At 34.9% G+C, this 69,799-nt stretch overlaps 8 protein-coding genes across 11 annotated transcripts; 2 read left to right on the forward strand and 6 right to left on the reverse strand.

Moving 5' to 3' along the window:
* Positions 1-13,582: 13,582 nt before the first annotated feature.
* On the forward strand, positions 13,583-16,250 carry LOC132190983 (hexose carrier protein HEX6-like). The gene is made up of 4 exons (XM_059606007.1): positions 13,583-13,734; positions 13,837-14,159; positions 15,119-15,637; positions 15,705-16,250. Exons 1-4 carry the CDS (start codon positions 13,596-13,598, stop codon positions 16,248-16,250), a joined length of 1,527 nt encoding a protein of 508 aa, XP_059461990.1. The 5' UTR covers positions 13,583-13,595.
* Positions 16,251-19,520: 3,270 nt separating this feature from the next.
* LOC132190251 (uncharacterized Rho GTPase-activating protein At5g61530) lies at positions 19,521-27,416 on the forward strand. 3 transcript variants are annotated; one of them, XM_059605184.1, is made up of 10 exons: positions 19,521-19,657; positions 19,776-19,919; positions 20,009-20,274; positions 23,893-23,955; positions 24,074-24,092; positions 24,535-24,633; positions 24,738-24,815; positions 24,903-25,147; positions 26,034-26,193; positions 26,889-27,416. In XM_059605184.1, the coding sequence occupies exons 2-10, from the start codon at positions 19,859-19,861 to the stop codon at positions 27,032-27,034; spliced, it is 1,137 nt and encodes a 378-aa protein (XP_059461167.1). In that variant the 5' UTR covers positions 19,521-19,657; positions 19,776-19,858; the 3' UTR covers positions 27,035-27,416. The 3 variants fall into 3 exon arrangements, with proteins under 3 accessions (XP_059461167.1, XP_059461169.1, XP_059461168.1); XM_059605186.1 differs by having other exon boundaries at positions 20,012-20,274; XM_059605185.1 differs by lacking the exon at positions 19,521-19,657 and adding an exon at positions 19,660-19,677.
* Positions 27,417-27,502: 86 nt separating this feature from the next.
* LOC132190984 (transcription factor DUO1-like) lies at positions 27,503-29,044 on the reverse strand. Its single transcript, XM_059606008.1, has 2 exons — positions 28,802-29,044; positions 27,503-28,099 (listed from the first exon to the last, which is right to left on the reverse strand). Exons 1-2 carry the CDS (start codon positions 29,042-29,044, stop codon positions 27,593-27,595), a joined length of 750 nt encoding a protein of 249 aa, XP_059461991.1. The 3' UTR covers positions 27,503-27,592.
* A 4,399-nt stretch (positions 29,045-33,443) lies between these two features.
* LOC132189839 (uncharacterized RNA-binding protein C1827.05c-like) lies at positions 33,444-36,469 on the reverse strand. Of its 2 annotated transcripts, XM_059604649.1 has the most exons (10): positions 36,295-36,469; positions 36,062-36,164; positions 35,853-35,967; positions 35,675-35,730; positions 35,509-35,556; positions 35,312-35,409; positions 34,220-34,289; positions 33,997-34,107; positions 33,785-33,835; positions 33,444-33,675 (listed from the first exon to the last, which is right to left on the reverse strand). In XM_059604649.1, the coding sequence occupies exons 2-9, from the start codon at positions 36,158-36,160 to the stop codon at positions 33,785-33,787; spliced, it is 648 nt and encodes a 215-aa protein (XP_059460632.1). In that variant the 5' UTR covers positions 36,161-36,164; positions 36,295-36,469; the 3' UTR covers positions 33,444-33,675. The 2 variants fall into 2 exon arrangements, with proteins under 2 accessions (XP_059460632.1, XP_059460633.1); XM_059604650.1 differs by having other exon boundaries at positions 33,444-33,835.
* A 9,119-nt stretch (positions 36,470-45,588) lies between these two features.
* On the reverse strand, positions 45,589-50,581 carry LOC132190290 (probable isoaspartyl peptidase/L-asparaginase 3). Its single transcript, XM_059605235.1, has 7 exons — positions 50,452-50,581; positions 49,775-49,946; positions 49,243-49,307; positions 48,732-49,124; positions 48,598-48,656; positions 46,836-46,940; positions 45,589-46,095 (listed from the first exon to the last, which is right to left on the reverse strand). The coding sequence occupies exons 1-7, from the start codon at positions 50,512-50,514 to the stop codon at positions 45,876-45,878; spliced, it is 1,077 nt and encodes a 358-aa protein (XP_059461218.1). The 5' UTR covers positions 50,515-50,581; the 3' UTR covers positions 45,589-45,875.
* A 1,051-nt stretch (positions 50,582-51,632) lies between these two features.
* On the reverse strand, positions 51,633-52,867 carry LOC132189347 (probable xyloglucan endotransglucosylase/hydrolase protein 23). The gene is made up of 3 exons (XM_059604054.1): positions 52,547-52,867; positions 52,259-52,452; positions 51,633-52,157 (listed from the first exon to the last, which is right to left on the reverse strand). The coding sequence occupies exons 1-3, from the start codon at positions 52,817-52,819 to the stop codon at positions 51,764-51,766; spliced, it is 861 nt and encodes a 286-aa protein (XP_059460037.1). The 5' UTR covers positions 52,820-52,867; the 3' UTR covers positions 51,633-51,763.
* A 9,581-nt stretch (positions 52,868-62,448) lies between these two features.
* Positions 62,449-63,681, reverse strand: LOC132189378 (probable xyloglucan endotransglucosylase/hydrolase protein 23). Its single transcript, XM_059604101.1, has 3 exons — positions 63,409-63,681; positions 63,106-63,299; positions 62,449-63,012 (listed from the first exon to the last, which is right to left on the reverse strand). Exons 1-3 carry the CDS (start codon positions 63,679-63,681, stop codon positions 62,616-62,618), a joined length of 864 nt encoding a protein of 287 aa, XP_059460084.1. The 3' UTR covers positions 62,449-62,615.
* Positions 63,682-66,286: 2,605 nt separating this feature from the next.
* Positions 66,287-67,463, reverse strand: LOC132189327 (probable xyloglucan endotransglucosylase/hydrolase protein 23). Its single transcript, XM_059604020.1, has 3 exons — positions 67,191-67,463; positions 66,888-67,081; positions 66,287-66,793 (listed from the first exon to the last, which is right to left on the reverse strand). The coding sequence occupies exons 1-3, from the start codon at positions 67,461-67,463 to the stop codon at positions 66,406-66,408; spliced, it is 855 nt and encodes a 284-aa protein (XP_059460003.1). The 3' UTR covers positions 66,287-66,405.
* Between the last annotated feature and the right edge of the window lie 2,336 nt (positions 67,464-69,799).

The raw sequence follows: 69,799 nt of genomic DNA on the forward strand, positions 1-69,799 counted from the left end.
ATGATGCAGGTAATTTGCAGGTTATGTAGATGATAGAAAATTTACAAGTAGACAATAATTCTTTCCCCTAAGCCCCCCTCCAGAGCGCCACCGCCATCTATCCACTTAGGGCTTAGGAGAAACCTAAGCCCCCCTCTAGAGCGCTGCCGCCTCAAGGGAGGAGGGATGCCCGTTGCCTGCATCCCTTCTCCCCTCGACCTTTCCGCTCTGGGTGCTAGTATTTTACTTGATGTCCCTAGTCCCGGTGCCCCCTCTCTTCCCCCTCCCCACCTTTCCTTTCCCCCTCTGCTTTTTCTCCATTTTTGGCCTATGGTCTTGCCGTTCCCCCGCCCGCTTTCTTCCCCGCCATCTCCATCTACAGCGTTCCCAACTTGGGTTGAAACGGGTTGGGTACTGGATCGGCTTGCCTTCGACTGATCCTCCGTCCTCCACTTGGCTTCCCCCGACGCCTGCCCACCTTCTTGCTTCCCGGTTCTGCCGTGCCCATCCCACCTTTTGCAAGGGTTCCGTCAATCCGGCTGGGTTTGTTTTCGTTTCTCCCTGATTGTGCTTCTTTGCTTTCATTCTTTGATTTTGCTTATTTGCTTCCCGATTTTTGTTTTTAGGCTTGTTTATGTCTTTGGTGTTTTCTGTTCTATTGTTCTTGTGTTCTCTCTCGGTGGGTATTGCTTTTGAGGGTTTTCACTCAAACTCTCCCCCTCCTTGTTTGTTTGTGTGTGCCGCCGATCTCCTTCGCGCCCGCTTCGCCGCTCACCGCTCGTTGTCGGATCTTTTCACGTGCCCCTCCCGCGCCAAGCTTTTTGTGCCACCTTCCGCGGCGGTTTCCGGTCAGCTCGTGATCGGCCTCCTCTAGCTGCCGTGACCCGCTTTGTGTGTTTTTCGCATTTATTTCCCTGTATTTTTATTTCTTCTGTAATTTCTTTTCCTACATTTGTTTTATTGTTCCTTTTATTTCCCTGTATGATTTTTTCTTTTTGCTTGTAATAAGGCTCTCTCCTCCTGCTTTGTTGCGCCCGGTTGCTACCCGTTATTGCTGGTCCAAACCCTTGGGTTGTGGATGTGAACTTTATCTTAGCTTTCGGGTCGAGGAGGATGAGTATCGGTTTGGGGGTTTTGCTCTCAAGGCCGAGGAATAAGTATTGGTTTGGGGGTTTTGCTCTCAAAGCCGAGGAATAAGCGCTACCTATGCATTAGATGGTGTCTGTTTGATGCAGGTTTGATTTTTAAACCTGATGATTAGTCATAGGTTAGTGGATGCTGTGTTATGATTGATTTGGCCTGTTGTTGATGACTGTATCTTTAACTTCGGTTATGATTTACTTAAGAGCTTTTTTGCTATATTTGTAAGAGCTTTAGGCTCGTGACTTTTATCAATGAATGAGTATGGTATGTTTAAAAAAAAAAAAAAATTTACAAGTGAATGCATATTCCTATTTGGTAGAACGGTTGTTTCTTGGTTTGAGAAAGAAACAAGGTTGTGTTGCGGAGTTCACAATGGAGCTTAGTACATTGCATGCAACACAATGGTAAGTAATTTGGTCTGGATTTAATTTTTTGTCAACAGTTTAATTTAGGTATACCTAATAGACCAATAAATGTGTTTTATGATAACAAGTCTGCTATCTCTTTAAGAAAAAGTGGAGCACATAGCTCCAAAGACAAACAGATTAATATAATTTATTACTATATTCAAGATATAGTAGAGAAAGGTGAAATAAAAGTTGAATTTATTTCATCAATGGAGATGGTAGCCGATCCTATGACCAAGGGGTTGCCTCTGGATAAATTTAGAGGGCATGTAGCAATAATGTATCAAGGCATTATGTTGAGATTTGGTAGTATCTATGCTCAAATGGTGTAAAAAGACGCTAATAAGGTGTATCAAGGAAAACCATAGGAATAATGACTTTCAAGGTAGTACTTGATCAAAAATTTAGCACTGGTCGACACATGATTTTGTGTATGGCTGAAGTCGTCAATTGTAGAATGGGTGTAGATTATACTCCCAACCATGGAGAATTGATGCCATTCCTTTGAAAGATAGCAAAATGAAGTCATCCCTAATATGCTATCGATAATGAAGTATATGGTAAACGACGCGGTCAGATAAAATGACAAAAACGTGCGCACGTATAGCCATGTCATGATTTGATGCCAATCTATAGGTTTTACAAATGAGAGTTGGCATGGGGCAAAATTATTACTACCATGGTAATCATGCTCAACTAATGGTTAAAACGACATAATCAGAAGGATTCAGGAACACCTGAATGAATGATGATATGCGTTTCTTTCGCCTCATTAAAATTAAATAAATTTTCTTGAGTGAATGACACTTGTAAATAACAGACAGTATAAACTGACACAAATGTAAAGTCCACACAAAGACATTATGTTAAGTTTGGTATAATATATGTATACCGATAGTGTAATAAATCATCTGAAAGAAGTATTAATGTAAATCTCAAATAGGGATAACCTTGGAGATAAGAAATTGAATGAAAGATTCAATACAAGTTTACATATGATTACTATGTAAAAATCATTAATTATAGTTTGAGTGTGGACTATACTCCCAACTATGGATAATTAATATTATTTGCTTAAATTACATAGCAAGTAAAGTCACCACTAGTATGTTGTTAGTAAAACACATATGATAAAAATGTGCAATCAGATTAAATAACATAAGTGTGCACACATCAAAGATGTTATGATCTGATTATTGTCTGCAAGCGTTAGCAGATAAGGAGTTGACATGTTTTATGGTACCAAAGGTAATCATGTACAACTAGGGTTTTATTACCAATCATAATAGTATAATTAAGTGGGAGATGAAGGTGCATAGGATGATCACACTATTATAAGTGTGGTCATACCCATACCAGATTGTATAACATATACTTGGAGGTAATATAACTTTTAGTGGAGGTAACCAGTCAAGAAACATAACTCTTGGTCAAGAGTTGAGTTGGGACTCTATAAGTAGAGTCCGAGGAGAACACAAACACTATCCCCAAAAATGTATCTTACGTATGTTTATTTTCTTACATTAGAAAGTGCGTTCTCTAAAGTCTCTTGTTCTCTACAAATTTTCACCCTAACGGGAGAAATCATTCCTAAGATTAATTATACAAATTCCAACAAGTTTTTCCAACAAATCATCTATGGAGAAAACTTGCAAATATGAAACTTCTTCTCTTTAATGGCAATGGGAAGAATAATACATGAACAACAGAGAAAGCAAACTGTATCACGTTGTCACGTTGTTCTTAGGATATATATATATATATTAAGTCGAAACCTCCTTTTGAAGGGCTTTAAAATCGCGAACATGCGACGTCGTCAATTCAATTTTTTTTTTTTAGTTAAATTGATTTTTGGACAAAGTTTTCCTCCAAACTAGGTTGGAGGAATTTCCTTCAACCTAATCTATAAAAGTGACATGTGTCCCATGAACATGTGAGATGCACATGTTTTTTTAATACCAGGGACAAAGTTGTAATAAATTTTATTAAAAAAACATGTACATCTCACATGTTATTAAAAAAATGGACACATGTCACTTTTATAGATTAGGTTGAAGGAAATTCCTCCAACCCAGTTTGGAGGAAAACTTTGTCCTTTTCTTATTTCACAATATGTCTTTTGCTTACAAAGAATCTATTATATAGACTTGAGTAGAGGGAGCACTTCTCGTGAATCAAGACACAAATCATGCATAGTCAGTCTTTTTGACTTTTAGGATTTACTACACAATAAATCCAATTTTTCTACATTTGTTCCTTTAACAACATGTCCTCATGTAACCCTAGGTTACTTATTCTTGCACCACATGTGCCTATTAAAAGAAAAGAAAATGAAAGAAAAGAAAAGAAAAAAAAGAAAAGAAAAAAAAAAAAAACTTGCAAATGCGTGCTTATTGAAAGAAAAATCCATAAAACTTTGCAATGAAGAAAATTGAACAAGCATGAATTGCATAAGATATCTTGCTCATGGGTGTGTGTATTCGTATCCATGAACGCCAAGATTCCACGCGGGGACAGCATCTCAAAAGAACACACCAAGACAATATATGTAACAACGTACTAGATAGGGCTCGACTACTTTCGGATTTTTGAAGCAACGCTTTACACATTCTTCTACAACCTTACCAGCTCTGGCTTTAAATTCTTTCTCAAGTTGAACAAATTTGGTAGGATTGGTCTGAAACTCAATAGAAGCAATGCAAATGAAAAGCAGAGATGTAGCACAAGCCATCAGTGAGAAGGGTTCTGTTATATGTTCACATTTTTCAAATGCATTTTCAGCGCAACGACGACTGTGATCATTGCCATCTTGAAAGGATTGATGAATATGAATGGAAGGTGAAGTGGGAAAAGAGAGGGAGGGTTAAGGACATTGGCCTGAGCTTTAAATATTGTAAGGATCGTCAACTCCATTACCAAAAACTTAGTTTTTCGCAAAGATTTCATAGCAATGTTTCCTGATACCATTTTAAAAATTTTATTGTTTGGAAGTTGAATAGAGAAAAAAAAAAAACAATATATAAGGATTAGACCTTGTTGCATTATCACAATTGAGTGGCTACCAATTGAAAAAGTATTTTAGTTTGGATTTTGACATTTTCTTTAAAGAAAATAAAAAAATAAATAAAAAATAAAAAATAAAAACTTCTTTATTCATACAAATCTTCTTACTGGTAAATTTTGTTTAATGATTATGGCTTTTGAAATATAATATTCAGTTAAGCAATTGTTGGTTCAAGTGATATGTTTTGGTTAAAGACAAAAGGTTTTACAAGATTATTTATGTAATTAATTTGTGATTCTTAACAAATGTCAAGTAACTCGTAGAAAAGAAAAATTTTAAAGTAGTGAAGAAAGAGAATCTCTTACACAAAAGATATTACATCAAAGCATCTATTTAATGTAAGAATTTGGGAGAAGATTATCATATAAACATCAAATAAAAAAATGTTAACATCTAGCTATTCTTGCTTATGTACTTGAATTGAATAATGCAGAAATTCAGACTTGAATGTTTGTTGAATTCGCAATCCTAGAACCCTCAATTTGCAATTCTAGAACCTTGGCAATGCATTGGAGAGTGATAGATACGAGTTTTTGGTCTATCTGTTTCTCGTGTTAAAGTTATGACTGATGAAAATCACATGCTTATTTATCGATAGACCAAGACCCTTATCCAATTTATCTAATGTTACTTCCTTCCATAAAGGGAGACAACATTTGGACTTTTCACCTTTTGTAGTTATCTGTATATTTAATTACCCAAAAGGTTTAGTTTAAGAAAAACTCTCTTAATATAATATATGTGTCATCACTGACATGTGAGCCACTTTAAATCTTCTCATAGGAAATGAGTTCTAACATTCTCCCACTTGGCTCACATAACACATCTTTAAAAATTATTTGGGTAACTAAAACTGAATATGGCCATAATTAAAAACTACTCAAGCTTTAGTTTCACTAAGAGAGATACAATACACGAATCATGTCGGTTATGTTATTATATTAACATTTCCTTTCGTGTAATACAATGTATTAATCTTTCTAAACAAAATCTGTATATGGTATAATTCTTTATGAATAACTTCTAATAAGTCATTCTTGGTCTAACTTTATTTATCCTAACGGAAAAAACCAATACATATGCACAAAAACTTTATAACAATAACTTTATGTCTATAAATCATTAGTGAGAAACTAAACACAAAAATGAATTAACGAGTCTCATATACTCCACATGACTATATACTTCTTTACTAGTAAACTTTTGGTCATGGGATCCACAATCATTAATTCAACACTTAATAGACACTTTACATCTCTTAATATTTTCTCTTATAGTGAGATACTTTATGTTGATATACTTACTTCTGCTTCTACTTTCATTATTCTTAGAAAATAATTATCGCAGAAAATCTTTATGGGTTTCACTATAAAATCGACAATCTCGAGATCTTTAATAAAATGTCTCAACCATAATGCATGTGAACTAAATTCATAGCATGCAATAAATTACGCTTTCATAGTAGACGTATCAACTTTAGTTTGCTTATTGCATCTCCTGGATATAGCCTCTTGGTAATAAGAAAATATATCATAAAGTAGACTTTCTACTATCTACATACTCATCAAAATCTGAATCTGAATAATCAACCATCTCTAAATGGTCAGTGTAGTTGTAGGTCAATATGCTCTTGGTTTCTTGCATATACCGCAAGACTTTATTTGCAATAAAAAACATTATAAAAAAAATACTAAAGGTTATACAACATTATATTGCTAAACATAGTGACACAATTACACATAAGTTTGCATGGATATATAAATCACATAAAAATATATTATCGTAAGAACCATATAAAATTTTATTTTTAATCCATATAAATTAAAGGACATAAATTTCCTCCAAACCAGTCTGGAAGAAATATCCTCCAGCCCATTTAAGATAATGACAAGTGTCTATAAACATTTAAAACGTTAGCCTAAGTTAGTAAACTGCTATTAATGACCTTAAGAATTTAATGTGTATTTTAAATGTTTATAGATACTTGACACTATTTTAAATGGGTTGGACGTGAGCGCCAACGAAGGGGGAGAACAGGGGTTCTCCCCTCCCCCCCCCCCCCCTCCTCCCTCATCCTCTTCTCCCCCACTTAAGAGCTAGCCTATTTACTTGATGTCCCTTGCCCTTTGAGTTTTCTTCCCTCCCCCCTCCCTCTCTCCCCTTTTGATTTTAGGATTTTTTGGAGGCCGATCTTCCGCCTTTCTCCATCCGCTACGCGTGTTGCTGGGTCTGGTTTGGCTCCGGTTCGTGTCCTGCTTGATCGACCGCCTGTCGCTCGGTCCACCGTAACGCGTGCTCCACCACCTTGCTACCCAGATCCGCCAGTGCCCATCACACCTTTTGCATTGGATCCGTCTATGTGGATGTGGTTTGATTTCGGTTCTCTCTGACTGTTTTTTTATTTCGTTTCTGGTTGTTTTATTTCCTTTCCTTTATGTCTATCTTTTGCCATGTATTTTGGTGTGTTGTTTTTGTTGCATTGCCTGTTTATCACACTTTGTGGGTGATGCTCTTGGGGGATTCACTCAAACTCCCTCCAGTTTGTTTTGTGTGCGACGCTGATCTCCTCCACGCCCGCTTTACAGCCCACCATTTGCTGTCGGGTATTTTCTCGTGTCTCCCCGCGATGAGCTCCAACGCCACCATCCACGTCTGTTTTCGGCCAGCACGCGATTGGCTTCCTTCCGGCTGCCGTTTCTTGGTTAGTGTGATTCTCCAGTTTTTTCCCTATTTTGTTGATTTCCATTTGTTGTTTGTCCGATTTGTTCTATTATGTTTGTATTTCTGTTTTGGTCCCTTTATTTCCCGGTACGCTTTTATTTCCTATTTTTTGCTTGTAATAAGGCTCTTTCCCCTCTCTATCTGCATGCGTGATGCCCTCTGGGTTATTTGCTATGGTCTAGACCTTTGGGTTGTGGATGTGAACGTTATCCTGGCTTTCGGGTCGAGGAGGAAGAGTGTCGGTTGGGGGTTTGTCTATCCTCAGTTCCGAGGAATAAGCACTACCTATACATTAATTTGAGTCTGTTTGGCACATATATGTTTCTTAATATGTAGATTAGTCATGGGTTAGTGGATTGGTTTTGGGTCTAGAATGTATCTGTGACGCTTGTAACCTCATAACTTAGCCTATGGTTTCTTGTAAGAGCTTTATGCTCATAATGATTTCTATGAATGAAACTGATATGGATTCCTTTTAAAAAAAAAATTAAAAAAAAAAAGGGTTGATGGTTATTTTCTCCAAACTGATTTGGAGGAAATTTATGTCCTAAATTAAAACATATTAAAAAATTTCCATATGTGTAATTTAAAATGGAAAGAAGTGTAAAGAAAAAGGAAAACATGAAGAAGAAAACCTGGAATGAGTTAAAACATAAGACCCTTAATTAAATTTAATGTAAGCACATTAAAAAATACATAAAAATCATAGTAAAAAAAAAAAAAAAAAAGCACATAAAACTTTGAAATGAGTTAAAACATAGACCCTTAAGAAAGCGATAAAAAATCGTGGAAGGAATATTGGAACACAAAAAAAATAATAATAATAATAAACAACAAAGTCAATTAAATTTGCAAAAGAAAAATAAGAAATTTGAATGAAAAATAATATATAAATTAGAACAAAAAATAAGGAAAAACAAAACAACATGAAATAAATATCTATTTCTCTATATTTTTCCTAATTCCAATGAAATTCAGAGGTATAGGAAAAAGTATATCTCTCTTTCTCTCTTTCTCTAATTGTTAATATATATATATATATATATATATATATATATATATATATATATATATATCATTTTCTTGAATTCAACGTAAAATTTACAAAAGAAAAATAATCAATTTGAATAAAAAAGATTATACAAAAATTAGAACAAAATATAAGGGAAAAAAAAAAAACGAAGAATGAAATAACATAACAACATATATAACGTAAAATAAACTACTTTTAGGACACATAGGAAAAAAAACAACTACTACTCAATAAATATCAACGTAATAAAAAAAGTCATACCTCGTACCAAAAATAATGATAGGAAACTCTCTCTCACTAGCATTTCCCTAAATTCAATGTAAAATTTACCAAAGAAAAATAATCAATTTGAATAAAAAATAATATATAAATTAGTAGAAAATTTAATGGAAAAAAAAAAAAACAATAATGGAAGAACATAACCACATGAAATAAAGACAAAAAACTAAAAATAAAATTTTCAATATAATTGAAAGAATTGTCTTTTTCTGCAGTATACGTTTCCCCATTGCAATGAAACCTTGAAAATCAATGTTATCCATTAATTAAGAATGTAAATAGAAAAACGAATTACTCAATTAACAACAACGCAATCTAAAAAACTGTCAACTAAAAATAACAATAGAGAACTATCTCTCACGATCATTTCCTGAATTCAATATAAAATTTACAAAAGAAAAGTAATCAATTTGAATAAAATAATGTATAAATTATATATATAAGGAACAAAAACGAAAATGGATGAACATAACCACAGGATAAAGAAAAAATGAAAATACTAATGTAATTGAAAATAATTGTTCTAGCAAAAAAAATAAAAAAGAAAAGGAAAGAACTGAAGTATATTTTCTTATTCGGAAACAACAATTGGAAACTCTCTCTCTCTCTCTCTCTTTCCTAAATTAGTGTAAAATTTACAAAATAGAAATAGAAAGCAAGAGAAGAAAAAAGAAAAATAGAGAGAGAGAGAGAATTTTGGAACTTTTTGTTTTCTTCACTAAGACATCAATTAAATGCATCCTAAACAAAACCCCGAATTTGGGAACCTTTCGTTTTTTCCACTAAGACATCATCAATTAAATGTATCATAAATAAAACCCCTACGTTTTAATTATAGGATATAAATCGAAAGACAATTAAGACAATTAAATATATTACAAATAAAACCCTACGTATTAATTGTAAAATTTACCAAATTAAATGTAACATTTATAAAAGAGAAGTAATCAATTTAAATAAAAGTAATATATAAATTTGAAAAAAGAAAATATAAGGGACACAAACGAAAAATGGAAGAACATAATCATAGGATAAAAAATAAAAAAAAATAAAAAAATAAAATAAAAAGAGAAAAAAAGGAAAAATAATGAAAATACTAATATAATTGAAAAGAACTGTTATAGCCAAAAAAAAAAAAAAAAAAAGAAAAAAGAATTGTAGTATTTTTTTTTTTCATTAAGAAAAAACGATTGGAAGCTCTCTCTCTTCTTTTTTTCTAAATTGAGTGTAAAATTTACAAAATAACATTGGAATATAAATAGAAAACAAGAGAAGAAAAAAGAAAAATAATCAGAGAGAGATAAAGGAAGAATTTAGGAATCTTTTGTTTTGTTTTTTGTTTTTTGTTTTTTTTTTCATTAAGACATCGATTTTTTTTTTTTTTTTTAGAGAGACATTAAGACATCAATTAAATGCATTCCAAATAAAACCCCTACTTTTAATTGTCTCACATTAAGGATATAAATAGAAAGCAACAGAAGATAAAATAAAATAAAATAAAAAAGAGTAAAGTCCACTTAACCCCCTTAAACTACCACCCTAATAACAATCTATCCCCGAAACTATCAATTGCGATAATTTACCCCCCAAACGACCAAAATAATGACAATGTACCCCTAATTCTAACAAAATAACGAAATTACCTTTACTAAAATAAAACAAAAATACTAAAATTTAATTTTTTTTTCAAAATTTTAAAGGTATTTTTGTCTTATTGAAAGTTTTATAAAGATAATTTCGTCATTTTGCTAGCATTGGGGGGTACATTATCATTGTTTTGGTAGTTTGAGGGGTAAATTGTCACAATTGATAGTTTGGGGGGTAGATTGTCAATGAGGTGGTAATTTGAGGGGGTTAAGTAGACTTTAAAAAAAAAAAAAAGAGAGAAAGAGAAAACTTGGAAACCTTTTTGTTTTCTTCATTAAGACAAATAAGAGAAGACCTAATTCTTGTCGCAAGCAGGGAATGAGATATTAATTAAAGCTGTGGTGCAAGCCATCCCCACGTATTGTATGAGTGTTTTTCTTCTATCTACAAGCTTATGCAAAGAGATGCAAGGGATGTTGCAACGTTTCTGGTGGGGACATAAGGAGAACACTTCCAGAATACATTGGATGAGTTGGGAGAAGATGGGTTTTTCCAAAGCCCAAGGGGGTTTGGGTTTTCGTGATCTGGGGATTTTTAACAAAGCTCTACTTGCAAAGCAACTTTGGCGGCTCCTTCAGTGTCTAGAATTTCTGGGTGGGAGAATCTTGAAAGCAAAATGCTACCCAAATTGTTATATTTTGGAGGCAAATTTGGGCAATCGACCTTCATATGTATGGTAGAGCTGTATGGCCGCCCAATCGGTTCTCGCAAATGGTCTCTTTTGGAGAATTGGAACCGGGGATGATATTCATGTGTGGGGTGATAAATGGATCTCAAAACCCAACACGTTTGTAATACAGTCACCAAGGAACACACTTGATCGGGATGCTCGAGTTTCGGAGCTTATTGATCCAGGCACGAGACAATGGAGAGTCGACCTTATTACACAAGTCTTTCTCGCAAATAAAGCTGAGGAAATTAGAAACATGCCTATTAGCCCTTTACCATAAAAGGATCGGCTTATCTGGCGGGATACAAAAAATGGAATTTTCTCTGTCCGAAGTGCATACTTTTTGGAAATGGATAAAATGGCTAATAGCACTAGTGGACCATCCATAACTGATAGGGATAACCTGGAAAGAATGTTGGAATTTAAAGATACCAAATGTGGCAAAGTTCTTTTTATGGAAGCCTTTATATAACCTGCTACGAACTAGGATGAATTTGACCAAGAAGGGAGTAATCCAAGACACCCTATGCCCTATTTGTGGACTCGAAAATGAGACGGTAGTGCACATCCTATGGACCTACCCGTCATCGAATGATGTGTGGGGAGGTGGACCGAAGAAAATGCAGAAATGTGGTGGCGTGGGGAGCAGCTTCCTGGAAATTTTTGAGTCAGTTCGGGACAAATGCGGCACAAAGGAAATTAAATTGTTTGTTGTCATGGCAAGGAAAATCTTGTTGAGGAAGAATTCAGTAATACATGGAGAAAGTTTTCATCATTTGACTAGATTAGTAAAGGAAGCTCAAACTTCTTTGGAAGAATTTCAAAGAGTGCATAACAAGATCCAATGTGAGGTAGCTAATGACAGTGAAATAGCAGTCATAGTATGGAAATCCCCACAAAGTAACATGATTAAGATAAATTGGGACACCAGACTGAATTCGAAGGCAGGACGTGTGGGGTTTGGCATTATAGCTCGAGATTCAACTGATAACTTTATTGCTGCGCGAAGTTTGTCTCTTGCTATTCAAATTGATCCAACTTTACCTGAAGCTTTAGCAGCGGTGTATGCTATTATTTTCTGCAAGGAATTTGGTTTTGATAATATCATCTTTGAGGGTGACTTCATGCAAGTTGTCAAGGCTATTGCTTCAGAAGGGCCATGTTTCCGTAGCTATGGTCACTTTATCGAATGTATCCAAAGAGAGCTACGTGGTTTGGAAAGCGCCAGTTTTTGGCATGTAATAAGGGACACCAATAATGCTACGCATACACTAGCAAAATTGGTTACCACTCATGTCACTATGTCTACTTGGTTGGGGGATGTCCCACCAAGTGTAGGTGATATTATACGGAGGGAACTTTTCTTCTTGCTTGTGTAATCTATTCACGGATCTTTTGAGATAATGAATATTCATAATATTCCTTCAAAAAAAAAAAAAAAAAGAGAAATGTTAAAGACCCAACTATTTGGCCCAACTTGGGCACAACTTTGACCTTCTTTTTTAATTTTTAATTTTTAAAAAAAAAATGTCTGAAGCAATAATATTCTATGTGGTTCTTCTTTTATTTGATATATATATATTTTTTAAAAAAAAATACCAAATAAAAGATGAACCACATAGAATTTTAGGGAAATGCTAGACATCCTAAGACTTCCTTCCTAAAAGTTAATCCCAAATGATGTGTCACCATCCCGTAAGTTGACAGGGTAAAATAGTAATGTAAAAATCTTAAAGACATAAATAACCTCGCATAATTTTACTCTGATGAACAAAGATCAAGACCAAAATCGTAAATTAACGTTGTCAAACAAAAATCAAGACCAACTCGGTCTTTATATATATATATATATATATATATATATATATATTTTTTTTTTTTTTGATATGTCCATACAAGAGGAGGGAGATAAGGATTCGAACTAGTGACCTCCGCTTCATGAAGCCTGGTACCAACTCGCTCTTTTTATATATCTACTAAGTAAAGAGATATATAAAATACAATCAGAGATTAAATCCACTAAAGGAGTTTTTTTTCAGTCGAAAGGATTGTGTGGTTTTTTTTTTTTTTTTTGTGGTTGGTTGTTCTATCAGCCTATCTTCCTCTGTACACCATAAGTCAATTGGTCTGGTCGTGCTTTTGTTCGTATCATGACGTGTCCGACAGTGAAAGCCCATACAGTCCAAACTTGCGTGCCAGAATATTCAACCCCACATGCAACTATGAAGTAAGCTGCATTCTTTTTATATATCTACTAAGTAAAGATATATATAAAGTACAATCAGAGATTAAATCCACGAAAGAAGTTTTTTTTAGTCGGAAAGGATTGTGTGGTTGGTTGTTCTCTCAGCCTATCTTCCTCTGAACACCCATAAGTCAACTGGTCTGGTCGTGCTTTTGTTCGTATCATGACGTGTCCCACAGTGAAAGCCCATACACTCCAAACTTGCGTGCCTGAATATTCAACCCCACATGCTGCTATGAAGTAAGCTACATCGTTTTGGGGATCCAAATCCAATCCCAAATTGAGAACATTAATGATGCTCATAATCTCCGGCAGTCAAGGAAGGCGGCGGCTTCTGCGTTCTGGGTTCTGATCTCCTGATCTCCATATTTCTGTTTATTGTGAGTGAGTGAGCTTGGAAAAGGGCCATGGCAGTAGGATTAGCAATAACAGGAGGCGAAGGTGGGCAGCAGCACTACAATGGGAGGATCACTCTGTTTCTCGTCTTATCTTGCATGATGGCTGCCATGGGGGGTGTTATCTTCGGCTATGATATTGGAATTTCAGGTCCGTTTTATAATAATTCATGATTATTGTTATTGATTGATTCTTCTGTTTAATCATTGTGGAAAATATCAAACCATTATACTCGAGCAATGAATTTTGAAGGTGGAGTTACCTCTATGGAGTCATTTCTGAACAAGTTCTTCCCAGAAGTGTTCATTAGAATGAAAGAAGATACCAAAATTAGCAATTACTGCAAGTTTGATAGCCAACTACTAACTTCCTTCACATCATCACTCTACGTGGCTGGCCTTTTCGCATCCTTCTTGGCCTCCTCTGTCACCACAACTTTTGGACGGATGCCATCCATCCTTGCAGGAGGAGCCGCATTCCTTGCAGGGGCAGCCCTCGGTGGTGCAGCTTTCAATGTCTACATGCTTATATTTGGCCGAGTCTTGCTTGGAGTTGGAGTTGGTTTTGCAAACCAGGTAGCATGTTTCAAATTTTCCTTCGCTTTTTTAGTTGTTTTAGGGTGAAAATTCTACACTTCTTTTATGAATTATATTAAGAAATAGCTTCTTTTTTACATTTATTAGACATATATAAGGCAGTTTTATCAAGTGGATTATTCATGTATTTGATAGCTAGTGGTAGTAACTTTATAAGAAAAAAGGACAATTATTAGGCCACAATGCCGACTAGGGCTGAGAGTTGGATAATTCGGTTATGAAAATGAAATTTTTGCATTTTGTACTGCCATGGTCAGTAAAGTCGAAATTTTCATCAACTTATTCTGCCAAACTTTATTTTACGTTACCGACATGATTATAGTGACAACCAGTAATGTCAGTAAGTAAAGAAATGGAAAAGTTGGTTGGTAAAGTCGGTTGGTAAAATTGGTTCGGTTAGAAAATGTTTTTCTGCCTACCAAACCGAGTTTGCCGGAAATAGAAAAATTCTACCGCCTACCGGCATCAGTTAAGCGGTGTCGGTAGGTTCGGCCAGCGAGCAGTAGGTGGTTATTTTGCACAGCCCTACTTATAACCGCTCTAAAAGCACGAATGCCGGACACAATGTCGATGCCTATAAAAGATTTGAGTTTGTTTCTCTTAACTTAACAGTAACTGGTTTTACGTGAAATGATAGCTCATAGAGCGAGGAAGTCACGGGATTGAATCGCCGGAGAGACATCATGAGAGTAAAAACGGGCTGCTTGACATGATGTCGAGGTCTGTAAAAAACTTACTCTCCTCCCTTAATATGAATTGGTTTTAAGTGAAATGGCAGCTCACGGGCCGACAAATGATTTATTTCCCTGACAAGGGAATCTCAAATCTTATAGAGTTTGGATCAATGACCAACTGAATGTAAATTTCTCATTAACAATGAAGTCATCAAGAAATATTAATGGCTATCATTTTCTTCTGCAATATGCTTTTCTTTGCAGTCAGTCCCCCTATATCTCTCTGAAATGGCTCCACCTAAATACAGAGGAGCAATCAACAATGGCTTCCAATTCAGCGTTGGCATTGGCGCTATATCAGCGAGTCTCATCAACTTCGGCACCGAAAAGATCAAAGGTGGCTGGGGCTGGCGAATCTCTATAGCAATGGCTGCTGTCCCGGCCTCAATTCTAACACTTGGTGCATTTTTCCTCCCGGAAACACCCAACAGCATAATCCAACGCAGCAACGACCACCACAAGGCCAAAAAAATGCTACAACGCGTCCGAGGAACCGATGATGTCCAGGCAGAATTAGACGATCTCATCAAAGCAAGCTCCATTTCAAAAACAATTGAAAACCCATTCAAGAAAATTGTACAAAGAAGATACAGGCCTCAGCTTGTAATGGCAATAGCCATACCTTTCTTCCAACAAGTGACGGGGATCAATGTCATCGCCTTCTATGCCCCTATACTCTTTCGGACGATCGGATTAGGCGAAAGTGCCTCACTTTTGTCCGCGGTAATATTAAATCACCACTTATCTTAAAAGCTTAAATTAAATTTAAATTTAATTTATATTCTAACAGGTAATGACGGGGATTGTTGGAACTGGATCAACCTTCATATCCATGCTTATAGTGGACAAACTAGGCCGAAGAGTTCTGTTCACCACAGGAGGAATTCAGATGTTCATCTCACAAGTTATGGTTGGAGGAATAATGGCGGCTAAGCTAGGCGACCATGGCGGGATAGGCAAAGGGTCTGCATATTCTATTCTGGTTTTGATATGCGTGTATGTTGCGGGTTTTGCGTGGTCATGGGGTCCGTTGGGATGGTTGGTTCCAAGTGAGATTTTTCCGTTGGAGATTCGATCGGCCGGGCAGAGCATTACGGTGGCAGTGAACTTTCTCTTCACTTTCATTGTTGCTCAAACGTTTCTTGCTATGCTCTGTCACTTCAAGGCCGGGATCTTCTTCTTTTTTGGTGGATGGGTGGTGGTGATGACGGTGTTTGTGTACTTGCTGTTGCCGGAGACTAAGAACGTGCCTATTGAACAGATGGACAGAGTGTGGAGGGAGCATTGGTTTTGGAAGAGATATGTGGGGGAAGGGAGTGAGGATGAAAATGCTTAGAACTTTTTTTTTTTTTTTCTTGATGAGCAGAATGAAGATGAGATTCAATCCAAATTGGATGAGGGAATATATCAATTGATGGGCGGGCAATTTATTTGACCCATTCATAACCGTCATCAAGAGGGCTTTGTGGCTTTTGTTTTTTTAATTTTCGTGTAATTTACCCTTTTCCCCTCCCCTGCATTAAATAAATAAACTCTTACCTCCCTATTTTGTTGTAAAACTCCAAAATTACACTTGGAAAACACAATAATAGCATTTGTTTTTTTGGTTTAAAAAGCTGTACTTTACCTACCTAATGTTAGATATAACTTGAATTATTATTATTGTAAGTTTAGTTATAGAGATATATGTGTTTGTGTGTAAATGAGTGTGTTTATATGTATGTATGGATGTAGGTGTTTGTGTATGAGCATAATGAATTTATACACATACTATAAAACATACATATAAACTTGAGATCAAATTATTTAAGATTTAAGTTAATTTATTGAATTAACTCAAATGATAAAATTTTAACGATAATTAATTAACTAAAGATAAAAAATGAATAAATTAATTGAGTAGCCGGTGAAAAAGTTTGAAATCATTCGAGAATAAATGAACTAAGCTTGAATAAAATATCTAATTTAGTGATAAGCTAATGTTCAAGCTTATGTATAAAATAAAATTAAATAAGTCAAGCTTAAATATTCCTTACTCGACCTGACTTGAGTACAACCATGCGTGCATCAAGGGCTGTAAATAAACTAGTCTGTTCAATAACTTGCTTGATACTCGCTCGGTTTAGTTTGACCTAAACTAGAGCTTGATATTGTAGAAGCCCACTTGTTAATGTAGAAACCCGCTAAATTAGTAAATGATGCATACTTGACTCGCTCGAGAAAATTCGATAGAGGCTCGCGAGCTCAGCTCATTCAAATATATATATATATATATTACTAAAAATTAGTTATATAAATGTACATATGTATAATAGTAATTAAGTAATATATGTTATATAAATTACTTAATATTTATGTGTGTGTATTAGTTGAGAGCGACTTCGGTGCACCTATTGCACAAAAGTCACATTTTGTGCCACTAATAAGAAGTTGACACATCAGCCAATTTCATTAAACTTATTCTTAAAATAAAAACTCAACCACACCAGATTATATTCTAGATAAAATAAAAAATTAATTAAAAAATATATATATTACTAAAAATTAGTTATATAAATGTACGTATGTATAATAGTAATTAAGTAATATATGTTATATAAATTACTTAATATTTATGTGTGTGTATTAGTTGAGAGCGACTTCGGTGCACTTGATGCACAAAAGTCACATTTTGTGCCACTAATAAGAAGCTGACACATCAGCCAATTTCATTAGACTTATTCTTAAAATAAAAACTCAACCACACCAAATTATACTATAGATAGAATAAAAAATTAATTAAAAAATATATATTACTAAAAATTAGTTATATAAATGTACGTATGTATAATAGTAATTAAGTAATATATGTTATATAAATTACTTAATAGTTATGTGTGTGTATTAGTTGAGAGCGACTTCGGTGCACCTGTTGCACAAAAGTCACCTTTTGTGCCACTAATAAGAAGCTGATACATCAGCCAATTTCATTAGACTTATTCTTAAAATAAAAACTCAATCACACCAGATTATACTCTAGATAAAATAAAAAATTAATTAAAAAAAATAGAATTGAAGGGGTGGCTGGCTGGCCACCCCTCCCCCACTTTGGGTGGCTGGCTGCCACCCCTAGGCCTAGGGGTGGCCCCCTTCAATTCTGTTTTTTTTAATTTTTTTTTAATTTTTTATAAACAATTAATTTTTTTTATTTCATATGTGATATAATATGGTGTAGTTAAGCTTTTTTTTTTTAAAAAAAAAAATAAAACTTAAGTTTGGTAAGCTTGGTTTAGGTGTCAACTTCCGATTGGTTGCACAAAACTCAGTGCAACCTCCCTATATAAGTTATTCTTGTATTAGTTAACATACTAACTAGTTAGTTCATAAACTAATATATTATATAGTTAATTAATATATACTAAGTAAGTAAGCAACTTAGTAAATATAATTAATGTCTTCAAGAGATAGCTCAATCGGCAGCGGACCACGCCTCATGAAGTGGAGGTCATTAGTTCAAATCCTCCATTCTATTGTGTGGACATGTCAAAAAAGAAAAAGAAAAAAGTAAATATAATTAACTATAGATTCTTTTTTTATTCTTCAAGTATAACTATATAACTTAATATTTCTATATATGTTATTTATATTATTTTATATGCGTGTCGTTATATATTAATGTTAACATACAAACTAATAGAGCATCGAAACAATATAGCCAAATTAAATTCTTTTTTTCTTCAAGTATAACTATATAATATACTCGTTCTATAATTAATTAGTTATACATAGTATACTATATTTATAACTTGCTCACATTATACATATACTATAGTTTTTATTATCTAGTTATGTATAACAATATATTATTGATTTACTACCTATAGACTATAGTTATATGGTATATTGTATAATATGTCTTATATATTTACATATTATATATTTATACTATAGACAAACGTCTAAAGGTTGTTTTAAAATTTGAGATTGAACTTTGCTCGAATTATACATTAAAGAATTTAATAGCCTAACTCGAAAATAACAGCATTCTCAACGAATTTGAGTTTGAGCTCGAATTCGCCTGAGATTTAAACGAGTCAAGCTTAAATACACATTTCGTAGCTTGATTCAAATAAGCATATTCATAAACGAGACAGTCTTAAAACCTTGACTCAATTACAGCCCTACGGTGCATGCATTGAAAATGAAAACATGTATGGTAATTACTTGAAGATGCCAGGGGTGATTCTAAACTGTCGTATTGAAGATATCCGAGTTATATATATATTTAGGATGTTGTGTCTGCTCATCCACTCTTGTTTCTTCGAGCGGATAAAATCTTTTGAATTGACTTCAACAGAAAAATAAAAACTGTAAATAGAAAAAAAAACAAACTTACGCAGTATTCGGGCTAATATTTTTTTATATATATAAATAAAATAAAAATAAATATTCTCTAAGATTAACCGAAACAACCCGGGTAAAGTTAGCACACACACACAGCCGTTAGAACACTCCAGGCAACCACAACACCGAAAAGCACACGTTGGGCCCCGCACTTTCCGCGAAATGAAACTTAGCTTTAATTGGCCCACGTCAACGACTAAGTCCCTGACGTGGCGCACAGAATCCCAGATTCCCACGGCGGCGGACTTTCTCTCTCTAACCTCTAACGTCTCTCTCTCTCTCTCTCTCTTGCCAACCTCGCATGACTTTCAAAAGTTGAACTCCCCATCCACAATTTGTTTCAGCTTCGACAATCCTAGGGTTTCTCTCAATTCTCTCTTGTGTTTGTTTCGATTTTTTTTTTCTTGGTGACCAAACAGAGCATAAAGGATCTTTAAGGATAGAATTTCTAATCATAATTCACTTGTCTTTTATATAGGTCAAGTCAGCGTTCAGAGGAAGCTTCACTGGTATTTGTTGTTCGGATTCGATTCTGGTCATTGACTCACTGCGACTGCTTCAATGCCTTCCGCCGTCACGCCTCCGTGGCGTGAGAAGGCTTCTGGTTTCTTCTCCTCCTCAGGTATTTGTATTTGCCTGTGCAATTTTTTGTTGCTTGGCCTCTTTGATTTGGTTGTTTGGTGATGTATTTGAAACTGAGGGGGTTTAAAGCAGGGGTGAAGCTTAAGGAAGCGGGGCAATCAGCCGGAACATTGGTCGGAGAGGTTGCCAAGGATGCGAAAGGTAACTTCGCCGATGCGGCGGAACGCTTTGGCTCGATCGTGAAGACCAGATGGTCGCTTCTGCAGGAGCCGTCGACACGGCATGCCGTTCAGGAACGGCTCATCTCCGCTGCTGCCACCACTGGAACGTTTCTTAGGAAGGGCGTTTCGGAGACGAAGGACAAGGTTGCCATTGGGAAGACTAAAGTTGAAGAGGTAAATTTAGCTGAAGAGCCACTTTTTGAATGGAATACTAGTTATTGCCAAATTATTTTTTCAATGTGAGATGTCTTTAAGTGATATTCATAATATAATGTTCTTTACTAGGTCAAGTTTCCGTTTCTTATTTCAGCAATATGAGTGGTCAGTAAGATTATCCTATGAGTAAATCTGGATGACTAATCTAGGCTGTTCTGATAGGGATTTGCATTAAAGTAAATAGCGAAACCTGGTCTGCACTCTTAGGAATTTCTATTGGTTTTGATACGTGCTTCGTTCGATTAACAGAAGTAGGATTTTAACGTTGTGATTAACAACTAACAAAAGCACAGACTAAACACTTAAAACTCAATTTCGGAGGTGAAATATGACCCTAGATTGATTGTCCATCGTTCCGTTTTTGTTTATTTTATATCTTTATGAATTCTTTTAAGGGTCTTCTTGAATCAATGGTCTCCAACACCTAGTGATTCTTGCTGTTGGAATTTGGACTATGACTGAATTGGTCGATTATAACCATTTAAGAGACCATGGATCAACTAATGAGGCTTCCCTTATGAAAGGGACACGCAAAAGCAGTGTCCTATTACAGGATTTATAAAATTTCTCTGATTACCTATCAAAAAAGAAAAAAAAAAATTACGGGATGGAACTTAAATTTAAATACTTATATTATTCATACACGTAAGTCCTTTTAGCTTATGTCAACTCTTCTTCTTATAAATCACTCTGTGATGGTTCTACTTTTCTTCTTCATTTGTAATTTTCAATAAATTTTTTTAGCAGTCTATCTTGACCTCTGTTTTGGTATTTCTCTCTCTCTCTCTCTCTCTCTCTCTCTCCCCCCTCATATTCAACAACTTTTTGCGTCCGATGAAAATGAAAAAAAAGAAAAAAAAGAAAAAAAGAAGAAGAAGTAAAAATCAGACTAATAGAAGTATTATGTGATGCAGAGGTCCCATTTTGTTCAAATGGAAGTGATCACTAAATCTGTAAATTCATTCTCGGCTTATAGATGTTGTTTTACCTTTATTTCACCATGATTGATATAAACTCGTGTCAAATGTTAAGATACAAAAATGTGGTAGTCCATAAGGTCTAAGGTTCGAATCCCCTTGGGTGCAAACAATTCCTTAGGGCCAGTCCGTCGGCAAAGCCAGTATTACCCGATCCATGTAGAGGAGGCGCTTTACACGGATCCAAAGTTTACCTAATAGTGGTGTGGACACAAAATGGCGATTCCTTGGAGGGGTTCCTCGTTATAAAAAAAAAAAAAAAAAAAAATTGTTAAGATACAGAAATGAGGTGATAAATATGTTAGCTGAACAAAGACATGACAGGAATGTTGCCCCACTCTTTGAGTTGGAAAATCGCAAATATTGAGTAATGTTTATTCTCACTAGGACAGTTGTTGCTTATAAAAATATTTTGCAAGTCCGCCATGAATGTTAAAGTGTTGGTCATAACTTCATCTGGAAAAGTAAAATTACACTAATACTATTAACTCAAATTAACCCTAAACTTGATTCTGTATGTGGGAAATGCAACAAACGTGGGAGATTTGATGTGCTTTCCTATGAGTGCATCTAGGATCCACTAGTTCAAGAAGAGGTTGTCCTTCTACTTTTTCTCATCTTTTTTATTTTTCCTACTAATGATAAAGTGTTCCTTTTACCTCTTCTCAACACTAAATGAATATATGTGAAAATTGGTCTGCAATCTAAAAAAAACAAGTATTTTTCTTTATAATTTTTTTTATAATCCCTATAGAAAATTGATGCGAAGACCAATTAAGCATTTCAGTTAATGTTAGGTTTACTAAGCCTTAATGCTGAACCTTATAGGCCAGAAATGGTTCCAAATTCATCGATGCAGAGTTGAAATGAAGGTCTGTTGGGGATTATGGGTGCTTCAATTCAGCGTCCGCTGGGGTTTATCAATCCAGCAAAGTGGGTTGTTGGAAAAATTTCTCCCCAAAATCGACTGACCTGACCCATGCACACCATTACCCACACGTCGGACCAGCTAAGCTCTCTTATATGCTGGTAGGGTGCAGCTTATCAGGTCAGTTTTCCACAAAGTACTGCTGCATCGGTTGGAGATTTGACCTTTTTATTCTGTGTAAGGTGTTGGGGTATGCATGGGTTGGATTGGTTGGTTTGGGGGGAAAATCTCACACCAAACCAAACTTGTTGGGTTGGGAAATCTTCCAACTGAAATCGATTGACGACCAATGACCCCCCTAAAATGAAAGTAATGGGTTGCATTTGGTTTGAAGAAATTTCGGATTGGATTGTTCGTTTGAAAGTTTAAAACTTCACATTTCTATTTCATTTTCCTCAATTTTTCTTAGCAACCAAACAGAAACCTAACTACCAAAAATTGAGAGACTAAGAGAGCACCCATTGCCCACAACGTAGACTTGTCCTATACAACTTGGTGATGGCAGCAAAGGTTTTTGCTTACTTTAAAAAGGTGTTAGACTGTCATTAGTAAACTGATTACACTGCAGATGCTGAATAATTGGTTTGGGTTGGGTTGGTTTGAGTGATTTAGGTGGGGTGGTCAACTTAAACCTGTAGCCTGAGTAAGGTTTTAGACCACCATTATTCACTTTACTGAATCAACCTACTCTAGGTGTTGAATTCTTTTTTCTTCTACTCCATTAGTGGACATCACAGTAATATGACCACTATTTTTCTTTTCTAATAGTAATTCATCAAAAAAATATTATTTTCTAATAGTAATAATTTATTTAAGGAAAAAAATACATGGATTCATAGAATGACTTCCTCGAAGCTACAATCTAATGTTTAAACTAATAAGAAAACCCAAAAATGAACGATGGATTCTGCTTAAAAGTGATTATCCATTCATACAATGGTCTCAAAAGAATATATATATATATATATATATATATATATATATATATATATATATATATATATATATTGGCTAGTTAAGGTAATGAACACTATTATGACAGCTATTTACATAAGGTAATGAAACCCAATGCATGGTCATCCTTTTAAGGTTTGAGATCTTATCTTGATGATGTCCATAAAACAATACTTCTCCTAAGGTTCTATACTATTAAGGATGACTAGTTATCAATGATTTTTAAAAATATATTGGCTTGGGGAAATGTGCAAGTCAGAAAGTAAAACCTAAAAGCTATAGTAGTAGATCAGACATCTTTATTCTTTTTTTATGGATTACAAGTGCTTGGTCAAAGTTGTAGAACTTAAGTTTGCTTTTATAGTACCGCAAATTGTTACATTTAAAATGGGTCATACCCTCACTCTAACCTGTGTAGAATGTTTAGGAATTAGTTTGAGAGTACTTTTGAGTTGTCTAGCTGTTTCAAGTGTTGGATTTCTTAACAATTCTTTCTATATCTTCCTGCATATATGAAAATTTTGGTGTATTTTCTTGATACAATACATGTTAGAGAAAGTACAGAATTCAATTTTAAGTACAGAATTCAATGTTAAGTATGATAAGGAGTTTTGAAAACTAAGGTCATCGCTATTTAGTGTTTACAACAACCTGTAATAGACTTCTCTTCGAGAAAAGATAGTAACAAGCTCATCTGTGGTATTGAGTTTGTTTCAGGTGGCAAAGAAGACTGCGCAAAAAAGCAAGATTATCTTGACTGACATTGAACGATGGCAGAAGGTATGGGCAACTAGTATTTCTTCTTTCTCTTCTTGTTCTCGTCCCTTTTTCTTTTCCTTTTTTTTTTCTCTCTCGTCATCAAGTTTCAAAATCCTTATGTTGTTTTCATCATCTGCAGGGAGTTGCTAGCACTGATGGTAAGTTACTTAAACTTGGATTAATTTTAGCTCTGCGGATAGTATTTCATATTTGGTAGGCCTTTTCATTCTATGTTTTATTGGTTGAACAATTGACTGTCTCTACAAAGACTTTCTGGCTAGTTGATGTTCATTATGTTGGTTTAGTGAAGCTGAGATGGTCAATAAGAGTTCTCTGTTTTATTTGGTAATAGTAGTAAAGCTAAAAACAAATGGAATAGAAAGAAATATAATAGTTTGAATCATGTATCAGTGGCAAATATCCATTAAAGGTAGGAAAGAAGGTTCCATTGGAACAATTATTTATTTCTATACTGACTGATCTGTGATGACTCTGGGTTGCTTTTAATTCAGCATTATTGGCTTAACCTGTCAACAGAACTTTCTTGCTGTTCTTATAGTGGTATTTCCTCTATACTTATTTGCTTTTCTTCTTTCCTAGTATTTGGCGTTCCAATTCAGGTCACAGTGCAACGGCAACAATCCACCAGGCCCATTCCCAATATTCTGGTCAAATGTGCAGATTATCTCATATTATCAGGTACAGAATATAGACAAAGTAATACTTTCCTGAAATATATATAAACTTCGCTTTAATTTTCATTTCAATTCTGGGAGTAACTTGTTTCTTGTTTTGATTTTAAGGACTAAATGCGCCAGACATTTTTAAGTCTGAAGGAGATAAAAAAGTCATTCAACAATTGGTTTCAATATACAACCAAGGTATCTCCATAGATGTCTACATTTATTCAATTTGGATGATATTATCTTATAATTCTGTAATCTAATGCTATAGGATATTTATTACAGATTCAAATGCGTCATTACCAGAGGGAGTAAATCCAGTTAACGTAGCAGCTCTAGCTAAATGCTACCTAGCTAGCCTTCCTGAGCCACTAACTACGTTTGAGCTTTATAACGAGATCACAGGTGCTCGATCTAGCATACATGCAATGAGAAACATACTTAAGAGGCTTCCTATTGCGAACTACATGACCCTGGAATTTATCACTGCTTTGTTACTCCGCGTTAGCCAGAAGTCACTTCTTAACAAGGCATGAATTCTCTCTCTCTCTCTCTCTCTCGTGTTATTGTGAATTGGGCGTCTTGATCATGGGTGTCACCTGTGGGTTGGTGTGCAGTTGGGCTCAGGCATTTTCTTATTAGATATGTACTCCTCACTTCATAGGTGATTGTATATCCGGTGTGTTTGTTTTCAGACACCAATAGGATAATCAGTTGGTTAGATTATCACCCTTTCTATGCATTACAGTTTTGTGTGTAAAGATAAACTTTTATTTTTCTGAAGGGAATTTTTAAAGCATCGTTGGATTAGCATATTAATATTACTTTGACTGCTGTTGAAAGAAAATATTTGTTGATCTATTTACAAAGTGGTTGTTACTTTTGAGGTGCATACCATTTTAGCATCTAAACTTATGCAGGCGTTTCCAATGAATAAGGTTCCCCATATTTTGATATTCATTATACTTTTCACTTTGTTTTTACAATCACTGGGTAATACAAACCTAAGAAGTCCATATGGGACCAGAAATTGCTCTTTACTTATACCTGGGATTACTGCTAAGCTGAAAACAATTCTGAAACACTAGTATCACCCATTACAACTATTTGAAAGAAAAGAATGGATTGTCGAGGATTCTTCGTTAAATCAAGACAGTTCATGGTTTACTCAGCTCCCTGTTGACCATAAAGGAAATGTTGTAGTTTTTATCTGTTGTTTGTCACTATCTGCAGCTTTGATTTTCATGTGACAACTATGGAACTTTCATTGTCTAATTTATTATGGGCATCTGATCAATTTATTTTTCTATTTTATTCATTCTTCTTACTGAATGAGCAACTGCAGAACAGTGTGTAAAATTGTTTTCCTGTAGGTATGTATTTCATAAGCTTTTTCTGTTGTTAACTTCCTTACAGATGGATGCCCGAAGCCTTGCCATGGAAATGGCCCCTGTTATTATTTGGCAGAACGGACGGAAACCAGAGTCTTACAGGAAATATTGGAATGAACCATCGAAAGGTCCTTCCAAGAACTTGGATCCCCCATCTGGTTATAGTGCGTGGGACATGCTTGCTGGTGAGTAGTCCTATTTCATACAGTTTCTGCATTTATATCGACTATGTGCCTAGGCTAGTGTGCTCTTGTAGAGTGAATGAAAAGGGTGGGGCATCTAGACTCCTATTTCACAGGAGTCATGGGCTCAGTTGCATATGCTTTGCGCATGCACGAGTGGAATGCCCATTGCAATACTTGGTTTGACAACATTGTGCTGAAGTTATTAGATCAAATATAGATATCAACTGATTCCTAAATATGAACCCTTCACACATCTAGAGTGACTTACCAAAATTTATTCATCTGGAATTCGTAACTTGGGTTACAAACCCCACATCAAAATTAGGTCTGAGCATAAACTTAGACTCTTTGGATGAAAGAAGAAAATCTAGAGTGGAATATTGTCGGAGGTTTTTATTCTTTGTTATTTATTGGGTGTGGTTGGTGATATCTCGTTGAAGTTGGACCAATGATTGATATCACATTGTTTGAATGATGTATCTATCAGTCACCAAAAACTTATGTTGACAATAAATGCTTACCAATTTTGTTTTCTTGGTATTCACTGATAATAGCTGTGCCTGTAAAGTTTTTGTTTTCTTTTTCAGTTGAATTTCCTGGGTTATGGTGGACATTATCCATTTTTTTCTGTTTCATTTTATTTGTTGGAGTTAGTAAGTGCTTAATCTTTTCTTTCCTTAATCTTGTGGTTACAGAGGAGGGTGAAACTATAGATGCATCCTCTCCCATTCCCTTGGATGACGGCATGCCAATTGACTTTGGTGCTATTGAGGTTGTTCAATGTCTTACAGAACATCACAATGCAATTTTCACGGATGCTAATGAAACAATCTGGAGATGACTTGGAATTACTCGGTTCCCTCATACAGCATGGGATTTGTCGAGTTAAATAGTATAACCAATTATTTCTCAAAGATTGAATACCTAATCCGGTCCCGATGATCATTGCTCGGTAGTAGATGTAATGTTCTTCGCAAAAGCTGGGAGGGTTACTGGATATGGGTTCATGTGTTTTAATGATCTGGGAGTGCTACAGCGTTTAAATTGAGTATAGGTTTTGCCATTATTTGCTGCTTGAGGAATGGAAATCATGTCTTTAAAAGATTAATCAGTTCTATACCTTGTACATAGTTTGAAGCTGTGAAATTCTTGTCATGTGATTGCAGTTGGATTAATGATTTTATGGTGATTTATGTGATTTATAAGATTGATCTTATGGTGAACTGCCTTACTGTATAATAAATGGGACTTAAATTCTTTTCATGAGATTGCATGAGGCAAACAAGTATAAACACAAAAGGATGTACTCTTGGCAGTAATAAAGATGAACTTGAAACTGTTGGAATGTAACACACCCAGCTCCATTTGAAAAGAGCTCCAAGCGTCAATGATTCACAACTCAATCAGAGTTTGGCAGGGGTTCAAGGCAATCAAACATGTCATCGAAGAATATGTCAGGGCTTGGAGGGTTTTCATTTCCTTCTTGCTGATACCCATTCTGGGCATTGCTTGTTAATTCCAAAGTCGGCATTGTGGCAGTGAATTTCAGGCCGCTTTCGGTTCCTGAAGTTTCTGATTGCCTGAACATACCCAAGAAGTTGGGATCACAGGGCTCTAGGGTGAACTCCCGGCATTCTGGGATGAGTGAGAGGTCTACTTGGGATTGAGATAGCTGAGAGAAAGGGTCCTCTGAAGAGGAGGCAAGGGATCCTGCCATGTCAATGGGTGTGGCCTCGTGTATAGCAAGGTTTGCTCCGAGAATTTTTGGGTTAGGCCTCACCAAATTTGGCATTTCCAATATCTTGTACTCTTGAGAGTTTTCTGGATAAGAATATTGGTACTGATTCTTGTAATTCTTGTAAGACAATGACTCTTCCTCTATCAAAGTGGAACCGTAAACTGGCACCTGAAAGTATATTATTAATATGTGATTTTCATATTGAGTAATGCTAGAAACTACATTTTTTTATCCTACAATAATGATGTGGCAGTCTCAACCAACCTTTAGATCAATTCTTTTTTAAAAAAAAAAAAATCCAAAAGTTTGGTTGGGACGGTCACGTTATCATTATAACAATAAAAATATAGTTTATAACGTTTCTCTTTCGGATCATATCAATACTATAAAGTACAAAAGGTTTCTCAAGAAGCAAAAATCCGTTAAATCAAGTTCATAAACGGGATATAAAGATATAAGGTGACTGATTTTCAACAAACTCTACTTTGAGATACAAATTCTAATAATGCAAATCAAAGGGGTAATCATGCTTCCAAAAACTTCATCCACCTTCTTCTTCTTCGCATTAAAAGATGGCTCCTTCAATCAAATAATACTTCACATTACATGATGAAACAGTAAGAAGGGTGATTTTTTTTTTAACAAAGAAGGATGAGCTAATGAAACAAGATTTCAAATTGTCATGCCAAACAACACTCAAGAAATAAAAATCTATTCTTCAATATAATTGGAAATTATGAAAACATAGTTATATTTAACTGATTTATCTTTCTATAGGAAATAATACCAAAAAAATAAAAAAATAAAAGATGATGCAATTTTAAAGGCAACAGCCTAGAAATTAAGGCTGAAAGTTATCATATTTCTTACCTCTAGAAGTGGCAGTTCATGGAAAACAAGATCTTTGCCTTTGTTCTTTTTCTGTAAGTTTGGTGATGGAGTTTTCAAAATCCTCTCCAGCCTTTTCCGTCTAGTACTCCAGAAGTTCTTCACATCATTATCTGTTCTTCCGGGCAAATATGTTGCAATTTTCGCCCACTTGTTCCCAAATTGTGCCTGTAATTCTATGGCCACCCTCTCTTCCTCTGCTGAAAACTTGCATCCACTATACATTTGTTTTTAAAAAAAAAACAAACAAAAACAAAATTCACCTTCTTCCACAGCTCTCATGTTAGTCATGTACAACCACTTAAATAACATATAAAGCAAGACTTATAACATTTTGTTATCCTTCAAAAGCTCCACTGTTACCATTAGAGAGCCCTTTTTTTTTTTTTTTTTTTTTTTCTAGAAAAGAAAAATAAAAAACAATAACAACATTTACTAAAAAACAAACATTAAAAAACAATAAATTTCAATTAAAGTATGAAAGATGCGCTTTCTACAGTATTTCAAAGATCTAGTCGAGACCCCGGTTATTAAAAAAGCATAAGAAAAAAAAAACTTACGTCTTCAAATTGGGTCTAAGTTTGTTGACCCATCTAAGACGACAAGATTTCCCGGTTCGCGGCAACAATCCTTTGGATCGAAGGGAACTCCAATCTCTTGGACCATATTTGTGCACATAATTTATAAGCACATCATCTTCTTCAGCAGTCCATGGCCCTTTCTTCAAGTAGGTTTTATCACTACTTTGTCTTTCCATTTTCCTTTCTATTTTCTTCACTTGATGATCACAATTTAACCCAAATTGCTGCTTTCTCTTCTTCCAATTCATTGTCTTTTGCGAAAAATGAGATTGTGTATGTAATATTAATAGGATGTCTTTTAGGTATGTTTGGCTCCTCTGTGCTCAGCTTCATGGAAGTATGGTGCACTCGCCTTCCTGTCCCTCTGATAAATTGAACCAATGGATTTGATCGTGAAAGCGGAACATTTTGCTGGTTCATCTTTGCTGACATGGCAGAGAATTGTTGGTCCTTGTAATTAAGAGAAGCACTGTATATCTTTTTCTCCATGCGTTGACGGTTGTGACGGTTAGTGGCACCACTTACCCCCGCCTTTCTCTACTTATTTGAATTATGAGACCGAAATTACTGACATATCCTCCTCCTCTTGTTAGAATTGGAACAACACTACTAACTTTGAGTTGCGAAAATTTAGGGGGGAAAAAAAGATAAAATAAAGGAAAATTGCAGTCTAAAATCAGAATTGAAAATTTTCTCTGAAAACTTGAGTTATGGAACACAGCAAGATGTCCCAATTCGTTTCGATGTAAAATATTTTGGGGAAAATACACTTTACTCTCTAACTATCCACTAATTTGTATTTTTAACTCTAATGTTTAAAAAATAATATTTTACCCTATCAAAGTATCTGATATTGACATTTGACCCCATGAAGTACACTTTACCCACTGAAGTATTTTGAATTGACACTTTACCCCCCCAAACTCAGTTACTTCTAGGAGTAAAGTGTCAACTCAAAATACTTTCGGTGGTAAAGTGTACTTCATAGAATCAATTGTCAATGTCAGATACTTTGAGGAGGTCAAGTGTACTTTATGGGTCAAGTGTCAATGTCAGATACTTTAGGGGATAAAGTGTCACTTTTTAAACATTAGGGTTAAAAGTGCAAATTGGTGAATAGTTCAGGGGGTAAAATGTATTTTCTCCAAATATTTTTGTTAAAAATGTTTTTAAAAAGTGACTGTTATTTGCTATCGGTTTGCAACTCTAAAAATGATTTGAAAAACATTATTTGACTTTTGACTCGTATAAAAAATTGCTAATTTTTTTAAAAAAATATTTTTATATAATCTGAACAGTTAAAAAAAAAAAAAAAAAAAAAAAAAAAAGAGTCGCGGTAGAAGATAGTGTGTGAGAATAGAAGGCCTCAAGGCTGGGATTAAGATCCATAGAAATTGCTTGCCCATATTACTTGCAATTTGAACATCAATTGCGATTGCGAGCGGGCCCTTATAAGGTCGCCTATCCAGAGTCTCCAGACAAGTAAGCATTTCTATCTTAATGATGTATTGTTTTATCTTAAACTTGATGTATTAAGATAATGACCTCTTTTGTCTAACTTTTCTCTCTTGACAAAGCTCTAACTATTTCAATTGTTTAATTTCATAATTTGAGGGTTAGGATCACAAATAGTAAACTAGAATTTAATAAATAATTCCAGCATGCACCCAATAATTGATGTTCTTAATATTTCATAATTTTTTTTGTTCGTCTCCTTTTCTTCCTCTTCCTTCCCGCCCGATCATCACTATAGTCACTGCCGTGACAAAAGAAGAAAAAGTAGATGAAGTGAATTGCGCTTTAAAAACACGAGATTCTCATATGCTCGGAGGATAGATAACACTTTTAAAGATTAAAATTTAGAGTAATTTTAGAAGTCTTTGTGTAACACCCTAACTTTAAGCCTATAATAGATTTACATGTTAGACTTGAGAGAGATTTTATGAAGTTTTGGGTTGGGTGAGAGCACGTACACTTTGGTAAATGAGAACTTATACGTGAGTTTTGATAAAAGAGAGAGAAAGGTGTTTGTGAGTGAAAAGAGAGAACGTGCTTGAGTTGTGTGTCATTTAATTTCTTTAGATAATGTCTAGGAATTTAAAAGCATGTAGTTATAAGATTCTAAAGATGAGATATTTTCAAAAATTACATATGCTTTGATAACTGGTTTGATTAATCATAAGGACATTTAATAAAATTTGAATTCTAAGAGATAAATTATTCTTTATCACATAGCTTTAGATTTTTTAAACTAAAATTTTAAAACAGAAATTGTCAACAAATATATTTGCATGATATTGTGAAATCTTTTAAATTTTGTAATTGTCTAATATTTAAATATTCAAATAAAATATTTGAAACTTATAAATACAATTATATTTTATTAACTCATTGTTGGGCTTTTGATCCATTTTTACTAAGCTGTCTTAGGCCCAACAAGTTAAGCTTACACCTCTAACTCATCCTCAAGTCTAACATGTAAATCTATTATGGGCTTAAAGTTGGGGTGTTACACAAAGACTTCTAGAATTACTTTAAATTTTAATGTTTAAAAGTGTTATGTATATGAAAATCACTTGTTTTTTTATTAATACTATTAAAAAAAATGTAAAAAGCACGTACTATTAAAAATAGAAACATATACAAAGGCCGGCATAAGCCTTGTCTTTTAAGAGAAATCTGATATGTAGTTTCCTTCAAACTTGGCAAATAAAAAAATTATGGTCGGCCCACTTGAGGATGGAGTGCTCTTATCCGATCAAAGTCCCATACTCATATGTGCAAGGCTTTTGAGAGTTCTTCTACTGTCTCCATGGAGGACATACTACTTGGTGTTTGTTGTGTTTTGTTGTTTTTTTGTGGTTTTTTTATCTCTTTGAGCTACTCTAGTTAGATCTTTTTGTGAAGATTGCTTCATTAATCGGAGATCGTTACTCCCCTACAACAGATCCAAATGGGAATTTGGTGCCTCTCTTTCAACACTCTCCTATCGGAGGGTGTTGTTGTTTCAAAACTAGTCAGATCTTTGGCTTGCTTCAAACACCACTTTGTTGGTGCTATTTCTTGGTCTGTTGATCAAGATCCAAAGGACCAGGCCATTTTTTGGTCACATTTCCTATTTGTTTGTATTTTCTGCATTGTATTACTGTTTTGAGTTTGTTGTTGGGGAGCTCAACTCTTTTTTCGATTTTTTATTCCTTGTACCCTATCCTTATTTGCTTAAAAAAAAAAAAAAAAAAAAAAAAAAACACTCTAACCTAAACATGTATAACTACGAGTGTCGAGTGCCCTTAATGTCACCCTTGTGTTCAATCATTGGACCATCGATTCTAGAACAAGTAATTAATTATATGACAAATACTGCTAATCTTTTTCATCTTACTCTACTTGTCATTCTAGAACAAGTAATTAATTATATGACAAATACTGCTAATCTTTTGCATCTTACTCTACATGTTTTGGCAAGTTTAAGGATATGATAGCACAAGGCTCAGTAATCTATCTCCCAAAAAGGGCTTGTCTACCTTTCTTCCACTATATCACTCAATCTCATGTCCTCCATGTTCCTAACTAATTTCCTGGTATCAATGTATAACTAAATCATTGAATTGATGTGTCACATTCTTATGATCTAGAACACATGAATGATCATTGGAAGTGGTAAGGCACATTGTGATTTGTATATGCTAGAGACTACACTTTTATTATCCATAACAAATTTGTGTATTGTTAATGTTGTGGCCACACAAACAAATGTCCAATGTAGGAGACTTGCCAAAAAAATAAAGATTTAGGAAAAAGTACACTTTACCCCTCCAAAATTTGAGGCGACTTTCAATTCGACCTTCAATGTTTCAATTTTTGCAATACATCCCCCAAACTTCTAAATTTTTACAATTCGACCAATTTTATTCCAAAATTCTCACATTACGCCTATTTTTTTTTTAAAAAAAAAAAAAAAAAAACCATCTGGCCATTTTTGCACATCCAATTCGTGGTGTCGTTTTGGAGCCTTAAACACCTTAAGAAACAACAGGTGGGTGTAATTCAACATAATGGGAATTTCTTTAAGAAACCATATTCTACACCCAGTCTACTTTAAAGTATTAGATTAGTCAACAGCCAAAACAGGATTACATGAACAAAGGCCACAAAAATGAGCTTCAGAAGATTTATCTAGGACCCAAAATTGAGGAAGATGATGTGGAAACCTCTTCAATAGGGACATACACATCAACTCTTCCAATCTTCATGAAATTCCAACTTCTCCTTGTCCTAATCAAATTTATTTATCAAAATAAAAACAAAATAACGATCATAATCAAACTTCATCATGTGTAGTCTCTCGTCAATAAAAACATGACACATTCCCGAGATACTATACCTATTCATCATCAAACTTTATCTTCTTTGGAGCAGGCTGGATGCTACCCACCTGTAAAATAAGCCAACACATGAATGAGGAGCAGAAACAAAATCAACCACAACTCAGCATAGGCTGGATAATACTTATTCTCCAGTTCTATTTATTTTTAATTCTGAAGCACAATAACTGCTGCAACAGGAAACGATAAACAAACAAGGTATGTTTCTTACAATTTCTGGGCATTCATATTCAATACCAGCTGTCTCTATTTTCTTTTGCCTGTTCAGATCTCGCTTTATGATCTTTTCCACCAACTTCTTGTGCTCTTTTAATGTTCTTTCCTGAAAATCATCATGGAACAGTGAGAAGTTCAATAGCTTTTCTTTTCTTATTAATAAAGAAATAAAAACAATAAGCTTCCAGATATTATCCCTTCGTAAACACGTTAAATACCTTGTTTTGACGCTTACATTCAATTTGAACCGAATCAACTGGCTTGTATCGGTAATTAAAACCTCTCCATCTATAAAAGTAATTTTTTTAAAAAAAAGGAAAGAAAATTAAAAGATCAGTGATGTATTGGTAAAAGAGCAAATGTGTTGACTAGCAATGGAACACTATATTGTTCTCGACATGTACATATATGTATCAAGGGAAGTAATTCTAACACTTCTCATGCTTCAGTTTTACAATACCCTAAACTCATCAGTAAAGTACACTTGAACAAGAGCCCCACAACCTAGAAATATATTTCATCCTGATGATATCACAAAACTTCAAGACGCATTCCATTCCTACACCCTTTTTTTCACCTTCCCACTGATTGTTCAGCATTTGGACATCCTAAATCCAGATTGGTTGCCATAATGAAGGAAATTAATTTTACCAGATCCAAACACAGTTCCCATTGTATCTGAGTATACGTCTTCCCATTTTTCTCTGACCATTCCAAACGAATCAAAATGCATAACAATTAATAATGACCTCAATTTCATCTCAATTCATGTTTTTGTTGGCTTCTTTTCACACTCAAATTGTTAGGAGGATGAGAAAGTAAAGCACAAAACCCACCTCAACTTTACTCGTTTGGTACATAGGTGTTAAGGAAGGAAAACTATAAGTGTTTATACAGAATGTTATTACAAGACCATAACAAATTCATTTTCCCAAAAAGAAATAAGATTTGAAGAATAAATATATGATGACAAGTCAAGAACAATACTTCTGCACAAGGTACAAACATCTTAGAAGAGAGTAAAATTTCCTTTTGACTTTCATTGCACGAATAAGAAGAGAGTTGGGAAAGTTTCTCATCCCTTCAGTTACTTCCCTCATATTTAGCCTTCATTTCCTCTTTCAAGTAAATGGACACCATTTAGGCACTGAGCATTTAAGTGGGTCACCATATAGATGCAAAAGAACCTAACTATAAAGGAAAAAATTGTACATAGTATAAACAAGATTGTTTTTTTAACATTATCCTCAGTCTACATCATGTGGATTTAAAAAGAATAATACTATAGTATATACTAATTAACAGCTTACAATTTGGGATGAACATGCTCTGGAGGAATAAGATGGACTTGCAAAAGATGCTCAAATAATAGTTGATTATGCATACAATCAGCTACAATTTTTGCCACCTGCATAACAGAAGGAAATCTTAAGACTGAAATTAAACATAACTCCAGTGCAATAATAATGATATTGATAGTGGTGGTTAAAAAGTAATGATTATTAACCTCAGGAGACTCGAATTCGATGAAGCCAAAATGCTTTGATTTTCCTGTCTACGAAACCAAAAAAAAAAAAAAATCAAGGCAAAAAAAAAATTTAATAACAATGAAACCGTCATACATAAGTTTATAATTACAATGAAACCATCATACATAAGACCAGGTGCCTAACCTTTTTATTCCGTGCAATTCTTAATCTTTTGACTTTACCAAATTGTGTAAAGAAACCTGAAAACAAAAAATCACCTAATTACCTGTCAGGAAATAGAGAAACCCATAGACTTTGTTTCTAATATATAAATGCTTGCACTTTTTCATAATCTACAAATTGGACAACAAACTAATCACACCTTCCATTTCCTTTTCATAGAAGCCATGCGGTATCCGACCAATGTATAGAACTGTAGCTTTATCCTCAATTGGTTTTTGCTCGGGAAGTTTGCGCCCAGGGCCACCTTCTAGTGGCTTTTGATATGTCAATCAAACAATAAGGTAATTAACAAACAAGTAAATCAATACATAAACAAAAATCTAGAATGTAAAAGAAAAACTAGCATACCAAGAAATCAGCAGCTTCGGTTTTACGTGCAGAAGCCACTAACTGAGAAGAAGCCTTCTTCAAATTTTTCTTCATGGCTTTCTTTGCCTTGACCCCCATCTCACTAGCAAAATAAGAAATTAATAAACACAGAAAGGACGAGCATAAACGTATTACAGTGAAGCATAATCGAGATCCGGGTAATAGTATCAAATGACAACAAGACTAAGAGCGAATGAGTACAAGATGGATACCTGAAATTAATTTCCCAGAAAATAAAAAGGTAAGGGAAATTCTTGTTCTTGGCGTCTCGTCAAGAAGTTGGAACGGATATGAGGGAATCGATTACGAACGGCTGCAACTTCGATTTTTAGGGTTCGGCTTTTTGGAGGAAAAAGCAGAGCGTTCACTTCATTTTGACTCTTTGAGTGACGACGGTGAGGGCTTCCTACGTGGGTTACTTGCGGGAGCGTACGTGGCATTTTCTTTAAACACATGGCGCTGATGTGTAGGGGGTGTTTGTTAAACTCCACCACACTATTCATCATCCCACCACACCATTCACTTCATTTTTTGTAAAAAAAAAAATATTTTTACTTTTATATCAAATCATTCACTTTTTATATCACATTATTTACTTTTTATTACTATTCAAATAAAAAAATCACTACAAAACAAAAGTTTTTACTTTCCAATACCACTTTTTCATTTTCCTATACCAATCATTATTATTATTTTTTATTCTTTTTATCCATGAACAGTGAGGTGGCGAATGAACAGTATCGTAGGGTTTAACAAACACCCCCGTAAACATGGTGGCGATGTGTCAGTTTGAATGACATCAGTGTAATTTCGAAGTCTATCATACCTTCTCAAATTACCCCTTAATCATTTATTAATAATGTCCTTTTAAATTTTGGGAAAAATATAATTTAGTCGCTCAAACTATCAATCATTTTCATTTTAGCCCCTTAATGTTTAAAAAGTAATAAAGTAGCCCCTCAAACTATCAAAAAGTTACAATTTGGCCACTCTGTTAATCAACACCGTCAAATTGGATGGAAAATGCAAAACGACGTCTTTTTTTAGGTTAAGTTACTAAAATGCCCTTTTGAAAAAAAAAAAAAAAAAAATTTAAAAGCCCCCAAAACGACGTCGTTTTGAGGGGAGAAAAAAAAAAGGTGGTTAGGGGTGGCTCGCTGACCACCCCATAGGCCATGGCAATGGCCGCCCAGCCACAGCCACAGCCACCCCAACAGGCCTAGGGTGGCCGCCCAGCCACCCCCATGGCTTGGGGGTGGCCGGCGAGCCACCCTTAAACCACCGTTTTGTTTTTTGTTTTTTTTTTTTTTGTTTGTCAAAACGACGTCGTTTTGGGTGGTATTTTTTAAATTGATTTTTTTTTTCCAAAAGGGTATTTTAGTATCTTAACCTTGCCAAAACAACATACTTTTGAATTTTCCATCTTATTTGACAGTAATGACTAACTGAGTGGCCAAATTGCAACTATTTGGTAGTTTGAGGGCTACTTTATTACTTTTTGAACATTAGGGGGCTAAAATAAAAATGATTGATAGTTTGGATGGCTAAATTATATTTTTCCCTTAAATTTTCAATTAAGACAATTTTCTTCATAAACTATTAAAAATAAAAATTGTCAATCTTCCTCTCAATTATGAAAATACTCTTAATAAAAAATAAAAAATAAAAACTAAATTTTTATTATTTTTTTAAAAAAGGTAATCAAGCCACGTGTCCCTCAACCATAACAAGTCTTGTGTGAAGACTAGGGGTGAAAACTTGGTCCAAATTCTCGGTTATTGGCCAAAATCAGCAACCGGAATCGGGGTACCCGATTTTTTATTTTTGAAAACCGGAACTGAAACCGGGTACCCGGTTAATCAGTTATACAATAACCGGCCGGTTCTGGTTGGTACTCGGTTATCCAGACCAGGTAACCGGTTTTTTTTAATTTTTTTTTGCATTTTGGACTTTTTTAAGGTATTGGGCCTTTTCTTGGGCTTAATTTAACCATTTTGTGTTAAACATATTGCTGAAGAAGTCCCTAAAGTTTTTGTTACTGCTGAAGTCTTCTAGTCTTACTACATCTCTAGTCTTCTAGTTTTACTACATCTCTTTCCTTATCTTTAAGTCATCTATTTCCATTCTACTTCTCTTGTTCTCTTGTTATTAATTTCAGATTAGTATTAAGTCTTATGTTAGGATTATGTTATTAGTTTTTGAATTCACATCAACTTATGTTATCAAAGTTGGTGATGGATTATATTTGTATTTTCTATTCTATTTAATCTTAATGAGAAAGCAACACAAATCATTCCGCAAAATCACGTTCTCTAAGAACTCTTTTATGGTATCAAAGCCATTATAGGCATACGCCCCATAGCTCTTCTTTCTTAAGCTGCTTTCTTTTCTTTTCTCTTCTTCTTCTGCATCTCACAAACAGCTCTTCTATGGCAGTCAATACCTCCTTTTCTGCTCCTTCTTTTTCCCCACCTACCCTTTCTCAATTCAATGGAAAGCTTGAAGGTCCAAACTATCTTGGTTGGAAAACTCAATTCATGCCTATCCTGCGCACCCATGAATTATTAGGCATCGTGGATGGAACCGAACCATGCCCTGCTCAATTTATCACTGATGACAATGGTAAAGAAACCCTCAATCCAGAATTCACCATCTGGAATAGAAAGGATCAATGCATCCTAAGTTGGATCAATGTCACATTATCTGAGAAGGTCTTGTCCACAGTTTATGGACTTGATACTTCCAAACAAGTCTGGTCAGCCCTAGCAACCAGGTTTGCTAATGATTCTAGGTCTCGAATTGCCAATCTCAAAAGACAATTACTGAGTCTTCACCAAGGCTCCTTGACCTGCTCAGACTACATTCAATCAGCCAAAGTATGGTCTGATCAACTAGCTGCTGTGGGAAAACCTATCTCTGATGAGGACCTCATCTCATTCCTTCTCAATGGCCTCAATCCCTCCTTCAACAGCTTTGTCACCACTGTCTCCCTCCTAACCCGAGAGAAACAACTCTCTCTTGATGATTTCCAAGAAGAACTCATCAATCATGAAACATTGATCAATCAACAACAAGCCTCAACAGTTGACACTTCAGCCTTTGTCTTGTTTACACAGAAACAAGGTCAGAAATCATCCAAGAACCGTGGTGGGTATCCTCCCAGAAATTTCAGTTCTAGACCCCCTGCTGCCAAATTTTTTGTTGCTGCCCCTGCATTCACCACAGCACCAAGGTACAGCAGGCCTCCTGGTCCAAGGTCTCCTTATTCCCCTGCACCAAGGTACAACACTCCTACTTATGCTCCTACTCCAAGGTACAATAATACACCTGCTTTGTTGCCAACTCCTAGGACTAGTCAGCCATCTCGCATGCCATGTCAAATATGTGGAAGAGTCAATCACCAAGCACTAGATTGCTACTATAGGATGGATTACTCCTATCAAGGAAGACACCCTCTGTAACATCCCCAGCCCGTTAAGGCTGAGTTTGCCATTTTTCTTCTTTCAAAAGTTCTTGCAAAGATCTATAAGGTCTATCAGAGTACTTAATTTTAAAGGATACGATAAATGTATAAAACATTATTCAAGAGATTTTATTACAAGCGAAATTAGAAAATATTAAACTTTAGTTGCGGAATATCATATTATTACAATAATTGATATGAAAAGACTTTGAAAGTTAATAATTATTCCCGCCCCCATTCCGGCCTTCTATTCCAGCGTCTTTTCTATCTTAAAACAAAAAATAAAACTGAATGAGCCCAAAGGGGGCCCAGCAAGTAAAATCCACAACCATAAATAGTTTTGCTTCTTGTTCTCAGTTTTGATAATTGTTTTTACAAATAAAAATACATCCAGCCATAATAATAATACATGTATGTACGGTTGCATCTTCCATAGCATATACGTACTATTACATCTATTATTAGATCATCGTCATAAATCATCTTTATAGGTCATCATCATAATGCAACGCTATAAATCATCACAGTATATCATCATTGAAAATCATCATAGTAAATCATCATTGAAAATCATCATAGAAAATCATTGTTGAAATTTTATTATCATTTTCTCATATTAGGGCCCATGTACACTATTACCCCTGTGTACGAGGGTTGCGGGTCCTTGTGACCATGGCACTGAACTGTGGCCTCAGCCATGCCCGACCGTCAATTAACTCTTTTTCTTGGTGCACTCAACGGTCTGTTGATGGAATACCACCTTCTGGCATAGCCTCCTTCAGTGGTTTCGCCTCCATCCGAGTATCGGTACCGAACTCCTCTCATCCTTACTTATCTTGGGGCCAAAAATATTCTCCTCCATACATGTGCCCTCATTTCATAAACATTTAACTCATTTCTTGTACTTCTCTTTGTACTTCTTTTGATGCATCTTAGGGCAACATGTAGGAGGGTTTATCATCATTCTTCTTTCTTATAATCATCATTATTTCTCAACTTTCTTTTCTCAAAATGGAAACATTTTCAAATATAAACTTGTTGTACTTATAATGCGTTTAAAGAAATAGAAACTTTCTAGATAATTCTTTTAGAAATGCTTCATGCATGCAACATATATCCATGACAGGTAAATAAAATAATCATTTACAGTTTGATACAAGAATAAATAAATAGCATGACATGAAGTAATTTTAGAAGGGGTAGTGAATTTACTTACTTCTAGACTGAAGCTAAAAGTGGTCAAATGATCTAGTTGCTCCAATCTGATTAACACTACTAGTATATCTTTCAAACTAATTACTCAAGTCCGTTCTCTCTCGTGTTCCTTCTTTCTTGCAACGCTTTGTCTTGCCCTTTCTCTCTCTGTTTCGTGTAAACACTTTCAGAAAGAAGAAAGACCGAGTAGAAAACGGAAGAATGAAGAATATGTGGAAGAGAAGGGAGTGGAGTGGTGAAATTTGTGAAGGGTGAGGACTCTATTTATAGGAAACCATCTCCATCTACCAATCTTCATCTATAAACCTCCATCCACTAATCTCCATCTATAATTCTCCATCTACTAGTACTTATCTATAAATCTCCATCTACTAGTATCCATCTATAAATCTCCATCTACTATTATACCTACCATTGATTATTCTACCTTCCATATTATTTCACCAATTACCATTCTCTAATTATCACTCTCGGTAATATCATAAATTTTCCAAGAATTAACATCATTGCCTAATATGAATATTAATATAATCATAGCATCAAATTAATATTTCTAAAATAAGATTTTCAAAATCTGAGGTGCTACACCCTCAGCAATGGTGGCGCAATCCAACAATGCCTTTGAAAACCCTCAATGGTTTGCTGATAGTGCCGCCAACACACATATTACTCAAGACTTGGAGAACCTTAATGTTCAGGAACCTTTTCAACAACATGACACTGTTGCCGTGGGGAATGGTACAGCTCTTACCATAGCAAATTCTGGTTCTACCACTCTTCAAGCCCCTCATTCTAATTCTAGTTTTAAATTGAATAATGTCTTACACTGTCCTGAATCAACTGCAAATCTAGTCTCAATTCAACGCTTTTGTGTAGATAATTCTTGCTACTTTATTCTAACCTCATCTCATTTTTTTATCATTGATCTTCAGACAAAGGCAATCCTCTTGGAAGGGAAGAGTGAGAATGGCATGTATCCTCTCAAGCTGGGTAGGAAGTCTCACAACAACAATAACAAGTCTTTTATAGCTTTATTAGGAATAAGAACATCATCCTTAGTATGGCATTTTAGGTTAGGTCATCCATCTAATGATGTAGTTACTCGAGTTGTTCGAGATAACAATTTACCTATTTCGCATTCAAATTATGTTTCAGATTCAAATTTCAACAAAAATTTGCTTTGTGGTTCCTGCCAATTGGGTAAAAGTAAGAAACAAGCTTTTTCTCCATCTACCCGTGTCTCTTTATTTCCTCTTCAACTTATTCACACTGACATCTGGACCTCTCTAGTACTGTCAATCAGTGGATACAAATATTATATTATTTTTGTGGATGATTTTTCAAGATTCACCTGGATCTATCCCCTACACACAAAATCAGCAACCTATGATACATTCCTCAAGTTTAAACTTCTAGTTGAAAAACAATTCTCTACATCCATTAAAGCAATCCAATCTGATGGAGGAGGAGAGTTCACATCCCATCTCTTTCAAACTTTCCTCAAAAACAATGGAATTGAACATAGAAAAAGCTGCCCTTATACTTCCCCTCAAAATGGTCTTGCCGAAAGAAAACTAGGACACATTCTTGAAACCGGTTTAACCTTATTAGCCCACTCTCACCTCTCAAATAAATATTGGGTTGATTCTTTTCTTACTGCAGTGTTTGTCATTAATAGGTTGCCTACACCCACTCTTCAAAATATGTCTCCCTATTCTAAACTCTATTCTAAAGCTCCTGACTACCAAAGACTTAAAGTCTTTGGCTGCTTATGCTACCCATTGCTCCGGCCCTATAATGCCCATAAACTTGAGTATAGATCTAAGCCTTGTATCTTTTTAGGTTACAACTATGCAGGTTATAAATGTCTTGATCCAGTTACAAACAAAGCTTACCTATCAAGACATGTTGTGTTTGATGAGACTTCTTTTCCAGCTAAGGATCTTGCAGCTGCACAATTTCCTTCCAAGCTGCATGCACAAGGTGATTCTCCTTTCCCTTTACCTGTTTTGTCTACTTTCAATACTAACCCCTGTCCAAGCTCATCAGCAAATACTCCTTTTGCCACTCAACCTCCTTCCACTACTGACTCATCACCTACTGCACCAATCATTCCTGTTGAAGAACCAGCTGCTACTGTAACAACCCAAGATATTCAGCCATCGCATCCTATGCTTACCAGATCTAGGTCACATCTCCTCTCAAATCCACCCTCAATAGATCAACACTTATCCACTTCTGTAGCACCAAACCCTACCTCAATAGTTGCTGCCCAATCTCCTCTTCAACCATCTCACACAATGACTACCAGGTCTAGAACAGGAAACCTTAAACCTAAAACCTTTTCTGAGTACAAGATGTTCTCCTCTAGATATCCACTACTTAGTTTTCATACTGTGTTACCCAAGTCAGAACTAACTTGCTATAGTAAAGCTGCTCTTGATCCCAGGTGGCAAGATGCCATGAATCTTGAATTTAAGGCACTTCTCTCCAACAAAACATGGACTTTGTGCCCTCGGCCACCTCACCAACATGTTCTTCATAACAAATGGGTGTATAAGATCAAGAGGAAGTCTAATGGTGCAATAGACAGATTTAAAGCTAGACTGGTTGCAAAGGGTTTTGAACAAACCTCTGGAGTTGATTACACTGAGACTTTCAGTCCAGTCATAAAACCTTCCACCATTAGAATTATACTAGCTTTGGCAGTCCATTTCAACTGGGTAATTAGACAGTTGGACATCTCTAATGTATTTCTTCATGGCTCTCTCAATGAGGAAGTGTATATGGAACAACCAAAGGGTTTTGTTGACAAGGAGAATCCTAAAATGGTGTGCAAACTGCAAAAGGCAATCTATGGTCTCAAACAAGCCCCTCGAGCCTAATTTCATAGATTGTCTTGCTACTTACTTGATATAGGCTTCACTGCCTCTCTAGTTGACACTTCTTTATTTATTTTTCTCACTGGCAACATTAAAGTTTTTATGTTGATATATGTGGATGATATAATTATTACAGGGACACATCCTCAGTTGATTACTAAGATTATTGGGCAAATGCAGCAGGAATTTCCTGTTAAAGACTTAGGCTCTCTAAGTTTCTTTCTTGGCATACAGGTTACTCGAAGCTCTACAGGGCTTCATCTCTGCCAAGCAAAATATGTTACTGACATCCTTCATAGAACCAAGATGACAGAAGCAAAGCCTGCAAAGTCCCCATGCTCATCTGGTTCTCAGTTGTCCAGCTTGAATGGAGAGTCCCTACTTGATCCTTTTGAGTATAGAAGTGTAGTAGGTGCTCTTCAATACTGCACTCTAACTCGACTTGATATAGCCTTTTCTGTGAATCAGCTTTGTCAACATATGCATCATCCAACTGTTACTCACTGGTCAGCAGCTAAGAGAGTTCTCAGATACCTCAAGAACACCTTCCATCATGGCTTGTTTTACTCCCACACAAACCTTCAACTGAATGCCTTTTGTGATTCTGATTGGGCTGGCTATCCAGATGATAGGAGATCCACTTCTGGCTTTGCAATTTTTCTTGGTAATTGCTTAATCTCTTGGAGTTCAAAGAAACAACCTGTGGTCTCAAGATCAAGCACAGAGGCTGAGTATAGATCGCACGCAATTACTACTACTGAGCTGGTTTGGTTACGAATGTTATTTCAAGAGATACAAATTCCTCTTCCAAAGGCTCCAGTTGTCTGGTGTGACAATGTAAGTGCACTATCCTTGGCTGCCAATCCGGTTTATCATGCTAGAACAAAGCATATCGAAGTTGATTATCACTACATCAGAGAAAAAGTCCTCAACCGAGACATCATAGTATCTTTCATCTCCACAGCCGACCAAATTGCAGATGTTTTTACAAAAGGTTTATCTTCAGCTCGATTCCTTTATCTCAAGACCAAGCTCCAAGTGATTTCATCCCCTTTTAGCTTGAGGGGGCATGTTAAACATATTGCTGAAGAAGTCCCTGAAGTTTCTGTTACTGCTGAAGTCTTCTAGTCTTACTACATCTCTAGTCTTCTAGTTTTACTACATCTCTTTCCTTATCTTTAAGTCATCTATTTGCATTCTACTTCTCTTGTTATTAATTTCAGATTAGTATTAAGTCTTATGTTAGGATTATGTTATTAGTTTTTGAATTCACATCAACTTATGTTATCAAAGTTGGTGATGGATTATATTTGTATTTTCTGTTCTATTTAATCTTAATGAGAAAGCAGCACAAATCATTCCGCAAAATCACGTTCTCTAAGAACTCTTTTATTTTGTGCCCATTTTAAAAAAAAAAAAACAATTAGTCTTAAAATGCCATAAAATTTTATTTTAGAACAAAGAAGGATACCTTGCAATTTTTTGGTAGTTTGTGTAGACATTGCAAATTGCATAGAAATTCAAGGGTAGTACGTGTAATTTTCCAAAAATACTTTTCCCATAGCATTTCTCTTATTCTTCTGTTTCCTGTGGTTTCCTCATGATGTCTTCTAATTGGCGCATTTGACATCCAAATATGTTAAGGAGAAAGAAAAAGCTAGCAGTACCCAGATGGGTAATTTTGTCTCACATATTCAGCCATAATAATATATTCATCCATGCTTGCCATATGATCATTAAGATTGCAATATTTTTGTCTAGTTTTTAGACGTATGACCCTCCATGTTTTCTACCAATGGCTTAAGTTGACAGAAAAATACACCAATGAATATCAGAACATGTATCTAAACTTCTTACAGAAAGTTTAGGCATGACAAATTAAGTTCAACTCAACAGGAAAACCAAGAAGTCATCATTCAAGCAATGATACTTGACAGATTCACAGAAGTCTAACCAACAGCCCATGTATAAGATTGTCTCAAGTTGACAAATTCTAACATGAAAGGTGAAACACTTTTATTGAATGATATCCATGAAAGGAATCATAAATTTGTCATGAGAAAGTATGGCCGTATATTAATAGCATTGGAGTACAACAATTCCACATCACTCAAATTCTAGGATACATAGAAAAATCATCTACAACAATGGTATACATGGAAAAATGAAAAACCATCTACACCAATGATACCCATGAAGCATCAAGCTAAGAGTCAATATAGGAGTTGCTAATCTAGGGTAGCACAGTGAAAACCTCCACATCATCCATTTCCGGGCTTCTCACCGAGTATTGAAACGTCCATCCATGGCAAGCACCAGCATGCACCCCATTCTTATTAATGGCAAAAACAGCACCCACGAAATCAGGAAATTTTCTCGCTATTCGTGATATTGCATCCTTAGCAGCAAGCTTGGGTTCCATTCCTAATCTCATACTCTCCACAACTTGATAACTGAAATCAGATGGAAGGATGTCTTAAGATTCAAAAAACAGACCATAAAACAAGAGTATTGGTTATAGGCATATCGGGTGTTGCTTACTTATCCAAAAAAAAAGGCATATCAGGTGTTGCTAAATAGGGATTGTTTCAAGTGTGAGAACAAATCAGAAGTGGATATACTAAATGCACAAGGCAGAATAGCAGGCAGTCAAGCACGCTTGACACATCCACAACATATTTATTCATTATGAGCCTAAGCCTTCCACAGGATCAACAGTTTTGAGGTGCAAGCAAACAGAGAGGCAAATTGGGCTGGCAGCAGGCTTAGAATTTACCCCATCCAACAAGGTTACTGTGCTTAGTGAAACACAGCAAGCCAATCCAAATTAAGCCCAAAAAATGAGCCTATATTCTTACTCTGTAAGGAGATGAAGATGATACTAAGCTTAGTAAAGCTTAAGTCAGCTTAACATATTTATCACCATACCTAAAACTTGATTATTATCAACATCACAGACATATCTCGGAGTAAGGCCACTTTGAAATACAGAATTCTCAAATTCTTAACTAATATTAAGTTTGTCAGAGGAAAAAAAGAAGAAGCAGGCATTGACATTGATATTTGACAGTATATATTCTAGTGCTTCCCAGATTTCAGAGAACTTAAAGAATTTTTCTTCCGAATGATTAAAAACAGGTCCCAAAAATGATCCCAGAACTGAAAGTTAAAATCTTGGAATCATTCACGTTACCACGGAAGGAAGCGCATCATAATGTCACCATCTCCAGTTGCACCACATGCACCAATTTCATCGTCAGCATATGCTGAAGATCCTGTAATCGGTCCATCACCTACCCTGCAGTCAAGGAATAAATTTCATTCGATGATTTCTTAAGAGAGCATAGACAGCACATCCTCGCTTCTTGCTGGCATCTGCTTCATATGTGCTACTTGAAACATCAATATTATTGAACTTTATATAAGCTGAAATTAGCATTGACTTTAAAAGTTACAGAAGAAAAAAGGACCAGAAAAATAATTCATTAATTACGTCAGTAAATTAAATTCATTCTTTAAAGGCAAAACTTAATTTAAAAATATAAGCAAAAACCTGAAATACTCGATTAAAATTTCATTTTTTTTTTCAGAAACACTGCTGGAATTACCACTGCCACCACCACCAACAATTGTCACCGTCACCATCACCATCATTGTTACCACCACCACCTGCCATCACTACTGTCCATGCTGTTGCTGCTGCCACCACTACCAGTCACAAACTCATTGCCATCACCATGACCATTATTGTTGCAACTACTCTAACACACTTAACTTCTAAATTTTCAATATACTTATCCAAAAATAGAATCTATTTATTGTATTAGAGTTCCCATAAATTTAAATTCTGCCATGGATGATGGATTGCAAAACTGTAATTCCTATTTGGAAAAATGCCACATGAAACTCTCTCAAACGTGCTATCCAGCATTGAACCCTCCTACCCTCAAGACTATCAATGCTATTGCACATTCTCATATTAATAGCTCCATATGGGTACTTGGCAACAAAATGCTAAGGTACAAAATTTCTTCCCAGATCAAAATTTGAAAGTATGTTTTTCTTTGCCAATCTTTTCCTTAAAATAACCTGTAAGCCATTATACCAACAGCATTTCTATTTGTTGGAAAGGAGCAAAATTTCAAATCGACTGACTAGAAACACTTAAGTAAGGAAGAAATTAGAGAACCAATGAACATGGTACCTGGCAGCAAGCAAACTTTAAAATCAGGGATGAATTTCGTTGCACCACAAAAAATTATATGGTTTTTAAAGTTTTGAAAGGTTACAACCAAGGCATGGTCAAGTCCGGTTCCAGCATCCTATAGCTAGTGACTAATCATGACTCTGAATATACAGTTCAAAAATAATTATTTAAGGGGAATGATGACAGGTTTGTTTATTGCAATCACACTGGCAACTACGATATTGCATGCTACAATCATACTGGCACTCAGGATCTTGCAATGTGAGACCTAGAATCAAGGGAAATTTGTTTCAATAGAGCAGCTTATATACAGTATACCATTGATCTTTACTTCATTACCAAACTAACTAATTGGTAATAAATTCATTTTCACCAGTCATACCATCGAACTTTAGGTGAACACCAATAAATGTATGGTTAAGAAAGCATCTTCCAATCAGAAATGAAAGAACCACTTGGCATTCTCACATGTCCCCATGCTGAGTGTTTGAGATCAGCAAACAAGATCCATAAATGTAAAAAGACTTATGAATTTAATACTCCAATCATATGACGATTTATCAAACAATGACCAAAAAGAACACCAAAATATGAATAGGATTTTTTTTTTTTTTGAAAAAAAGGAATTTATGAGTGTAAAATTTGGGTTTTACCAATATAGTTACTACCGTACCAACAAATTACTGGTTCAATATGTTTCAAACATACAATCACATCTGATGGGTGGGAGGCCTCATGTTAACCTTACCTGCCAGGGATTTTAAATGTTGCTCCATTGGTTGATGTACCAACGGCGATGTGCCCCATCTATGCAAGAAAAAAAGAATTTCACTTGAATGCAATGAATATATTTAAGGAAAATTTCTGTTATCATTAGCTTACTTTATCAATAACAGCCATTGCTATAGTGTCATGGTTGTGAAGACCAACAAGAGATGATCTCGATTCAATAGTCTCCATCAGCTTGGCTTTGGAACACGTCCCTTCAGTAAGGTCAAGAGAATCCCTTGGATGATATGGGCTACAACTATTGACAGGTAGAACATTTTTCCAAAAATTTGGTTGGCAGTGATTCTCCTTCCATTTACTCCACTTTTCCATAGACTCAGACGAACTAAGGTTCGTGGGTCCTGGAAGACCCATTGAAAGGGCAAACACCGAGGCCTGCTCTCCGACAAGCAAAGTGTGTTTAGTATGCTGCATCACTAATCTAGCAGCTCTTATGCCGTCCTTCACATACCTCATAGCAGCAACAGCTCCAACCTCCATTGTCACCTATGCATGTCCTTAGCAAACACATGATAGATAGTCATTTCTGATGTGCAAGAAACATTCTAGAGCAAAGAGAACAACAGTGGATGGAGAAAACATCAAAAGGGTGAAGGGTGGTTACCCCATCCATGACGAGAGCATCAATTGTAGTTTCTCCATTCTCATCTGGACTTCCACCAGGCCCAACTGTTCAGAGCAAAACCACATAAATATGATGGATACTTAAAGCAATTAATCGTGTGTTCAACAGTCACAACTGAAAAAAGCAAACGCAATCTCTATTGTCCACCAGAAGTCAATCTTTTTAACCATTGGCTCCAAGCACATACAATACTCTCAATCTAATAAGAAGTTTGTTATTAGTTTGCTTCATTAGATGATAAATCATAAACTTACAAATCAAGAAAACAACCAATAAATTGCTTGCCATGTTTTCTCTTCTGTAGCATGAAAATAAAGACAAAAACAAATTGATGGAAATACCTCCATAAGGTGACCACTCAATCAAGTACAAGCAAAACTAAAACCACAATTCATATTTTAATACATGATAAAGAACCATACATGGAGCAAAACTATATTATCAGAAAATATCAATTTATTAATAATACTGTCTTCTGTTAATTTTACATAATAGAGACTCAATTTCCCACCTGTGCCATCACACCTCAGTTCCTCACAAGCCGAACAACCCTCCACAACCGAGTCCACGGCTGAAAGGCCACTATCAACAGCCCTCCAACCAGCTCTAACAGCCTCTAAGAAGGGCCATGTGCTCACAACCAGAGGGTACTGACCTGAATTCACAGCTCCATGTCCTAATACCTGACAAACAATTGAGAGGCAGAAAAAAGTTTTGACTAACTTGAATTAAACAAGTAAGAATTGCATCATAATATTAAGAAATCAGAATTGTTTGGTTGCTGAGAAAATATAGGAGGACGAAAGAAATTATACATTTTCAGATACCCAACTAGCTTGCTACATTGGATTTACCATTTTCGCGAAAACAAAAAGAAGAGACCGCATAAAGATTAAAGTAGTCGGTTTTCTTTCTCATTTTCATTTTCCCAGTAACTAAACAAAGCGAAAGGGGAAAAGATACTGGGAAAGCAGGAACAACCCAAAAACCATAAGGATCAGTTTGTTTGCGAAAGAACCATAAAACAAAACGAGACGGAAATTTGGGATTTTTGTTAACAGATCAGGGCCGAATTGGGTGTAGGAACATTCCAAGTTTTCTTTGAGTTTCCCCATATTCTCAAACACAAAACAGACAGCAATTGCAAAATGGAAGTGAAAAGATGTGTTTCTTAATTGTCTTCATTACCAGATGGAGCAACGTAAGAAGCAAGACACAAGGGCAAGGCAGGATCAGGCTTTTGGTAGCCATGGCGAGAGAAAGTCCTTCGGAGTTCCGTGGAAGAGTAGCTGCTATTTCAACTGAACAGATATTACCGTTTTTGGTTTTATATAACAAAGCTTTACTCCAATCTAAACATGTGTAAAGAATTATAGGCTGAAAAACAAAGGAATTTACTGTCCGAATTTATATAAGTCCGGATAATAAATGTGAAATAATATTTATAGGATTTATTTGTCTAAAATCTGTTCTGACAAGTAATTTATAAATTTTTTTTAATATTTACTGCTCAAATTATTAACAATCTCGACAATAAAATTAATTAAAATCTGTATCCAAAAGCATGCGACAATAAACATTATATATGAATTTCTCATGCATTTTTAAATGCACTTCCTTCAATAGATTGGGTTGGCAATTTTAAAGAGAAGAATAGTAGGTGCTCGTCTGGTGTTCTACTGGTCTTAGGTGGATATTATTTTTTTTAAAAAAAAGTTATTATTATTTATTTCACTTAGTTTTTAGAAAATAATATACACCTACAACCCGAAGAATACCTAACATTTTCCTTTAAAAAAAAAAAAATGTTATGGTTTTATTATAAAATTATAAAGTTAAAAAAATATATATATATAAAAGAAGAATAAAAGAGAAAAGATGAAAATATAGCTCAATTTTATAGTGTTTTTATTTTTCTGTGCATTGGTTAGGGAAGTGTTATATTAAGATTTCCTAGGAGCTGTTTCAACCAAGTGATCTCACAACAAGTGATTTCCAAGGTATTGAATCTTGAACCTATCTCCCAAGAATTTCTTGATTTTCTTCAATCTACCTCAAAAAAATTTCCTTGGGATTGTACAAATGGTGAGTAATCAACTTTAGATTAAACCTAACCTTGGTTTATGCCCCTCACTACAGATAGAGGACAAAATAGTCAATTAAATGGGCTCAAAGGCATGAGTATCACTTCTCAGTGTTGATCTTCTGAGCTATTTGCCACTTCCTCAAGCTTCCAGGCACGGTGGTTTTTAATGGATAATTTATTTGAATAATTTCCGATAACTAACAGCATATATAGGAAATCAATAATGGAGAAAGTGGTCGCTTTTATACAGATCAACGTTATGGATTACATGGTATATAACAAATTAATGGTGAAAAGATGCAGAAAAATTAAAGAACGAAAGAATTGGATCCTAGAAATTACATGAAAAGACTAATATTTAGGTGATGGTACAAGTAATAAAAGAATTTGAGGCCAGGATGTTTAATCGTTTCTCTAGGAGGTGTTGCATTCTGGAGGGAGGCCTTGGGGAAACCTCTTTGCGTCTGTGCAGTAATTGTAAATCATGTAGTTCTTCTGCACCCATTTAAGCCTGTCTTGATTTGCAGTGTCCAGCTCTTGTGAAAGCCATGAATTAGAGTTGGTGGAAGAAGATGAAGTGCAGGAAGATGCTCCAGAGGACCAAATGCAAGCATCGGCTTTGAAGTTTCTGTAGGAAGCAGTAAAGGGAGCTTGGCTCCAATCTGTCTTCACAAGCCCACCTCTTGTCGCCCAATCATCAGCATTCCAGAGACTGGAGTATATCCTCATTGGTTGGTTCTTTGGGAATGCAACGCCAATTGATTCTGAGTTCTTGAACTCTCTAATGGGAGTTCCATCCACAGAGAATCTGAATGAACATGCAGTAAAAGATATAAGTTAAGGAAACAAAAATAAAACAAAGATGTATAGAAAGAAAGATGCATGGATAGAAGGGGTTGGTAAACGTACATAATGCGCTGGGGATTCCAAAGGATTGAATAGGTGTGAAAATCTGCAGTTGGGTCAAACCAGAGATAGAACTGTTGCTCTCTGTTGCCTTTGCCTTGGCTGAAGACATTGGTGTGAAGAATGTAAGGATCACCACTCAGATTCCCCAAGAACTCGTAGTCTATCTCATCCCATGCTGATCCTTTTGAGGATAACTGTATGTAAATTAACAAATACATTAATTCAAAGGAACATAAATTTGAATCGATGGTTTTAAGAGAAACATATACAGAGAGCAGAACAACTTACATAGTAGGCAGTAACGGTGCCAGCAGAGTTTCCAGGTACAAGCTTGAGCTGCATATCTATCTTTCCAAAGAGAAACTCATTCTTGGACTGGAATCCAGAACCAGAGGCTTTGTCAAGAGACAAACTAAGAAGGTCGCCGTTGTTAAGCATCTTACCTCGGCCATCTCCCCACGTGATGTCAAAATCTTGGTATAAGTTAGCAGCTGTGAGAGTCAGGAAAGAGCTAAGAAGGGTAAGAGCCAGATACATAAATAGAGCACTTGAAGAATCCATGGTAGTAGCTATGCAGATGCAATGGTATCAAATTAGCTAGTGTTTGTATTTGAGTGAGGTTTGGAAGTGGAGAGATGGATGTTGTGAAGCTTGAAGTTGTTTGGTATTTATAGTGAACAAGTGAAGGGAGAATAAAGTAGACGAAATGCATGGGAAGGTCCAGTCAGCTAATAAGCTGAAGACAGTTGTTGGCAACCTGTCTACAGGTGTTCTATTTAAAAGAAAGCTTGGAAAAATTTAGCAGTCAAGATCGCACAACCAAAACCAACATATTTGTTTTTGTTATCTAATACGCGTTTACATCAGTTTTGAGGAGAAAGTGCAGAATTATTGTTGCTCAGCTCCCACAACTGGCCCATCTATTCTCCCTCTTTCCTTTGTGGGCACCAGCCACCGCCACCGCCTGGCCCCTTGCAATATTTCCAACTAATACTCTTTCTTTGTGCAAGTGCATGCCGGTTCCAACCAATACTCCCAAACCACACAACCACCTACACCACTCGAGACCTAGCACCTTGAAAAGTGAAATCTCACACGTTTACCTTTATTGGTGTCTCCATCTCCATCTAAAAATACACACAAGCAACTTCGTGGATGCTGCTTCAAGTGAAATGGTATTAGAATTACTTATTATTTTATATTTTACCACTTCTACCACGGTTACTATATAAATAAAGATAAATCCTCCTGATCAAACTAGAGAGGGAAGCGATTCTACAAACACATAACGTGCATTACTGTATATGGTATCAGAGCTTACCTGACCAACATCATGACTTCGTCTTCTACAAACGGTAAAAATAAATCTACACAATAAATACCAAGATCTTAACTATCATGATCAGTTTCACAGGAAACTGATAAAACAACATGCTAGAATCCATAGCAACAAATAACCTTCTTAAAATCTTGATAAACACAGAAAACAGTTGCTCTTACTTGACCCTCTTTTTTTTTTGACATGTCCACATAAAGAAAGAGGGGAGGAAAATTTAAATTAGTGACCTCTACTTCATAAGGCGTGGTCCCCAGCCGATTGAATTACCGCTTAGGAACCTCACTTGACCATTTTAAGATACATTAATGAATATTGTGTATATTTATAAGAGAGGACCAATTTCTTTATTCACCCATTAACTCCATTTCCCATCAAAGTAGGAGTTCATTCAATAGGAAAATCACTCATCTTAAGTAACCAATAATTTAATAAGATTAGTATTAAATAACCTTATAAGTTATAACATAAATAAGGTAAACATTAGACACACACAGCATATAATCCATCCTTACTGTTGAAATAATAATGATGTAGAAATAATAGCGAAAATAATATAGAGAAAGAACATAATGAATTTAGGAGTGGTTCGGTGTTAAACACCTACATCTATCTACAATACAAATGTCCTTATTTATAGGGTAATGAATAAATACAAATATAGTAGTCAAATCTCATTGATTTGATTACAATCATCCTTTATATAGAGAATATTTGATATCAATCTAATATAAAATATACAAAAAATATTATATATATTTTTAATATTCTACACTTGTTTTAATTTAAACAACTACTTTTGTGAGTCATGACGGTTGTATATCAAAAAGACGACATAGTCCCTTCCATTTAGCACAACACTAGCAACACGTTTCCTCATGGTTGGTAAATAAAAAGTGTTTAAAAATATGGTCTAACAAAAATGTTTTTTTGTCAAATACTATTCTTGATATCATTCATCCAATCTTATATGTAAGTACAAAATGGACAAAATAAAATCAAAGAGATGTCAAAAGTGTTTAATAACATAAACAATCATTGTTGCAAGAGCTTTACTCTTCTTGTGGGTAGCTTTTATTGGATTTAGCACCATTGGGGCCAGTTGTGAATCTACATAGGGGCGGGTAGAGGCGCCCGCCCCTACAAAAATTTTGAAAAAAAAAATTTACAAGGTAGTTTTACAATTTTGTTAGGACATAGCCCCTACTCTTCTTCTTCCTTCTCCTGCTTCTTCCTCTTGTCCTCTTTCTCTTCTTGCCTTGCCCCTGTCTTCCCGTCTTCCCTCGCCTCTTTTTGCAGTTTTTTATGTATTGCTGGTTTGTGAGATTTTAGTGTTTGTTCAACATGGATATGGAGGTAGAGGACCGAGAATGGGGAATTGTTGATGGGTGATGCGATTTGGGATTTTTTTTTCTCACAATAATGGATCGTCGATGGCTATGAAAAGCAATCGAATGGTACTTTAAACTGCATTACTCTTGTGATACAAGAGATTGCTTATTTTAGCTACAAATAGAATGCTTGGGATAATTATGAGGATAACAAGAGGATTTAGAGAAAAGAAGTTCTTCATAGGGCATGATTTGGGCATATCTGCAGGCCCAATTGCCCACGATCTGACTCCCACATAAATGATATTTGATGGCTTCACCTTGTTAAGGAACACCCGACAAGCTCACGCAAGCTTATCGGATATGATTTGAGGTATAATTTATGAGCCCTTTTTTGACTTGAGTCATTGGCACTAATGAAAGGGCATAAAACTGTTGGCCGAATGTTCCAGCAAGGCACTTCTCAATGGGGACAGTAGGTTAGACAAGGAAAACACAAGTAAACAAGAGAGGAAGTAGCAGCAGAATTTCTGCAGAAAATGTGCACAAAGCAGCAGAAAAACAGAGGAATAAAACAGGGTAGATGAAGACTTTTTTCTGCAAAATGAGCTCTCGGCTCTTTCTTCTACTTTTTTTCTTCTTCTTACATACTGATTTTTTCAGTAGCTACTCATTACAAAAGACAAGAGAAGCTTTTACAAAAGTAAGTTCTAGAACCACACACGTGGCTTCACAACACACATTTTCACCTACACAAACTAGAGTTTAGTAAAACACAACCAAAGGTAAAAGTTAACACACACGTGGCTTCACAACACACATTTTCACCTACACAAACTAGAGTTTAGTAAAATACAACTAAAGGTAAAAGTTAACAAGTCAAAGCAGATTAATTTGTAACAAAAACAATGTTAAAAGAGCATGGACTAGCTAGGAGGGAAAAACATCGTAGACAACAAAGAGTAGTTACGCTACAATCAAAAGGGTCTAAAACAATGTTAAAAGAGCATGGACTAGCTATGGGCATTCATTATCATGGGCCATCATCTACAAGAATTGAAATCTTGTTTCGGCACCTAACTCTCATACACAACATCATCCCTCTCAGAGGTTGTCCTCTCTGAAATTCTGGGTCTGTCCCTCTACAGCTACACTTCGTACTGATAATGATCATTTCTAAGGTGTAGTAATTCAATGATATAGAAACACCCTTCTTTTAACCACTTTTGTGTTATAATATTTGTTACAAACATTTATTTTTTCGTCATTGAAAATGTTTTATCATTTGATAATATCTTTACAAGTTTTTATGATAAATAAAAATCATCTTTAACCATTTTGGTTTATAACCGTTTGTATTTATTACTTGGTTATAAGATATAATTTTTATGACCGTTTGTATTTATTATTTGGTTATGAGATATAATTTTTATAACCGTTTGTATTTATTACTTGGTTATGAGTTATTATATAAAAATTAGTTTTAATTGATTTTTACCATTTTGACCATTAGTCATTTGGTCATTAACTATATAAGGAAAAAAACATCCCCAATCCCATGATATAGTGAGTTTGCAACAAGAAAGAAAAAAGGCAAATTCATTTTTTTTTATAAAAGAGTTTTGTCATATTTTAGAAGATTAATTGCATAGAATTCTATTCTATTCAATTTTTATTTTCTCTTTGCGGTTTTTTATCAAGAAGATCAAATGGTTGTTTTACTAGTCTTCGTTATTGGAAGTGCGTCCTTAACGAAGGTAGACGCTATAGTCTAATCCTGAGAGATTGCGTGTCAAAGGATCCGATCACACCGAGTTATACACTCCGAGAGGCACGAATCAACCTTTAAGGACAACGCTAGCTCTTGCGTGATTCTATAGCATTGTGAGATCTTTCCATATTCTATTTTCATCTCTTATATTTTATTTATTTTATTGTTAATATTTATATTGTAATTATTTTATATCAATGAGAATTTGTGCACCGTCCAAAATTATTTCCAACAATCTTAAAGATTGATTATGATGGTTGCACAAATATTTTGATTAGTATCATAACAATAGTATTTAAACTTATGAGAAGGAAAATACTATAAGAGTTTGCGGTATACAATTCGCATATGAGAAAGATGAAATCAAATATTTGAGTGGAAATATTTTGTATTTATTTATCAGAAAAAGAATTTAATTTCTTGTGTAGCTGTTGAAAATGAAAATACTTTGATTGTAAGAATTTTCAATCATTTGAACTCAATTTATTGATTGTCAAATAATCTTTCGTTGTTGGGTTACTATTCTTACAATAAAAAGAGTTATGCCTTTTTATGGATTTTTTAGAACTTAGCATTTTTTTGTTATATTGTGCTAAGCTTGGCCGGAAAACATCCATGTAAATTAATAATAATAACTGTGAGTGATTACTCATTTTTGTGATGGAAAAAATACATAGGTATTGCTAATTGTGTGCAGAGAATGCCACTTTACTAAAGATTTTTGTGGGTAAACACATAGAAAGAGAAAGAGATGTGGTGCACGTATTGAGTCGATTGGTTCTCACGACACCTAATTAGTATGTGGTGACGACAATCTAATTTGGAAGATCTAGGAGTAAAGCTATTGGCTCCGCTGTGAGTTTTAAACTCTGATTCATAGGTCTTATTTTTTAAGACAAAATATACATTTCATTTATTAAAATGAAAAAATTGAGGTTATGATGGTGCTCCTTGATTGAATTAAAGCTGGTGCAAAATTTTATAATTACATGAATTTTGTATATGATAAGCGGTGGCTTCTATTGATTCATCTATTTCAAAAAAGAAATAGTATTTAGCATTTATGTTAGCTATGACATGCTAAATTAGAAAACCACTTTAAGTTATTTGGTAATTCCTCATATATATCATTCAGCTTTCAAATTTCTCTGACATGATGGTTCAGAATAAAATATATGTGATTATTGAGATTCATTTGATACATGATAAATTTATCATATCATAAAAATGATATCATTGGCGTGTTTATTAAAATGAGCCAATAATAATTGATTATTATTTGGTTGGGCTTGATACTTTGCATATATTATTGGGCTTTAGTTAAAAAGATTTTATTTTTAAAATCTTGATAGAACTTGAAATATGCAACCCCTATATATATAATATATAAGGATCATGTTGAAAAATCACAAGTGGTGATTAGTATTTTTAAAATAGCTTTAGAAAACTGTCAATTGACATAAAATAAAGGAGTAAATGACATATCATATTTAAAGAAGGATGAGCTCATGGAAGTCATTTCTTAAAGCATTTGTATGCTGTTAATGAAAATTTATTTTCTTATGACTATTTGATTTATTTTATTAATATTTGGTATGATATATTTGTATATGTAAATCTCGGCTATATCAAGAAAATGAAAAGAAATTTGAATCTAAAGGAGTAGCCGAAATTAGAATATTAGAATAAATGATGAATGCAATGATTGTCAATTTTTGGGCTATCCACCTAAGTGTGGGGGGAAGCCTTTATTTTGTTTGTCATATTTATAAGCATTGTTTGAAATACCTCGAAGTGTGGGGGTATTTGACAAATGTTATGTTACCCAAAACCTAAAATGAGGAAACTTGGTTTTAAAACCTATGATTATGATTTTATTGGTTTTACATGTAATAGTTCATGCTATAGATTCCCCACTATCAAGAGTGATATTTTAGATTATAATAATATTATGGAAAAAATCCACTTTACCCCCCTAAAGTTTCAGGTGTTTTTTAATTTAAACCCCAAAATTTAAACATTGGTAATGTACCCCCTTAATGTTTCAAAAAATTTCAATTTAAAGCTTCCATCACTAATTTCTGTCAAATTGGACATAAATTCATGAAATTACGTAATTACCCTTAGGCTTTTTTAAAAAAAAAATTTGGTCAAATTTAACAGAAATTAGTAACGGAAGGTTTACATTGAAAATTTTTGAAACATTAGGGGGGTTACATTGCCAATTTTTAAACTTTATGGTTCAAATTGAAAAACTACTGAAACTTCAGATGGGTAAAGTGGATTTTCCCCTAATATTATTGAATCTAAAAAAAGGTTATTATCTTTGAGCATGTTTTCCTTTGAAAAATAGGGAAAAAATTATTTCATGATTTTTTAGTGCTTCTAATAAAATTGTTGATGATGTGTAAGAGTTGAGAAGAAGCAAGCGAGCTAAAACGAAAGGAATCTCGATATGGATTTTATTGCTTATATTGTTGATGATGATCCAAAATGTTATGGTGAAGCGATTAAATCTATTTTTGATGCAATTTATTTATTTTTAATTTAATTGGTTAGAAGCTATAAATAATTTAAAGCAATTATGTCTAACCATGCTTGGGAACTCATTGAGTTACCTCCTAAGACCAAATCAATTGGTTATAAATAGGTGGTTAAGAATAAGCTTAAACCGGATGATACAATAAATAAGCACATGGTAAACTTGTTTGCTAAAAGCTACAAGTAAATGTATATGTTGATTATTTGATACTTATTTTTCAGTTACTAAAATTGCATCTTTTGTAATGTTATTTGTCATTGTTTATATTTATAAATTTGTTGTACATCAAATGGATGCCAAAGTTATTTTTCTAAATGATGAAGAGATTTATATGGAGCAGCCCGAGGGACTAGTAATCCCCGGTCAAGAACATAAAGTGTGCAAACTAGTGAAATCCTTGTATGGATTAAAGCAAGATCCTAAATAATGGCATGAATAGTTTAACAAGGTGATGTTGTCTATTACATATTTGATTAATGGAGCAAGTAAATACATAACAAATTTTACAATAATGAATATGTCATTATTTACTTTTTTATATATTGATGACTTGTTTATTTTGAACTAACATTGATGTTGTGCATAAAGTTAAATTACTTATTGCATCTAATTTTGATATGTAAGACATCGGTAAAGCTAATGTCAAATTGGACATTAAAGTTATTAGGGATAATGATTGCATTATTTTATCTCATACATATTATGTTGAAAAGATGCTTAAAAGATTTGAGCACTTTTATTATCCACCTATGTCTATATCATATTATTCAAAAATACACTTGGTTAAGAATCACGGTGATGGTGTTTTTGCAAGAAAGATATGTACAAATCATTGGTAGCTTGATGTTTTGATAAACTGTATATGCCTTGGTATTACATATATTGTTATTAAATTGAGTAGATATACTCATAATCATGATATTGAGCCATTGTGATGCAATCTCTAAATTGTTGAGATTCTCAAAAGGCACAATTAATTTTGGTTTGTCTTATTGTAATTATTCTGCTATATTGAAAGGAATGCAACTGTATTATTGATTCAGATGAGCAAAGCCTACTAATGGCTATTATGTGTTTACTCTGGTTGGAGGAGCTATCTCTTGAAAGTCCTCAAAAAGACTTGCATAGCAAGGTTTACTATGGAGTCAGAGTTAATTACCTTGAAAAATGCATGAACTGAAGATGAATGGCTAAAGAACCTATTGTTTAATTTATTTTATTTGCCTTTATATGCTAACATAGCTGGATCTATGTGTTTATTGTGATTGTCAGGCTGCCAAAACTTGAGTAAGAAATTTATAATGAGAAAGTGCACAATATTGTGAGGCAACTTATTGAGACCGGTATATGTCCATGGACTCTGTGAGGTCATAAAAGAATTCTGCCGATTCTTTGACCATGCCACTAGCAAGAAGGCTAGTGAAAGAAGCATCGAGAGGGATAGGACTGATACCCAAATCATGACACTGTGATTGATACCCAACCTCTGTGATTGGAGATCCCATGAATAAGGTTTAATGGAAAACGAAGTCACAAGTGAAATGAGGTATGGTACTGTCAATTTATGTTTATTAACTATCTTGTTGAGAAGATTAGTGATTAGTTCATCCCTATGGTGGAAGACTGTACAAGATGCAGAGTGATTAAGGATGAGCTTAAAGCTCTTAATGGATCCATAGTCGCTACATGTTGGGATGGGGTGTTCCTTGCACACACTCTTGATGGATACCACCTATATGAGTGTGGATGTGCTATCTCCTATGAGACTTTAGTAGGTCTTTAGAGCACTCATGAAAGTTATTTTATAGTGTAATAACAAAAGATACAAAGTGAGTACGGATGAGTTTAAAACTCTTAATGGATCCATAGTCCCTACTTGGTAGGATGGAATGTTCTCTGCACACATTCTTGATGGACGCCACCTATGTGAGTGTGGAGGTGGTGCCGCCTTCTATGAGACTTTGGCAAGTCTCTTGAGTACTCATGAAGCCCAGAGGCGCATGGCCTGTATAAAGCGCCAACCCGCTATAGAACAACCAAATTTTCTTTATTTGATTTGATTTGACTTTTTGTTTATTTGATTTGATTTAATTTTTTGTTTTTGGAGAAAGTTATGTGGATGATAAGTTTGTTTAACTTGTGGATTTGGTTAAAAGAGTTTAACTCTACCATGATTCATTAAGTTCCTACTTATTTATCCTAGGTGGGGTTAAAACTTTCGGGTACCACATCAATGCATGCTTTCAATCTCCTTTTATTCTAATGTTTGTAACATGGGGGGGATTGTTGTAATATTTGTTACAAACATTTATTTTTCAGTCATTGAAAATGTTTTATCATTTGATAATATCTTCACAAGTTTTTATGATAAATAAAAATCATCTTTAACCATTTTAGTTTATAACGGTTTGTATTTATTACTTGGTTATACAACTTTTATGACAGTTTGTATTTATTATTTGGTTATGAAATATAATTTTTATGACCGTTTGTATTTATTACTTGGTTATGAGTTATTATATAAAAATTAGTTTTAATTGATTTTTACCGTTTTGATCATTTGATTATTAACAAATGTTTTACTGTTTTTTTAGTGTTAGGACCATTTGGTCATTAACTATATAAAGAAAGGAAGCATCCCCAATCCCATGATATAGTGAGTTTGCAACAAGAAAGAAAAAATGCAAACTCATTTTCTTTATAAAAGAGTTTTGTCATATTTTAAAAGACTAATTGTATAGAATTCTATTCTATTCAATTTCTATTTTCTCTTTGCGGTTTTTTATCAAGAAGATCAAATGGTTGTTTTACTAGTCTTCGTTATTGAAAGTGCGTCATTAACGAAGGTAAACACTATAATCTAATCTTGGGAGGTTGCGTGTCAAAGGATCCGATCACACCGAGTTATATACTCCGGGAGACACGAATCAACCTTTAATGACAACGCTCTTGCGTGATTCTATAGTATTGTGAGATCTTTCCATACTTTATTTTCATCTCTTGTATTTTATTTATTTTATTGTTAATATTTATATTGCAATTATTTTATATCAATGAGAATTTATGCACCATCCAAAATTATTTTTAACATTCTGCAACATTCTGCAGAATTTGAGGACAAGATAGTCAATTAATGGATAATTTATTTAAATAATTTCCAATAACTAACAGCATATACAGGAATTCAATAGTGGAGAAAGTGGTCGCTTGCATTCAGATCAACGTTATGGATTACATGGTATATAACAAATTAATGATGAAAAGATGCAGAAAAATTAAAGAATGAAAGAATTGGATCCTAGAAATTACATGAAAAGACTGATATTTAAGTGATGGTACAAATAATAAAAGAATTTGAGGGATGTTTAATCGTTTCTCTAGGAGGTATTGTTGCATTCTGGAGGGACGCCCTGGGGAAACCTCTTTGCGTCTGTGCAGTAATTATATATCATGTAGTTCTTTTGCACCCATTTAAGCCGGTCTTGATTTGCAGTGTCCAGCTCTTGTGAAAGCCAGGAATTAGTAGTGGTGGAAGAAGATGAAGTGCAGGAAGATGCTCCAGAGGTCCAAATGCAAGCATCGGCTTTGAAGTTTCTGTAGGAAGCAGTAAAGGGGGCCTGGCTCCAGTCCGTCTTCACAAGCCCACCTCTTGTCGCCCAATCATCAGCATTCCAGAGACTGGAGTATATCCTCATTGGTTGGCTCTTTGGGAATGCAACGCCAAACGATTCTGAGTTCTTGAACTCTCTAATGGGAGTTCCATCCACAGAGAATCTGAATTATAAACAGAAAAAAAATATATAAGAAAACAAAAACAGAAAAGATGTATAAAAACAAAGATGCATGTATAGGAGTTGGTAAACATACATAATGCGCTGAGGATTCCAAAGAATGGAATATGTATGAAAATCTGCAGTTGGGTCAAACCAGAGATAGAACTGTTGCTCTCTGTTGCCTTTGCCTTGGCTGAAGACATTGGTGTGAAGAATGTAAGGATCGCCACTCAGATTCCCCAAGAACTCGAAGTCTATCTCGTCCCATGCTGATCCTTTTGAGGATAACTGTATATAAATTAACACACACATTAGTTCAAACTCAAAGGATTAACATAAATTTGAATGGATGGTTTTAAGAAAAACATGTACGAAGAGCTAGCAGAAGAGAACTTACATAGTAGGCAGTAACGGTGCCAGCAGAGTTTCCGGAGACAAGCTTGAGCTGCATATCTATCTTTCCAAAGAGAAACTCATTCTTGGACTGGAATCCAGAGCCAGAGGCTTTGTCTAGAGAGAGGCTAAGAAGGTCGCCGTTGTTAAGCATCTTCCCTCGGCCTTCTCCCCACGTGATGTCAAAATCTTGGTAGAAGTTAGCAGCTGTGAGAGCCAGGAAAGAGCTAAGAAGGGTAAGAGCCAGAAACATAAATGGAGCGCTTGAAGAAGCCATGGACAGTGGTATCAAATTAGTCGTGAGATTGGGAGTGGAGTGATTGATGTGGTGAAGCTTGAAGTTGTTTGGTATTTATAGTGAACAAGTGAAGGGAGAATAAAGTGAAGGAAATGCATGGGAAGGTCCAGTCAGCTAATAAGCTGAAGACAGTTGTTGGCAACCTGTCTACAGGTGTTCTATTTAAAAGAAGAGCTTGGAAAAATTTAGCAGTCAAGATCGCACTACCAATTACCAAACGCAACCAAAACCAACATCATTTGTTTTTGTTATCTAATACGCGTTTACATCAGTTTTGAGAAGGAAGTTCAGAATTATTGGTGCTCTGCTCCCACAACTGGCCCATCTATTCTCCCTCTTTCCTTTGTGGGCACCAGCCACCGCCACCGCCTGGGCCCTGCATTATTTCCAACTTATACTCTTTCTTTGTGCAAATGCATGCCGGTTCCAACCAATACTTTCAAACCACAACCACCTCCACGACTCGAGACCCAGCACCTTGAAAAGTGAAATCTCACACGTTTACCTTTATTGGATTCTCCATCTCCATCTCCATCTACATCTAACAATATAGACAAGCAACTTCGTGGATGCTACTTCTAATGAAATGGTAGCATTACTCTTTATTTTATATTAACTCTTGTACCACGTTTACTATATAAATAAAGATAAATCCTCCTGATCAAAATAGAGAGGGAAACAATTCTACAAACACATAATGTCAATCACTTTATATGGTATCAAAGCTTGCTTTGACCAACATCATGGCTTCCTCTTTTACAGACTGTAAAAATAAATCTATAACATTTAATAAATACCATGATGTTAACTATCCTGTGTTTATCGGTAAACTGATAAAACAACATGCTAGAATCCATAGCAACAAATAATGTTCTTAAAATTTTGATAAACACATCAAACAGTTGCTCTCACTTGACAATCATTATTTTTATTTTTTATTTTTTATTTTTTATTTTTTTTACATGTCCACATAAGGGGGGATAAAGGGAATTTGAATTAATAACCTCCATTTCATGAGCCGTGGTCCTCAATTGATTGACTCATCCCTTAGGGTCCTCACTTGACCGATCTGAAGATACACTAATGAATATTGTGTATATTTATAAGAGAGGACCAATTTCTTTATTCACCCATAACTCTACTTCCCATCAAAGTAGGAGTTCATTCAATAGGAATATCACTCATCTTAGTCAACCAACAATTTAATAAGATTAGTATTAAATAACCTTATAAGTTATAACATAAATAAGGTAAACATTAGGCGCACAAAAAATATAATCCATCCTTACTGTTGAAATAATGATGATGCAGAAATAATAACGAAAGCAATATAGAGGAAGCACACAACGAATTTATGGGTAGTTCGGTATTAGATACCTATATCCACCACTTGAAATAGACCTAAGGGCTACATTGTGCTTATTTACTTGATATGTCTACAATACAAAAATCCTTATTTATAGGATAATGAGTAGATACAAATATGGTAATCAAATTCCCTTGATTTGATTACAATCAACCTTTAATATAGAATATTTGATATCAATTTAATATGAAATATACAAAAAATATTATATATTTTTCGTATATTCTAACACTTACTTTAATTTAAACAACTTACTTATGTGTGTCATGGTGGTACTACTATATATCAAAAAGACGACATAGTCTCTTCTATTTAGCACTACATGACTAGCAACATGTTCCCTCATGGTTCATAAGTAAGAAGTGTTTAAAACTATGGTCTAACAAAAATGTCAAATACTATCCATCTTGAGAAATGTTAGGGGTACTACATCTTTTACTAACAGATGCTTACTAAACTGATGTGTAGCTCATTCATTAGGAAAAAAATAAAATAATTAATTAAGAAAAATGTAACGAATACCAATGAATAAGCTACACATCAGTTTAGTAAGCTTCTGTTAATAAAAAAGCTAGTACCCTTAGCATTTGTCTTCTTATATGCAATTATAAAATGACAGAAATTTCCTGTAAACCTGTTTGGAGTAAATATCATTCAACCCATTTAAAATAATGTCAAGTGCATGTCTATAAACATTTAAAATGCACATTAAATTTAATCTAAGTTAATAAATTGTTATTAATGACGTTAAGAATTTAATGTGTCTTTTAAATGTTTATAAACACTTAACACTATTTTAAATAAGTTGTATGATATTTTCTTCGTAAAGGTTTGGAGGAAATTTCTGTCCATTACAAAATGGCCAAAGAAAATCAAAGAGATGTCAAAAGTGTTTAATAACATAAACAATCATTGTTGCAAGAGCTTTACTCTTCTTGTGGGGGCAGTTTTTATTGGATTTAGCACCATTGGGGCTGCAATTTTTGTACTTCTTTTGATTGGATTCGTTTATATATATAAGCATCGTTTGGCATTTGGCAAGTGTGGTATCCGTGTTAGAAGATGTATATCGATTTCAAGCCTTGATTAAGAGCAAGGCCATGATAAAGGGTAAGATAAGAATTGCAGTTGGTTTTTTTTTTTTTTTTTCATATTATTATTATTTTAACAATTTTTAGTAACCAAAAGCAGAGGAATTCAATGGAGAAAGTGGTTGCTTATATTCAGATCAACGTTATGGATTACATCGTACAGAACGAATCATTTTTTTTGCCATTGTAATGATGAAAAGAAAACGAAAAAAGAATGAAAGAATTGAGGAATGCATAATGGTTTCTCTAGGAGGAGTTGCACTCTGGAGGGAGGCCCTGGGGAAACCTCTTTGCGTCTGTGCAGTAATTATATATCATGTAGTTCTTTTGCACCCATTTAAGCCTGTCTTGATTTGTAGTGTCCAGCTCTTGTGAAAGCCAGGAATTGGTTGAAGAAGATGAAGCGCAAGAAGATGCTCCAGAAGACCAAATGCAAGCATCAGCTTTGAAGTTTCTGTAGGAAGCAGTAAAGGGTGCTTGGCTCCAGTCTGTCTTCACAAGCCCACCTCTTGTCGCCCAGTCATCGGCATTCCAGAGACTGGAGTATATCCTCATCGGTTGGTTCTTTGGGAATGCAACGCCAATTGATTCTGAGTTCTTGAACTCTCTAATGGGAGTTCCATCCACAGAGAATCTGAATTATAAACAGAAAAAATATATAAGAAAACAAAAACAGAAAAGATGTATAAAAACAAAGATGCATGGATAGAAGGAGTTGGTAAGCATACATAATGCGCTGAGGATTCCAAAGGATGGAATAGGTGTGAAAATCTGCAGTTGGGTCAAACCAGAGATAGAACTGTTGCTCTCTGTTGCCTTTGCCTTGGCTGAAGACATTGGTGTGAAGAATGTAAGGATCGCCACTCAGATTTCCCAAGAACTCGAAGTCTATCTCATCCCATGCCGATCCTTTTGAGGATAACTGTATATAAATTAACACACACATTAGTTCAAACTCAAAGGATTAACATAAATTTGAATTGCTGGTTTTAAGAAAAACATGTACGAAGAGCTAGCAGAAGAGAACTTACATAGTAGGCAGTAACGGTGCCAGCAGAGTTTCCGGAGACAAGCTTGAGCTGCATATCTATCTTTCCAAAGAGAAACTCATTCTTGGACTGGAATCCAGAGCCAGAGGCTTTGTCCAGAGAGAGGCTAAGAAGGTCGCCGTTGTTGGCCATTTTCCCTCTGCCATCTCCCCACGTGATGTCAAAATCTTGGGACAAGTTAGCAGCTGTGAGAGCCAGGAAAGAGCTAAGAAGGGTAAGAGCCAGATACATAAATGGAGCACTTGAAGAAGCCATTGGCAGGAAAGAGATTTGGAAGTGGAGAGATTGATGTGGTGAAGCTTTAAGTCGTTTGGTATTTATAGTAGTGAACAAGTGAAGAGAGAATAAAGTGGAGGAAAGGCATGGGAAGGTCCAGTCATCTGATGAGCTGTACACAGTTGTCTTGTTGGCAGCTATATCAAAAGAAAGAGAATAAAAGATCGCACTACCAAACACGACCAACCATTTATCTAAATACACGTTTACGTGAGTTTTGAGAAGAAGGTGCAAAATGATTTCCCACTCTCGCCCTTTCCTCTGTGGGCACCAGCCAAGCCCCATGGATTTCCAGCTAATATTCTAATTTGGAGCAATAGTACTACCAAATCACAACCACCTCCAGGCTCCACCACTCGAGGTTTAAAGTTTAAAAGCACCTTCGTGGATGATACTTCAAAGTGATATTGAAGAATACCTTACAGAATTCTTAAACAAAATCATATTAATGTTTAAGAATATAAAAAGTATAAATTTCTTCTCTAGTTATATAAAAACACTAGCAACATATACTCATTAGTCCTTCTCTTTCTTATATGTAGGAAAAATCTCCAAAAAAATCACAGAAGTATACTGCAACATATCTCATATTGCTTCCCTAAGCATTGACAATGCTATAGTCTTTCTTATCTCGTCCTTTTTTTTCTTTTTTTCTTTTTTTTCTTTTATTAGAGATTGTGTTAAAATTTTATAAAAAATGAGATTTGGTAAGGTACTTGAATTTTATAAGAAATATGAGGAAACACAGCTGCATGTATACGCTACGAACCTACGTACGAAGTAAGACCATATAAATTAACCAACCATGCTTGAAAAAGACGTCATCTCTTCTTTCTAGCTCCCACTCATCTTGATGCTCTTAAAATAATGGCTGCCATGCATGCTAATTATGTCCTAATCGGTGCCAGCTATTATATATATATAAAATGGTCAGACTTATCTCATTCTGTGTTAGTGAGATAAGGATGTCTGGTGCAGCATAAATTTATTAATTATTACGGATATCAATCCAATGGATTTCTTTCAAACGGGTTACTCTAGTTCTAGAAGAGTCAAAGTTTAGAAATTAGTATTGGCTTTATAAGTTTTATACTATATTTAAAAAATATTTAATTTTTAAATAATTTAAAAAAAAATAATGGAACCGATGGGTCACTCGGGTTGCCGGACATCAAATTTTTTCATAGTGGTTTCGTTTCATGTCTTATTTGTTGGGTAGTCTTGGGCCTAGCTATCTCAACCCCAAAAGTTGATACTAGTGTTGGGTGGTCTTTATCCTATCTCAACCCCAAAAGCTAGCTCAAGAGATGAGGCTTTCCTTCACACTTATAAACCGACCACCAGCCTCTTTTACAATCGATGTAGGATAACCCCAACATTATTTTATAGGGAATCTCAAAGCGGTTCTATTTCATTATATTCCATCCATGTCTTAATTCCATTCATTTAATATCGCTTTGGTGTCATTAAGATAAGACATGTCGTTTCTAGTCTATTTATTTCTATTTCTATATATATGGAAAGTTAAAAAAAAATAATCATATAATAATCCAAAAATTGCAATAGAAAATAAAAAGGGAGGTTTGTGATGATTTTTAAATATTATATACTAAGTAATCTAGTATCCTTATGCATGAAGATAATCAATTCAGTCGAATTTGTCAATGCGAATAAAATACGACACTTGAATAGGAGCCGCAACTAAACGGAGGGGTGCTTGGGCTGCGAGAACTATCGCTCTGCAACTAAGAGAAAGAGGAGAAGAAGGTCTTCAGGGGAGATTTGAAATGTGAGAGGAACTAAGAGACAGAGCTAGAGTGGGAGCGAGAGGACGAGCCCGGCCCGGACCCCAACGGCCTCCCCTTGGCTTCACCATGGCTACGGCACATAAAATGAGGGAGAAATCGAAACTTAATCCTTAATGGAAAGTGAAATGTTACACTTTTCAAAACTTTTCTCCAAATTTTGCTCATCGAATGATGTGTCACAATTTCATGCAATGGTGACACATTTTTCAAAATAATAGATAACATTGAATTGTGATATATCATTTGGAGAGCAAATTTTGGAGAAATTTTTTGAGAAGTGTAGCATTCCTCTGGTGGAAAACCCAAACTCATTTTCACGACACTATAAAAAAACCCAAACACAAATTAATTAAAGGAAAAGAGTCATGCTATTCTTCAATTTCTCAATCACCTTTTTCATATTTTTTTCAAAAAATAATCATTATATTTGCATGACTCTCATATTCTCTATTTTAAAGTCAATATTAGATCTCCTACAGGTCTAATGGTAAATTTGAAAAAAATATA

The sequence above is a fragment of the Corylus avellana genome, chromosome ca8 (genome assembly GCF_901000735.1).
Source record: "Corylus avellana chromosome ca8, CavTom2PMs-1.0".
NCBI lineage: Eukaryota > Viridiplantae > Streptophyta > Magnoliopsida > Fagales > Betulaceae > Corylus > Corylus avellana.

Excerpts from the sequence above, each read along its gene's own strand:
- LOC132190251 (XM_059605184.1), top strand. The coding sequence starts at position 19,859 with ATGCCTTCCGCCGTCACGCCTCCGTGGCGTGAGAAGGCTTCTGGTTTC. Across the intron at positions 25,148-26,033 it reads AGAAGTCACTTCTTAACAAG|ATGGATGCCCGAAGCCTTGC; the intron begins GCATGAATTCTC and ends ACTTCCTTACAG. Across the intron at positions 26,194-26,888 it reads TGCGTGGGACATGCTTGCTG|AGGAGGGTGAAACTATAGAT; the intron begins GTGAGTAGTCCT and ends TTGTGGTTACAG.
- LOC132189378 (XM_059604101.1), bottom strand. The coding sequence starts at position 63,681 with ATGGCTTCTTCAAGCGCTCCATTTATGTTTCTGGCTCTTACCCTTCTT. Across the intron at positions 63,300-63,408 it reads GCACCGTTACTGCCTACTAT|TTATCCTCAAAAGGATCAGC; the intron begins GTAAGTTCTCTT and ends ATTTATATACAG. Across the intron at positions 63,013-63,105 it reads TGGAATCCTCAGCGCATTAT|ATTCTCTGTGGATGGAACTC; the intron begins GTATGTTTACCA and ends TTTATAATTCAG.
- LOC132190290 (XM_059605235.1), bottom strand. The coding sequence starts at position 50,514 with ATGGCTACCAAAAGCCTGATCCTGCCTTGCCCTTGTGTCTTGCTTCTT. Across the intron at positions 49,125-49,242 it reads ATGCTCTCGTCATGGATGGG|GTGACAATGGAGGTTGGAGC; the intron begins GTAACCACCCTT and ends GGACATGCATAG. Across the intron at positions 48,657-48,731 it reads CAATGGCTGTTATTGATAAA|ATGGGGCACATCGCCGTTGG; the intron begins GTAAGCTAATGA and ends TTTCTTGCATAG.
- LOC132189347 (XM_059604054.1), bottom strand. The coding sequence starts at position 52,819 with ATGGATTCTTCAAGTGCTCTATTTATGTATCTGGCTCTTACCCTTCTT. Across the intron at positions 52,453-52,546 it reads GCACCGTTACTGCCTACTAT|TTATCCTCAAAAGGATCAGC; the intron begins GTAAGTTGTTCT and ends ATTTACATACAG. Across the intron at positions 52,158-52,258 it reads TGGAATCCCCAGCGCATTAT|ATTCTCTGTGGATGGAACTC; the intron begins GTACGTTTACCA and ends ATGTTCATTCAG.
- LOC132190984 (XM_059606008.1), bottom strand. The coding sequence starts at position 29,044 with ATGTATAGTGGATGCAAGTTTTCAGCAGAGGAAGAGAGGGTGGCCATA. Across the intron at positions 28,100-28,801 it reads ATGAACTGCCACTTCTAGAG|GTGCCAGTTTACGGTTCCAC; the intron begins GTAAGAAATATG and ends ATATACTTTCAG.
- LOC132189839 (XM_059604649.1), bottom strand. The coding sequence starts at position 36,160 with ATGGGGGTCAAGGCAAAGAAAGCCATGAAGAAAAATTTGAAGAAGGCT. Across the intron at positions 35,731-35,852 it reads CTATGAAAAGGAAATGGAAG|GTTTCTTTACACAATTTGGT; the intron begins GTGTGATTAGTT and ends TTTTGTTTTCAG. Across the intron at positions 34,108-34,219 it reads AATGTAAGCGTCAAAACAAG|GAAAGAACATTAAAAGAGCA; the intron begins GTATTTAACGTG and ends GATGATTTTCAG.
- LOC132189327 (XM_059604020.1), bottom strand. The coding sequence starts at position 67,463 with ATGGCTTCTTCAAGTGCTCCATTTATGTATCTGGCTCTTACCCTTCTT. Across the intron at positions 67,082-67,190 it reads GCACCGTTACTGCCTACTAT|TTATCCTCAAAAGGATCGGC; the intron begins GTAAGTTCTCTT and ends ATTTATATACAG. Across the intron at positions 66,794-66,887 it reads TGGAATCCTCAGCGCATTAT|ATTCTCTGTGGATGGAACTC; the intron begins GTATGCTTACCA and ends TTTATAATTCAG.
- LOC132190983 (XM_059606007.1), top strand. The coding sequence starts at position 13,596 with ATGGCAGTAGGATTAGCAATAACAGGAGGCGAAGGTGGGCAGCAGCAC. Across the intron at positions 13,735-13,836 it reads CTATGATATTGGAATTTCAG|GTGGAGTTACCTCTATGGAG; the intron begins GTCCGTTTTATA and ends TGAATTTTGAAG. Across the intron at positions 14,160-15,118 it reads GAGTTGGTTTTGCAAACCAG|TCAGTCCCCCTATATCTCTC; the intron begins GTAGCATGTTTC and ends TTTTCTTTGCAG.